The sequence below is a fragment of the Phacochoerus africanus genome, chromosome 8 (assembly GCF_016906955.1).
Source record: "Phacochoerus africanus isolate WHEZ1 chromosome 8, ROS_Pafr_v1, whole genome shotgun sequence".
In the NCBI taxonomy this organism is placed as follows: domain Eukaryota; kingdom Metazoa; phylum Chordata; class Mammalia; order Artiodactyla; family Suidae; genus Phacochoerus; species Phacochoerus africanus.
The window spans coordinates 39,026,594-39,098,682 of NC_062551.1; positions in this window are offsets into that span (position 1 = coordinate 39,026,594).

The window sequence follows — 72,089 nt, forward strand, 5'->3', positions numbered from 1 at the left end:
CATATCAGAGGCAGCTCTCCAGAGGAGTGCTAGGTTCAAATTCCATTTCTACTGCTGACTAGTGGTGTGGGCTTAGGGCTCACTTTCATCTTGCAGTGCTTACAAAGGGTGGGAAATGACAGTTTCCTCTCAGAAATGGTGGGCAAGTTAAAAGAGCCTGAGTTTGAGAAATCACTTGATAAAGAGTTCACTTTTCCTCTTACCCAGTGTCAATAACTGAGCTAATTATCATGCAGATGCATGGGAGATTCAAGGCAGATCTTATTTTATAGTGAACAATCCAGACATCTATGAAGCCAGATTTCTTTCTAACTTGTCCTTAGTCCTTTTGAGCCAACTTGCCAAGTCCCAACTCCAGCCTCTCCTGCAAAAGACTTACAGCATGCTGCCTGGCTAACATTCATCCTTCCTTTGGGTAACACTTTTTGACTGCTCTTTGGTGAATGGGTCTCCCTCACTCTAGCTCCTTGAGGTTGATTAGGGTCTGATCTAACACTAGGAAAATACCTAAAACCTGTGCCTGGCCAACAGTGTGCCATCTCCAGACACCATGACTGATTTACCTTTAGACATGTGACAGAGTCAGACCCCAAAAAAATGGTGGAGACTAATTTTATCTGAGTTTGCTTAGCTGCTGCAGTGGAAGCCTGGAGTTGCTGGATGCTACCATGTTGCCATGTCTAGATCCAGCCTTGGAAAGGCGCCAAATAGAGGGAGCAAGGAAGAGAGACAACATTGAGGTCCTGGAGTTAGGCTTAATTCTCAACCTGCCAGATACATGAGAATGTGGATTCCCTTATTTATTTATTTATTTATTTTTGATTAGTTAGTTTCAAGCTGACTTTTAACTCTTGCAACCAAAAGGGTTTTGATACATCTTTTTAACTCATCATTAAGTGTTAATGTCTGCAAGGGTCTGTCCTGGATGCATGCCAAAGTCAGGGAGGATAAAGACACTGTCCTCGAGGAAATTAGAGTCTGGTGGAAGCGTTATGACTGGGAGCCAACCAGAACATCAGAAGGCACCATGCAGTAGGTGGTGTAGGCAGAATATGAAAAATCATGAATGTGGGAGGCCAAAGAGGATCACTTGGTGAGAGCCTTTCAAACCCAGGCCAATAGCATGAATAAGGATTTATGGAGGAAATCATATCGGAGCAGGAACTCCTACCAGAACCCCCCACTGAACACCAGATCTGGGTCTTTGCAGGTGTTGTCTGGGATTCCACCACATCTTTTCCCACCCTTGGGCTCTATGAATTCAACCTCCAATGGTGACGACTGGGCAAGGAATTACTCAGCTCCAGGAATACACGGCATCAGAAATAACATAGGGTATTAGGATAATAATGTTATATTAAATTTCTATGGTCTGGCTATTTGTTCCCTTCCCTCCCTCCCAGGCAGGTTGTATAGGGGGGCAGACCTGAAATTAGACTGTAAGCTTTCTGAGGACAGGGTCAATACCTTCTTCTTTCTCTCCTGTGGTGCTTAACATTAGGGCACCCCCCCCCCAGATACATGCAAACATACACACGTACGTATACACGAAATACTAAAGATTAACTGGCTCATTTTTTTTTACAACTCTGTGACATTTCTGAAAAGATTAAACCATATCATAAAAAGGACAGAAATCTACAAGGAAAAAATAAATTAATACGTCAGCGTTTTTCCAAATAGCAATTATTAAAAGAGAGACTGGGGAGTCCCTATTGTGGCTCAGTGGTAATGAGCCTGACTGGTAGTATCCACGAGGACATGGGTTCAATCCCTGGCCCTGCTCAGTGGGTTAAGGATCCAGCACTTCCATATTCTGTGGGTGCAGCACTAAAAAAAAGAGAGAGAGAGAGAGATTGCCCAGCACAATATTTAAGACTGGTACCAACTGCTCTGGATTTAAATTCTCTCTTCCTCACTTACTTGCTATAAAACCTTAGGCAAGGTGCTCTATCTCTCTGTGCCTTGATTTCCCTATCTCTAACCTGGGCATAATTGCAGTACCTGTCTCATAGGATAGTGACATGCATTCCATGAAGCAATGCATAGAAAGTGTTGAGCATCATGCATGTGTCAGCTGTTGCCACTATTATGATTACAGAAAGAGAGAGGGCAAATGCCATTAAAGATGGAACTCAGGACTACCAAAGTATCATATCTTAAATGTTAACTCTCATTGACTTAGGGAAGAATTAATTTATAGAATGGAATTAGAAAAAAATCTGAACAACTATTTATAGTGAGGAAACTGAACCACAGAGAGGGGAAGTGTCTTATCCAAAGTCACACATCCAGAAAGAGGCTGAGCCTGGAAAATGCCAGATCTCCTGACTTCTGGTCTAGAATGCTTACTGTTCCATCTTTCTGGGCTTTCTACCGATCAGCTGTGCAGGAATGTCAAAACTATGCCCTCCCTCCAGAAATATGGACCCAAATCCCACAGCGGGCTTTCTCCATGGTAGGAAAACAGTTCATGCATAAGAGTCTGGCTTGAGGAGGCAAGAATAATTTTTAATAGTGTATAAATCTGTTACTTGCTGAAGCTTGTTTCTGTTTTTCCCTGGAAAATGTGCACTTTGTGTTTATGCAGCTTTGAAGCAATTATTTCACAAGAAAGAAAATCTCTTGATCATATTCCTTAATGTTTTCTAAGTAAACGTTCAGTATTTAGTGGCTTAGCAAATTTACTTTTCTATAATGAACAGAGTGGATGATTGAAAAACATTTAACATACTGAGCTATGGATGTCCTCTGTCCAAAGGATTACTTAACTCACATTTTAAACTTTTTTTTTTTCAAAAGGCAAACATATTTCCATTATTCCAGAGAGCTTGGGATTAAGTGCTTTGTTCTCATTAAAATCTAAGTAAATGTGTGAACTGTGTGCTTTTACTTAGGTGCTCTATGAGGATATATAAACACGGTTTTTTAATGTTGACTGTCCCTGCCATTTGCCAGGATTTCCTCTTTGGATGGGCGTCACTCTGCACAGGAGCAAACCTGCTGGGAGGGGCTGAATGAAGACTTGATTTGTAAGTGCCACCAAGTCAGACAAAAAACACAGAGCCCTACTATGGCATTCAGATTATCAGCATTTTTAAAACTGAACCTACATGAATGAATCTTAACAATGCCTTGATAGCAAGCAACAGAAAGCAAGCTTTGACTCTCTTGCCAAACTAACAAAAAAGAGAATTTAGGAGTTCCCGTCGTGGCGCAGTGGTGAACGAATCCGACTAGGAACCATGAGATTGCGGGTTCGGTCCCTGCCCTTGCTCAGTGGGTTAACGATCCGGCGTTGCCGTGAGCTGTGGTGTAGGTTGCAGACGCGGCTCGGATCCCGCGTTGCTGTGGCTCTGGCGTAGGCCGGTGGCTACAGCTCCGATTCAACCCCTAGCCTGGGAACCTCCATATGCCGTGGGAGCGGCCCAAGAAATAGCAACAACAACAACAACAACAACAATAACAACAACAACAACAACAAAAAAAAAAAGACAAAAAAAAAGAGAATTTATTAAAATAACATGGGATGGGAAAAAGAGTTTAAACAACCAGGACTTAGAAAGGAGGGGAGGTTGGTGGGGAGACAAGATAACTGTGGGGTTCTCTGCAAAGTTTACGGACACTCTATAGGGCCCATGTGTAGCAACGTTAAGCCCCTGTGTCTCCATTTCAGGTTTCAGATTTACTGGAGAGAAAATCTGAGTGGCCCAGCTTGAGCCAGGTACCTGCCACTAGATTGTTCAGTTGAGACCAGGGAGGCAGTGCCATGCAACAGAGGCACGACCTCCAAGATCGCTCCCAAAAGAATGAAGCTTATTGTGAGCCAAGTGGCAAGCTGAAAATGCATTCATAGATCCAAGATGAAGATGTAACACAAAAGCTTTTCTAACACTAAGCTATCTACCTTCTGTAATAGACAAACAGGCATTGCCAGTGGGCTGCCAACTCCTCCCCACCACAACCCCTCTTCACCCTCTATTCTGGTGCATATGCATGGCTCTCCACCACCTCTCAGGTGTAATGACTCCAAGTGTCATTCCTATGTATCTATGCTATGTCTCAGAATTCCCCAGTGGAGTGAGCCCTGGTTGTTCCCAGCAGTAACTTACTAACTTACTCTACATCAGCCTCTTCCCTTTTCTTGATCACTTTCCCACTCCCCTATCAGTGCTTTCTGGAGTCACCTCCCAAGCAAACCCCCTCCCCTCAAATCCTTTTCTGGATCTGCTCCTGGGATAGTCCTGCCTAAGATACCTTCCCTTTCAAGGAATACACCAGTCTTCTTGTAATGGATGGATATTGTCTTTTTTTTTTTTTTTTTCCGTCTTTGGTATTTTTTAGGGCTGTATCCGCGGCATATGGAGGTTCCCAGGCTAAGGGTCAAATCGGAGCTGTAGCCCCCGGCCTACACCAGAGCCACAGCAAAGCCAGATTTGAGCCACGTCTGCAACCTACACCACAGCTCACGGCAATGCCAGATCCTTAACCCATTGAGCGAGGCCAGGGATCAAACCCACAACCTCATGGTTCCTAGTCGGATTTGTTTCCGCTGCCCACGCAGGAACTCCAGATATTATCTTTAAATGGACTTGATGGCTGCCTCATTCACCGGGGAAGTCTGGCAGTACCTTGCTTTTCCAGCTCCAGTATAACTGGGGAAGGGCCTGGAAGCTGGAGAAATACTCTTATACCATGACTAGCCACTGAGATAGTCACGATCTCCTCTGTTTCTTTTTTGGGGGGGGGGGGGCTGCCTGTGATGTTCACAGTCAGCTCCATAGCTTAATGGCCCCAATATTGATGGTCTCAGGTTTGTGGATGTTATCTTTCCAACTGCATGATGAGCTGCTGCTTGAAGCCAGGTGTCAGTTTCCCTTTCTTTGTCTTCTCCATAGGACCAAACATAGGGATGGGTACATTGAAGGTAGGCAAAGGAGATGTATTGCTTGATTAAAGAACCAAGGGATGGCAGGCATAACACTTTCCAGTTTCCTTAGGCCAGAGGGATTTCTGCTCTACATGTCCAGCAATAATTTAAACAGTTTTGAGAGGGGTGTTACAGGCACTGCCAGACCATACCCCTGTCTCCTTGGTAATTACTATTTCTATGTAAACCACAGGTATCTTACTGAAAACACTAATGACCCTTGGCCTTCTCTGGCAGCAGAAGCATGCTTAATCCTACAAAGGTGGCAGACACAAAGGCCAAGGAGTAAATGCCCATGAGGCAGCCTTCCATCAGTGGCAAGAGGGATGCAGTGAATAAACACTGTGGCTTCCTTGTCCCTCGGGTAGAGAAGCTCTGAAGGGGGTTACAACATCTGCAAGGGGAACCCAACAATGCTGGACCCCAGTTTCCCTAAGGCAGCCTTCTCTGCTCCACACTCTGTATTGGCTCTCTGCCCTTCCTGTCCTCTATTTCGTCTTGTTCCCTTGGTACCTCCCAGAGATACTAGTAGCTCCCAAATATTCATCACAAGATGTGCTTCTGGGTTAATCATTGTAATCTATATGTATTTACAATAGATTACATCAATCTCCTCTCTGGACCAGTTTCTGTTTCCTTCTTACTCTTTTTTTTTTCTTTTCATCTTTCAGTATATATGTGTCTCCATTCATGCAGAACATTATTTTACAAGACTGAAAATATTTTCCCAGGCTGGTATAAATTGTTATCGAACAATGGAGCCCCTTCTCGCATCATCATTCCTGTGCCACCTGGCCAGGCTCAGATACATGTCCTATTTTGGAGGCATGTGGAACTGGATGCATCATAACATGAACCTGGAAACATGGCAGCCCCAGGGCATGGGCCATGGTATATCTGTAAGTGTGGCCTTGCGATGAGCTCCTGGAGGGGAAGGGCACTGCCATCATTGAAGCTCATCCTCTGGCAAGTCCAGATAACTCTTCGGGCACAGGTCCAGGTGTCCAGGGCTGGGTTTAGAAGATAACATTTTCCTTGTGGTCTCTTTCTGCAGCCTAACTTGCATGTGGAACAAGCCATCCAAAATCCAGCTAGTGGGGAAATAAGTAGCCTCATTTCCTCTCCATCTGTGGGTCTCAAGACTCATTTGCTGAAGAGGAAACTGACTCTATTAACCCCTTTCTTAGGTTGGGATTAGATGAGTTTATAAATGGAAAGCCCTTTTGGAGACTGTCTATTTTACAGCTTCAAAGCCTCAAGTCACTTCACTTAAAAGCCGTTCTCAAACTTTCAGAATCACTTTGAGATTCAATAAAAGTCCTGCAGTCTTCTCTCACACAAATGCACTTAGGTGCATGCTTAACATTCTGCGCACAAAATAGAAGATGGATTGACCCCATGAGCCCACACATAGACTCACTAGTGGCCTGTGGAACTTCAGCCAACACCCCTGAGTTTGTCACTAGTTAGTGACTGTGGTCATTTTGAGAGTGGAGATTCAGCTCGAATCATCCTTCTGTTGAGTAGGATGCGTAGTGTATCTGATGACAAGCTTTGCATTTATGCTGCGCAAGGAATGTCACACACTAGACCGCAGAAAACGTTGTGAAGCATTTGGGAATGGAAGCTGAACTTGAACAATAAGTCCAATATGCCCCCTCCTGGTCAAATTTCAAAATTTTTAAATTTGAGAAATAAAACTTTAAATTCAAAGAACTGTGTGCATTACTATTCTTTCAGGTTAGAAGGATGGCACCAGTGATTGCATTTGATTGTCTTCTATTATTGTTGCTGTTATAATGTGTGTTTATTTTTCTTCCAGAGTTTAAGGTAGCAAAATAGTAAGTTTTATATACTTTGCATAGAGCATTTGGAAATATAGATTGTTAAATAAAATCACATTAAATTCATCCATAACTCTAATACTCAGAAGCTAACAATTTGAACAGTTTGATGTTCTTTCTTCTCATCATTTGGTGTTCATATATAGTTTTTAATTAATTTACTTAATATATTATTTGTTTTCCACATTTCATCAGATATTATTTATATAATTGTATTTGAAGATTACATGATTTTTATTTAACCATTCTCCTATTGTTAGAAGCTTCAGTATATTCAGTTTCCCTTTTTTTTTCTGCTTTTTAGGGCCACACCTGTTGTATATGGAAGTTACCAGGCTAGGGGTCAAATCAGAGCTGCGGCTGCTGGCCTATACCACAGTCACAGCAACTCCAGATCTGAGCCACATCTATGACCTACAACACAGCTGGTGGCAACATCAGATCCTTAACCCACTGAGCTCCTCATGCATAATAGTTGGGTTCCTAACCTGCTGAGCCACAAGGGGAACTCCAGAATGTTCAGTTTCTAACTCTTTATGTTACTCTTGATGCTCAAACTCTTTTGAGAGTTCTCCTTGACACTCTGACCTGATTCTGAGCTTCTTAGAACTACCTCCCCAACAAATCACTTGACTATGAATCCCTGACTCTCAAGGGGCTTATAAGAAAATTTATTTTTTCCCCAATTTAAGTGTGGTCTTTCCCTTGCAATGAATGGTGGTAGTGTGACTTTTTCTTAAATGTTACAAATTTTCTTTCTCATTTAATCCTCCCAATAGTTCAGTGAAGCAGGCATCACTCTCTCCATCTGCCAAATGAAGAAGCTGAGACCCAGACAGGTTATGTTCCCTTGCCAAAATCACAAGGAGTGTATTTGGGATCTGATCTCAGCTCTGCCTTGCTCCAGGCCCTGTTTTCTCACCATCTTTCCTCTACTGCCCAGGCCTGGGCACTCCACCTATTACCCCTGCAAGCTCTTGGACCTGCTGCTTTCCCCCCAGCTCTGCCTTCCCACTATCACACACACTTGGAAGTTTTAGGGACCTTAGAGTCACCTTGGGCAAAGAGCAAGGGGTTAAGTGCTAACTGTCTGAAGGGCAAAGCCCCTGTTCTGGGTTAAGATAGTCAATTTGTGTAAAATGAATTCTACATGCACCTAGTTATCTAATTAATGAAACATTATTTGTGTAGGAGGAAATATACATTTGGGGGCTAACCTCAGACTTTACCTCCTCTTGAGCCTTCTTGTGGAAACTAACTAGGGCCAGAAGGGAGCAATTGACATTTTAAAAATCAATTTTCCTTCTTGGCCTGATTGATCAGGAATCTGCCTTTGTGCTTGCTTCACCTGTGCCCAACACACACACACACACACACACACACACACACACACACACACACACTCATGGTCAGTTCATCTTGAGGCTGTTGCAATCCAGGAAGCCACAGTACAGAGAGTCAGCATTCAAAGCAGCTGCCAATTTGTCTGTTTATCTTTTATTTATTTTGGCCACACCTGAGGCATATGGAAGTTTCCAGGCCAGGGATCCAACCTGCACCACAGCAGCGATCCAAGATGCTGCAATGACAACACCACATCCTTAACCTACTACACCACAAGAGAACTCCACAGCTATGCATTTAAACAATGCAGGTGGGGAGACTTACATCATGGAGTTCATTCTAGGTAAGGAAGGAGAAAACACTCATGCCAGAGCTGTTACTTACACAGGTCTGCCACCTTTCATGCATTTTCTAACACTAAGTTTCTCTGACCATGGCTCTGCCCACACCAATACGGCAAGACAAGAGTTTTGGAAATGGCTTTAGTACCCTAGCCCCAGGTCCTTGGTGCATTCATCCCAGGACCCACAACTAGAGGCCTAGAACTCTGAGCTCCATGAGATTTGGGCTGGAGACCCCAGGTTTTTGCTGCTTTAATTTTTTTTATCATTTATTTATATATATGTTTTTTTTCTACTGTACAGCATGGTGACCCAGTTACACTTACATGTATACATTCTTTTTTCTCACATTACATATTCCATCATAAGTGACTAGACAGAGTTCCCAGTGCTACACAGCAGGATCCCATTGCTAATCCTTCCTGAAGGCAATATTCTGCATCTATTTACCACAAGCTCCCAGTCCCTCCCACTCCCTCCCCTTCCCCCTTGGAAACCATAAGTCTTTTCTCCAAGTCCATGATTTTCTTTTCTGTGGAAAGTTTCCACAGAAAACCTTCATGACCTTGAGCTAATAAATCCTGTAACTTCTCTGACAAATAGACAAATAGACTCATAGACAAATACCACATGATATCACATATCCGCTGCTTTAATAGTAATGAAACCTGCATTTACTGGATGCTCACTGTGTTACAGTCTTAAGTACTTAGCAGATATTAACTTGTTTAATCCTTGTTACAGTTTAATCCTTGTCCCTACCCTTGGTTTCTGGATGAGGAAGCAGATGGAGAGAAGTTAAACAATGCACCCATATCACACAGCTTGGATGAGGCAGGTGATCAGTGGACATATTGTTCTCCTGCCTGGAATGGAAATGAGGAGTTTCCTGAGGTTCCTCTTATCCACAGACCCCCTCCTCTCCAGCCAGCAGATGTTGTCAGGGCACAGACTGGGAGTCATCAGTACAAATGGATTATGCTGGCCCACTTAAATAAACAAGGGCAGAAGAACACAACATATGCCAAGAGCCAGCTCAATGTCAGATACTGAGCTAGACGTTTCTTCCAGCCTGGCTCATGTAGCCCATATAACAATGCAGTAAGAGGGGGAAGGAGGAAGCTGGTGCTTGTTGAGCAAATATTATGTGCCAAGAGTTCTCGCTCATGTGAAATGACTCTTTGAATATTGCCAGGATTCAGTAAACTACAGCCTATGGGCCAGATCTGGTCTGCTGCCTGTTTTCATAAGTAAAGTTTTATTGGAACACAGCCACACTCATACATTTACTTCTTTTCTATGGCTGCTTACATTACAATGGCCTAGTTCAGTAATTGGCCAGCAAAACCTAAAGTATCTTCTATTTAGTCCTTTACAGCAAATGTTTCCCAAACCCTCATCCTCATAACAACCTTGTGAGGTAAATATTAATTTTCAATGAGAAAACTAAAGTTCAGAGAAGTTACAGGATTTATTAGCTCAAGGTCATGAATACCATGGTAAAAGCCATGGCTTCTTCTCTGGCTGAATGATTCAAAAGCCCTGGTGTTTCTCATGGCATCAGGGGCTGCCCCCATGTGTTTCAGAAAGAGAGAGCACCCGTGGGCTAGCTCATTATTCGGGTCACCTGTTGGAAACAAGTTCTGTATGCTCCCTCCTCTCCACTGTCCCAGACTCCATGTCTCCTTTTGCCTTCACCCAGAATGCTCTTCCACATGATTATCTTATTAACAAATGGGCATAGTAATACATCTATCATGTTCAGTACAAAAACAGCAGTCTATATAATCTCTTCAAAAATACTGGGGAAAAAAGCTGGGATTAAAATATTACACTCTTCCTTTTTTCTTCCAGGGTGTTGATTTCAAGTTGTCCCCATGAACAGCATATTTGTGGGTGCTTCAACAAGCTAATATTGAAGAATTGCAATGATTGCAAGTGTGTGTGAGTCCTTGCTCCTCACCAATATCTCGAGGACACGCAAATATGGTCCCAGGGGGTCCCAACATCATGGCTAATTACAGACACATTGACTGCCTCCTCACCAACACCACCTCTTGCCTGGATCCTGGAAGGGCCCTCAACTGTACTTCCTTCCCCCCTCCAACCAGAATCACCCCTCCACCTTCACTGACTCAGTTTTAGTCAGTTAAGTGGTACAATCAGGTATGAGGTGAACTGACATCATTTAGCATAAAAATAGTACCAGAGTATAGACTTTTACAAATTACTTCTTTCCTTTACATTTGGACTTTTCCTGAAGTACAAGCTATGTACAGAAAAGTGCACAAATCACAAGTATGTAACTTGAAGAATTTTTACAGACAGAACAACATTTCTGCAGACTGTTCAATCAGAGTCCAGACTGAGTACCAGAATATAATCAGCTCCCAAGAAGCCTGTCCTATATCCCTTTCTAGTTGCTACTTCTAAGAGTAACAGCTAACCTGACTTTTATCACTACTGAATGTTTTGCTGTTTTTGATCTTGGTGGAAGTGGACTCATTAAGAGCTCTTGTGTCTGGCTTCTTTCCCTCAACATCATTTTGGTGTGAAACATTCATCCAGATTCATCAGATTTTGTTATGCAATTATAGATCATTTATTTTAATTGTTGTCCAATGTGAAAATACTACAATTAATTTATTCATTCTATGGTTGATGGGCATTTAAGTAATCTTCAGATGTTGCTATCATGAACTCTGCTGCTTATGAATGTTTTTATAAATTGCTTTGGGTGAGCATAAGTAGGTATTTCTGTTGGGCATATATCTAAGATTGTAATGACTGGGTCATAGTTTAGCCTATGTTGGGCATTGGTAGGTATTAGCAAATGGTTTCTCAAGTGGTTGCTCTTGGATGTGGGTGCATGAGAGTTCCAGTTTGTTTCCATTCTCACTAAACTTGATAATTTGATCTTCTAAGAATTATTAAGAAAGAGTCTCTTTTTTTTATAACAATGTCTCTTTTACCATTTGTATCTATTTCATTTTAGAAAAAGAAGAAAGTTAGAATTAGAGAAGGTTTTTCTGATTAGGTACCATTTTGGGGTGGTCTTTTTCTCATGTCTGGGCAAAACCCCTGTTGGGTACCTATTGGCTCCATTTGACAAAGTAACAAGTTATGGCTATGTTCTCCCTCCTGGCAGAAAATTTTGCATATCATCAAAATACACCTGCCCATAAATGTCACTCATTGCTGGGCTTCCCAGGACCTAGCTCCACATTATATTTATCACTGTCCTTTCTCACATCCCCCTTTCAGACATCTGCGGCTTAAGGCAGACACAGATCAGGCAGCTCATGCCCAGCCTTCATCTATCCCTGTGCTTCACATTCATGTGCCCCCTCTGCAATTTTTGTCATAAAAATTCCTGAAGTACAAGCTATGTACAGAAAAGTGCCATATGCTTATTTACTTAACACTTTAAAAGTTAAATTTGAATTATCATGTGTGATTTTTTCTAAAATACGTGGGGGAAGAAACAGCTACTAAAACATTTCTATGTCTGCATTGCCACAGATAGGCACGTTGGCTGGCATGGCCCTTGCTTCAGTGGCTGCCGCTCCCCGGTTTGGAGTCATCACTGCTGCCGTCATAGGCTAAGGGGCTCTGCGAGATGGCTGTAACTGGCCCTCAGTTGCTCACAAGCACACCCTAAGATCACCTCCCCCAACCTTCCCAGATGTTTCCTTGGTGCTGATGCATGATATCCTGAGAAACCCACTCAATAGTCCCAGAAAAAGCAGGATCACTACAAAAAAAAAAAAGTAGAGCAAGTTAATGTCACATCACAGGAAACTTTTTGATAGATGGAGACAAAAATCTATGGCTAATCCTTCCTCCTCCCTCCTTCATCTCCTCCACCCCTCTCACGTTGGGTCAGAGGAACAGCAGTTCTTTCTAATTATGGTGGAAGCAAACATAGCTCTCTCTCTCCCCTCATTTGCCCCTGCTCCCCTGGGATTGCACTTCACAGAAATATGTCGGCAATAAGTTTCAGGTCTCAAGTTCTGTTTCCTAGGGAACTCGGACTAAGACATGTGTACTGCCAAAAATCATCTCCTCTCCCACCACCTGTGTATACCACATTTTTCCAAATGCCACCTTGGCCTTTCCTAATTCCTCATGGTATACCTTCCATCAAGAATATCACCTGGTGGCAACCATCTCCAGAGAGGCAGCACACCTCTTCCACTATCCCTGAGATGCCACCTCAGACCTCCTCTCCTCCAGCCTGAGAGTGACCCACCTCAGTGTTCATAATTCTGGCCTGACATCTCTCTTAGGGCTCTAGACCATTTCTTCTTTGCAATAACAGCTATAGTCCATGCCTTACTCCCCTCACAGGTATGATCCCCTTTATGGCAGTGAGGAGTTAGGCTTCATTATTTTCTACTCCACGACATTGATAGAGGGAACAGCAAGTTACTAAGAGTAGAAAAGAGAAGTGTTTAATGTATAAGAGGATATGTTATTTAAAACCATTCCAGCCATCTTGGAAAGATGGACTCTGTTAAATAGAAGGTCTTTTTGTTCAGTTTAGTAATGTGATGGATTTTTATCTGCACAGGTGAGCCAGCAGTCAAATTTGGGAGGATCTCTCTCAGAACAGGTACCTGAGATTGGATTCCCACAGGAGTAGAATGTGAAATAAATAAATGAGGGTGGTGAGAAATGGGAAAGGGGAAGAGAGGAAGCCAAGAAAAGGTGCACTATGGATCAGGGCTCTGGTATGGGCATATAGGTTCAATCCCACTGGAGAATTTGGAGGGTTTGTATAGAACACACTTCAGGGGTATCCCAGCCAAGGGGCGAGGAGCTAGAGAATTCACCTAGTAACCGCCCTCCATCACTGGGTGAGGGCTGCTTCCCTCTTGTTCAGGAATGGTCAGAAATAAAAAGTCCTCAGACTGCGAGCTGCAAGGATTCCCCGCCAATAGGTTCTGCCTTCATAGGGCAAAGCAAGATGTCAATACCCTCATGAGGCCTTTCCCACTCCCACCACTGTCATACAGGGAACATGCAGGTCTACCTCTCAGGAGCATACTCACTACCAAGGAGGCATATGGGGAGCAGATGATTTCCATCCTGATGCTGACAGGACTGCCTCAGGGCCACCACAGGACCCCAGGGCATGACACCCCTTCCCAGGTCAGATAGGCACATGCACATGTTCTTTCACTGCACATGTCCAGGGCCTTCCTTTCAGCTCCAGACACCATTCTCTAGAAGAGCAAGGCCTAGCCTCTCTACTTTGTATATACTTCTACTCATTTCTGGGAAAGAAAAACCATCCTGCTTACCTTAAAGCCCTAATAGCGTCAGTTGGAGGCACAGCAAGATGAATAAGGCTGCTACTACTGTCTGCAGGGCTGCTCTCCCCTGCTGAACTGTCTGGTGATAAGTGACAGGCTGATGAATCTTCTCCTTGCCATTGAGAAACAGGAATTCTTTCCATCTGCAGGCCAAATATTCACTTACCAAGACTCAAAACTGTAACACTCTACAAAGACTCTAAAGCCAGGATTTCATTTCAATGGGGGTTTCAAAGTCCTGCCCTAGGCCTAAAACGTGACTGTTGCCTTCTCTTGGGAGAGAGAAGAGTGTAATCTCCAGGGGCTGGAAACTGGCTGAACCAGAGCACTCAGGTTTGAGAGTCTGTGGTCTCTCTAGGCTGTTTGGGAGAAAATAATTTATGTTTGCACAGCTTCAAATGCTGTTGTGACTTTTTATATGACAATCCTTTAAGACTTACTGTGTTCTCCTAAATTCGTAAAGACATAGAAATTTGAGTAAAATTAAAAGACATAGAAATTACTCTCAATTAAAAGATCAACAGGAATCTCCTTAAGAACAAATAATGAAACAGAGCTCACCAGTCTATTAGACCTTGAGTTTAAAAAGGAGGTAATAAAAATGCTAGTTGAATTAAGATTGTCAATATAAATGCAGAGCACTGTAACAAGGAACTAAATACTACAAAGATGAACAAATCAGAAATAGATTAATTCAATTTTTGAGATAAAAAGCAATCTAGAAGCAATGACTAGCTGACTAAATGACGAAGAAAAAATAAGTAATCTAAGAGAGAGAATAATAGACACCACCCAATCAGAACATCAGACAGAAAAACAAATGAAGAAAAAAAGCAACATATGAGATCTATGCAATAATATAAAGTGTGTCAAACTATGTATAATACAGATTCCAGAAGGAGAAGAAAGAGATAAAGGAATATAAACTGTATTTTTTAAAAAAAAATTGGCTTCCCAAACCTAAAGAAGGTATCCAGGTGCAGGGTGCACAGAGGATCCTAAACAAGATGAACACAAACCGACCCAGACAAGACATATCATAAATAAAATAGCAAAAACGAGAGGTAAGGAGAGGATTCTAGGGGCAGGAAGAGAAAAACAATCATTTAAAAGAGAAACCCCAAAAGGCTATCAGCTATTTTCTCTGCAGAAACTTTGCAAGCTAGAAGGGAATTATATATTCAAAATCCTGAAAGGGAAAAAACTTATAGTCTAGGATACTCTACCCAGGAAAATTATCACTTAGAATAAAAGGAAAGATAAAGAATTTCTCAGGTAAGCAAAACAAACAAATAAAAAAAGAATTCAGCAATATTAAACTTACCCTGAACAAAATACTGAAGAATCTTCACTAAATAGAAAAGAAGCAAGGATCTGCAGGAAAGGAGAAATCAAATTAGAAAGGAAAATATATATTAAGGATTGAAAATCATTTAAATAGGCCAATATGTATGTTAAAAAGTGTTAAAAATTTGAAGAAGTGATTATAACTACAATAAATAGTAAAAGATAAGCCTGAATATGTAAAATAGGACATCAAAATCACAAAATATTAGAGAAGGGAGTATAAAAATGTAGCTCTGTTAGAATGTGTTTGAATTTAAAAGACTATTTGTTTAAAACAAGTAGTTATAGTTATGGGGTCAACATACGTGAACTCCACCCAATTAAAAAATGAGCAGAAGACCTAAATAGACATTTCTCCAAAGAAGACATACAAATGTGCCATAGGCACATGAAAAGATGCTCAACAGCATCATTTGTTAGAGAAATGCAAACTAAAACTGCAGTGAGGTACTACCTCACACTGGTCAGAATGGTCATTATTTAAAAGTCTACAAAATACAAGTGCCGAGGATAAGAGAACACTTCTACAATGATAGTGGGAATGTAAGTTGGTTCAACCACTATGGAAAATAGTATGGGGATTCCTCAGTAAACTAAAAATAGAATTATCATATGATCCAGCAGTCCCTCCCCTGGACATATATCTGGATGAAACCATAAATCAAAAAGATTATGCATGCCTATGTTAGTAGCAGCACTATTCATAATAGCCAAGACATGGAAACAACATAAATATCCATGGACAGATGAATGGAATAAGAAGGTATTGTACATATATACAATGGAATACTACTTATCCATAAAAAGAATGAAATAATGTCATTTGCAGCAACATGAAGGAACTTAGAGATTACCACACTAAGTGAAATAAGTCAGAAAGAGAAAGACAAATACCTTATGATATCACTTATATATAGAATCTAAAATGTGTCACAAATGATGCAATCTGTGAAATACAAAAAGACTCACAGACATAGAGAACAAACTTTTGGTTTGCAATGGGGAGGGGGAGGAAGAGGGATGAATGGGGAGTCTGGGTTAGTAGAAGCAAACTGTTACATTTAGAATGGATAAACAACAAAGGCCTACTATGTATCACATGGAAATATAACCAATTTCCTGGGATAGACCATGATGAAAAATAATACTAAAAAAAAGAGTGTGTGTGTGTGTGTGTATATATATGTGTGTGTGTGTATATGTATATATGACTGAGTCGCTTTGCTGTACAGCAGAAATTGGCACAATATGGTAAATCAACTGTACTTTAATTTTTTTAAATACATGAACTTCATGGTAACCATAATTCAAAAATGTATAATAAATCCACAAAAGCCAAAAAGAACAGAATTCAAGCATACTGCAAAAGAAAATCACCAAGCCATGTCAGAAAAAATAAGAGTAAAAAATGAACAAAGAAATCCAAAAACAACTAGAAAACAAAAATTACAATGGCAATAAGTACATTCCCATCAATAACTCCTTTAAATGTCAACAAACAAATGTACAAATCAAAATACATAGAGTGGCTAATTGGATTTAAAAAAAAAAACCCGCAATATTCTGTCTACAAGAGATTCACTTCAGTGTGAAAGACACACAGAGACTGAAAGTAAGGGGATGAAAAGAGATATTTCATGCAAATGAGAATGACATAAAAGCAGGGAGAGCAATAATAATATTAGACAAATAGACTTTAAAACAAAGACCACAAAAAAAGACATAGAAGGGCATTATATGATGATAATGGATCAACAAAAGACAAGGACATTACACTTGTTTACAATATACATATCCAATATAGGAGCACCTAAATATATAAAACAAGTACTTATAGACATAAAAGGAGAAGTGGACAGGATTACAATAACGGTAAGAGACATTAACACCCATTGACATCAATGGACAGATTATCCAGACATAAAATCCATAAAACAACAGAAGTCCTAGGTGATACAATAGAACAGCTGAACTTAACTGATATCTACAGGACACTACATTTTTTTAATTATTTATTATTATTTTTTTCCCACTGTACAGCAAGGGGGTCAGGTTATCCTTACATGTATACATTACAATTACATTTTTCCCTCACCCTTTCTTCTGTTGCAACATGAGTATCTAGACAAAGTTCTCAATGCTATTCAGCACGATCTCCTTGTAAATCTATTCTAAGTGGTGTCTGATAAGCCCAAGCTCCCGATCCCTCCCACTCCCTCCCCCTCCCATCAGGCAGCCACAAGTCTCTTCTCCAAGTCCATGATTTTCTTTTCTGAGGAGATGTTCATTTGTGCTGGATATTAGATTCCAGTTATAAGTGATATCATATGGTATTTGTCTTTGTCTTTCTGGCTCATTTCACTCAGTATGAGGTTCTCTAGCTCCATCCATGTTGCTGCAAATGGCATTATGTCATTCTTTTTTATGGCTGAGTAGTATTCCACTGTGTATATATACCACATCTTTCGAATCCAATCATCTGTCGATGGACATTTGGGTTGTTTCCATGTCTTGGCTATTGTGAATAGTGCTGCAATGAACATGCGGGTGCACGTGTCCCTTTTAAGTAGAGTTTAGGACACTACATCTTAAAAGAGCAGAATACACATTCTTTTTCAGATACTCATGACACACTCTCTAGGACAGACCACATACTAGGTCACAAAGAAGTACTCAAAAAACTTAAGACAGAAATTGTATCATCAAGAATATTTTCTCTTTTTTTCTTCTTCATCTTCTGTTTTTTTTCTTTTTTTTTTTTTTTTGCCATGCCATAGCACACAGAAGTTCATGGGCCCAGGATTGACCTCAAGTCATGACAGTGACAATGCCGAATCCTTAACCACTAGGCCACTGGGGAACTCCACAAAGCACATTTCTGACTACAAAGGTATGAAACTAGAAATAAACTACAGAAAGAAAAAGGAAGTTTTCTTGAGGTACAATGGGTTAAGGATTTAGCATTGTCACTGCAGCAGCTTGGATCACTGCGATGGCATAGGTCCAATTCCTGGCCTGGAAACATCCATATGTCATGAGCATGTCAAAGAAAGAAGACAGAAAGACAGACAGGAGGGAAGGAAGGAATGAAGAGAGACATAGAAAGAAAGAAAGAAAGAAAGAAAGAAAGAAAGAAGAAAGAAAGAATAGAAAAAAAGAGAAAGAAAGAAAGAAAGAAGAAAGAAAGAAAGAAAGAAAGAAAGAAAGAAGGAGAAGGAAGGAAGGAAGGAAGGAAGGAAGGAAGGAAAGGAGGAAGAGAACAGGAGGAAGAAGGAGGAAGAAGAGAAGGAAGAAAGAAAGAAATGAGGAAGAAAGAAAGAAAGAAAGAAAGAAAGAGAAAAGGAAAGAAGAAAGAAAGAAAGAAAGAGGGAGGGAGGGAGGGAGGGAGGGAGGAAGGAAGGAAGAAGGAAGGAAGGAAGGAAGGAAGGAAGAAGGAAGGAAGGAAAGAAAAGAAAGAAAGAAAGAAAGAAAGAAAGAAAGAAAGAAAGAAAGAAAGAAAGAAAGAAGAAAGAAAGAAAGAAAAATAGGAAAAGAACAAACACATGGATACTTGCTACTAAAAAAACAGTGGGTTTGGAGTTCCCATTGTGGCACATCAGAAACAAATCCAACTAGTATTAATGAGGATGCACGTTTGATCCCTGGCCTTGCTCGGTGGTTTGGGATCTGGCATTGCTGTGAGCTGTAGTTTAGGTCACAAATGTGGCTTGGATCCCATGTTGCTGCGCCTGAGGCTGTGTCTGCAGCTGCAGCTCTGATTCATCCCCTAGCCTGGAAATTTCCATATGTCACTGGTGCCTCCCTAAAAAGGAAAAAGTGGAATACAATGGGTCAATGATGAAATCAAAGAAGAAATCAGAAGATACTTCAAGACAAAAGTGAAAATATTCCTTGACAAAAATCGATGAGATGCAGCAAAAACAATTCTAAGACGGAAGTTCATAGCATAAAAACCCTCCTCAAGACACAAGAAATATCTCAAAGAAAAAACCTAACCCACCACCTAAAAGAATTAGAAAACAAGCAAAGTCAGAAGAAGGAAGGAAATAATAAAGATCAGAGAGGAAATAAATAAAACAGAGATTTAAAAAAAAAGTAGGAAAGATCAATGAAACAAAGAGCTTATTTTTTTTGAAAAGAGAAACAGACAAAATTCTAGCCAGGCTTACCAAGAAGAAAAGACAGAAGACCCGAATAAACAAAGTAAGAAATGGAAAGGAAGAATAACAACTAATACTATAGAAAACAAAACAGTAAGATAATATTATGAACAGTTACATGGAAATGAATTTTACAACTTGAAAGAAATAGGCAAATTTCTAGAAACATACAGCCTGCCAAAACTGAGTCATGAAGAAATAGATACATTTTACAAACTGATCACTAGAATTGAAAAATAATTTTTAAAATAATTTAAAAAAAAAAACTTCCCTACAAATAAAAGCCCAGGACCAGATGGATTCACAGACAAATTCTACTCAACATACAAAGATGAAATTATACCAATCCTTTTAAAACTCTTCCAGAAGAGTAAAGAAGAGTGAACACTCCCAAATCTATTGTAGGAGACCACTATCACCCTGACATCAAAAACAAAGACACCAGAAAAAAGAAAATTACAGGCAAATATCTTTTATAAATATAAATGAGAAAACCATCAACAAAATATTAGCAAACGGAATCCAACAATACATAAAAAAGATCATATACTGTGATCAAATTGGATTCATTCCAGGGTCACAAGAATGGTTCAAATTAATCAATGTGATACACCATAAAAGGAAAAACAAAAACCACATTATCATCTTAATAGATGCCAGTAAATTTTTGGACAAAATTCAATATCCATTCAAGATAAAAAAAAAAAAAAAGGACTATCATCAAAGTAGGTATAGAGAGAATCTATCTCAACAAAACAAAGGTCATTTATGACAAGTCCACAGCCAACATAATACTCAATGGTCAAAAGCCAAAAGACTTCTGGCAAATTCAGGAATAAGATGAGGATGCCCATTCTTACCACTCCTGTTCAACACAGCATTGGAAGTCCTAGACAGAGCAATAAAACAAGAAAAATAAATAAAATATATCCAAATTGGAAGGGAAGAGGTAAAACTATCACTACTTGCAGATGACATGATACACTACACAGAGAATCCTAAATTTTCAAACTATCAGAACTAAAAAATGAATTTAAAAATGAAGCAGGATATGAAATTAAGATACAGATATCTGTTGCATTCTATACACTAATAATGAAATGTCAGAAAGATATTTTTTTCTAAAAAAATCCCTTTAAAATTGCATCCCAAAATACCTAGAAATAAACTTCGCCAAGGAGTTGAAAGATCTTTACACTGAGAACTATAAAACCTTAACAAAGGAAACTGAAAATGGTGCAAAGACATATAAAGACATCTTGTGCTTTGGGATTGAAAGAATTAATATTGTTAAAGTGTCCATATTACCCATAACAATCTGCAGATTTAATGCAATTTCTATCAAAACACTCATAACATATTTCACACAAGAACAATTCCTAAAATTTATATGGAACCACAAAAGAACCAGAATTGCCAAAGCAATCCTAAGAAAAAAGAACAAAGGTGGAAGTATAAACCTTCCAGATTTCAGACTATTCTACAAAGCTATAGTAATCAAAATTATGTGTTATCTGCACAAAAACAGACACAAAGCTCAAAGGAACAGAATAGAGAGACTAGACTTAAACCCATGCACCTGTGACCAATTAATTTATGACAAAAAAAGCAAGAATATACAATGAAGAAAGGAGAGTCTCTTCAACAAATGGAGCTGGGAAAGCTACATGTAAAATAAATAAATTAGACATTCCTTTATACCAAATGGAAAAATAAACTAAAAAATTTTTGAAGACCCAAATGTAGGACATGACACCACAAAATGCCTTGAAGAGAATATATATTTCACCCATATTCTTCACCTTGAAGAGAATATAGGTGAAATATTCAGGCTCAGTAAAATAAATCAGACAGAAAAAGACAAATACTGTATGATATCACTTATATGTGGAATCTAAGAAACTAAACAAACTGGTTTATATAACAAAAAAGAAAGGAGTTCCCATTGTGTTTCATTGGCTTAAGAACCCAACAGTCTCCATGAGGATGTGGGTTCAATTCCTGGCCTTACTCAGGTGGATCAGCACTGCAGCAAGCTGCATCTGGCATTGCTATGGCTGTGGCATAGGTCAGCACCTGCAGATCTGCTTCAACCCCTAGCCCAGGGACTTCCATATGCCCATGTGGCCCTAAAAAGAAAAAAAAAAAGAAAAGAAAAAGGGGGATTCACAGACTTTGAGAACAAACTAGTGGCTACCAATGTGGAGAGGAGAGGAAAGTGGGCAGGGACAAAATAGGGGCAGGGTTTTAGGAGGTGCAAACTGCTATGTATAAAGTAAGTAAGCTACAGGGTATATCATACAGCATAGAGAATACGGCCAATATTTTATCCTAACTATAAATGGAGTATAATCTAGGAGTTCCTGTCATGGCATAGTGGAAACTAATCTCAATAGGAATCATGAGGTCGAGGGTTCAATCCCTGGCCTCAGTCAGTTAAGGATCTGGTGTTGCCGGGAGCTGTGGTATAGGTCACAGACACAGCTCGGATCCTGAGTTGCTGTGGCTGTGGCGTAGGCCGGCAACTGTAGCTCCGATTGGACCCCTAGACTGGGACCCTCCGTATGCTGCAGGTATGGCCCTGAAAAAAATTAAAAAATAAATAAATGAAGTATAATCTACAAAATTTTGAACCATTATCTTATATGCCTGAAACTAACTCTTATCTCAATAAAAATTTTTAAAAATATAAAGTAGTTGTCAAGGTCCCAAAAAATGTGATTAGAGAGACACATCTCTACTCAATCCACATAGCTAATCTAATATTCACATTCTGTTGATGATTTCAGATCAGAAGGACACCCAGTTGCCATTGGGTTACATGTTTTCACTGGGTTCTGGAGAACTCTTCTGAATTTTGTTGTTCTCACAATGTTTGACCTAAGCCTTGGATTTAGAAAATGTCCAATAAATGTCCAAGGAAAGGAAGTAGGAAAAACAAAGCAAAAATTTTTGAGTAGGCAAAAGTTGGAGGGAGGGAGAACTAGAATGAGTCAAGTATATGGCATCTAGTCTGGTGATAAGTGTGGCTTCCTGACAGGGCCTTAGGTTAGAGTGATGTCCATAATCCATGTCTCTCCATGCTTCCTGGACTCCAGTCACTGCCCACAGCCTGCACCCAGGTTACATTAGCTGCTGTAACTGATCTTGCTTCCTGGACTCCAGTCACTGCCCACAGCCTGCACCCAGGTTACATTAGCTGCTGTAACTGATCTTGACTGTACTGACAACACCTCAGGATTTACCCCCAGGATTAACCCTTCACTATTAATGGATGGGGAACTCTAAATGTTCCTTGCATCTCATCTGGAAAACTCTTAGGTATATCTCCAGAACTCCCTGTTGGAATTTAATCAAAGTTTCTCAGGGCCTTTTCTCAATAACTGAATCCTTGTGTGTCCTTTCTCTCCCTGCCCCAATTCCTTGTTCCTTTACTACTTTTTCTCTGCATCATTTCCAAATAAAACATGTTCGTACAGATCCCCACTTTAAAGTCTTCTTCTGGTGAATCCAATCTAAGATGACAGCCTCATTAGAAGCTTCCCTTCAAGTACTGAAGCCTTCAAATAACTTCTCCTCTTGGCCATGTCTGAACTTTGGCAAACCCTGAGGCTCAAGTTAGCCTGAACAGTTGTGTTTTTATTTTATTTTATTTTATTTTATTTTTATTTTCTTCTTAGGGCCCCAACTAAGTTTCCAGGAAATTCCCAGGCTGGGGGTCAAATCAGAGCTGCAGCTTCCAGCCTACACCACAGCCACAGCAATGCCAGATCCAAGCCACATCTGCAACCCACTACAATGCTAATGGCAACACTGGATCCTTAACCCACTAATAAAGGCCAGGGATTGAACCCACATCCTCATGGATACCAGTTGGGTTTGTAAACTGCTGAGCTGCAACAGGAACTTCCTGAGCAGATTTTTAAAGACTTCATCTCATCCTTCCTCAGTCTACAGCATCTACTACATGAGTATTGGGAGTAGGGCTTGATTTTTTTAAGTCCCATGCTCAGAATATTTTTAGGAAATTGCCAAAATGTCCCTCTTCATAGTATTTCATCACATATTAGAAAGTTCCAATCGGACAAATTCAGGATAAAGCATACATCAAAATAGAACTTTTATGCATAGGTAGAAAAAAACAGTAACTGACATTGATTTAGCCCATCTAGAATGCCAGACCCTGTGTGAAGCAACCGTGTTTATTCCTGCTGCAACCCTGAGAAGAATATACTTATTATCAAACCCCTTTCTTTTCCAGATGATGAGCCTAGAACCTAACCACTAAGAAGTCCACCACAGGACTTTTGGTGTCCATTTTAAGAGACATTGCAGCTGGCAGAACCCTTCTCTTGGGACTGGGCAATAGCCATACCTGGGCAGGCCTAGAAAAAAATAGCATGCTCCCTCAGCAGTAGCTGATTCTGATGCTCTGCCTTAAAGGACAGGTTGCAGCAGGGATCAGAAGCATTGGTTGGTGAGGAAACAGAAGCCCACCTCTCACTAACTAAATCAAAATGGCTATGTGCTCAGAAGTTCCTTCTGGGACCCCACCTCCCACCCCAAGGAGGAAAGAAAAGAAGATTTGATAAGGTGCCTCCACTTTGGAGAAGGCTAGACTTGCCTACTCATTACTGGTAGAAAAATTCCAACCTTAGCGAGGTGAAAAATAAATGCCTACCAGCACAGAATGGGTCCCAATAGCATGTAGCAAGATTTGCATAGCTATGGTTTCTGGGGCACTGGTGGCATGCCAGGGCTAAAGCTCAGTCCTTTCTCTCACTTAATCCTGGCAACAGCCCCATCCATCTTCTATTCTTACTTCCTCATAGCCGAATAGAAGATGGGAAAACTTTAGAGAAGGTAAGACCTTTGCCCATAGTCTTGATCTTGGATTGGAACTGAGGTGTTTCTGACTATGCTCTTAACTACTACACAGTACTAGCAGTGAAGGTTACCAGGAGGCTATAGAGCTTGAGCTGGTCAGGAGGACTCTCTTGGGGGTGGGACCTTGTATGTCCTGCCCCTGACCTTGCAGAGGAGAAAAGGAGAAAGAGGAGGCATGACTCAGAGCCTCCTGCCAGACTCCTGCAGTGCGGCTTGCTGCTCCCTCCCTCCCTCTCGGGATGGTCCTGTGTCATGGTGTCATGATTACTACCTTCCTGTCGTCATCACCGCTGCTATTAATAACACATGAATAATTCAAAGTGTAAACCTTGAGGCACCTGGCTCCTTCCTGCCCTGGGGGAGCTGCCAAAATAACTCACTCCCAGCAGCCCACAGAGCTGCTCAAGGAGAGCAAGAGATGCACATGGAAGAAGCATTCATTTCTTCAAACTAGTTACATTTCATTCCTCCAGTTTGATTCAGTCTCCTTCTCACCAGTGAAAGTTCCCTCGAGCCCTAAGTCAATGAGTAAAAGGAATGGTGTTGGATGACACTGACCTCCACTTCAAAGCATGTCAGCTGATTTCTTTTTCTCTTTTTTTCCAGATGAGATTTTCCCATGGCTGGATGGGCCTGAGAGGAGTTTCTGGGTGGCAAGGATCAGATGTCCATCAGAGAGACAAAGCTCTGAGAGGCAGTCCTGGGTGGTCATGGGTGGTCCTCTGTGGCCTTTCCTGGCCAGCTCTGAGGTGGAGACATCTCGTAGAAGTTGTGCCTTTTGGACAAGAAGCCATGTGAAGTAGTTCCTGTTGTGGCACTGTGGAAACGAATCCGACACTAGTCGGACGATGTGGGTCCAATCCCTGGGCCTCACTTAGTGGGTTAAGGTTCCATTGTTGCCATGAGCTGTGTGTAGGTTGCAGATATGGCTCAGATCCCGAGTTGCTGTGGCTGTAGTGTACAGTGTTGCAACTCTGATTTGACCCCCAGCCTGAGAACTTCCATAGCCACAGATACTGTCCTAAAAAAGCAAGAAAAAAGAAAAAAGCCATATGAAGAAGCATGGGGGACTTTACATTCTCCAGTTACCAGCCCCATAAACTGACTAACCAGCCTAGTTTGCCCACAACTATTCTAGTTTTAACCCTGAAAATCTCACATTCTCTAGGAAACTATGCAGACGTAGGCAGGCCAGGACAGAGCCCAGGGCAGCACAGACTCATGAATGAATGAATGTGCAGAGGGAAAATCCACTCTTTGGGAAAGATTTTGACTTGAAATCTTAAAACTAAACCAAACCTAGCCATTTTCAATTATTGTGATTGTGTGTTTGGTGGGGCGAGTGTTGACTTACACACTCTGCCACTAGGAATGCAATTGGTATGTACTAGACATCTTAAAAATGTTTGAATTTTCTTGAGAAACTTTCTTATATGGCTCACTTAAAAAGCGAATAGAGGAGTTCTTGATGTGGTTCAGAAGGTTAAGGACCTGACATTGTCTCTGTGAGGATGTGGGTTCAATTTCTGACCTCACTCAGTGGGTTAAGTATCCAGTATTGCTGCGAGCTGAGGCAGCAGATGCAGCTTGGATCCCGCGTTGCTGTGGCTCTGGTGTAGGCAAGCAGCTGCAGCTCCAATTCTACTCCTAGCTTGGGAACTTCCTTATGCCACAGGTGTGGCTGTAAAATAATAAAAAAGAAGAAAAAGAAGCTAATAAAAACTGTGACACAAATCTTGGTTCTATAGTTTGCTCCTATTCCTCAAAATATTATAAAAGAAAAAAGAGAAACAAAGGAAACAGGTCACTGATCAAAATATAAAATTATTAAAATCATAGTTCTTCCATTCATGATCATTTTTTTTTTTGGTTAAGAAGCATCTTGTTTTCTATACATGTATCTTGTATTCTTTCTATACCTGTATCTTGTATTCTTGTATACAATAGCTAAATAAACTGTACATATAGTATGAATCTAAATTTATAAATAAATATTGAAAATATATACATATACATGGTAATATATTAGAAAAAGACTAGAAGAAATACACCAAAAAATAAATATTTAAACAATGCTTCCTTGAGATGACTTTGATGTTTTGAAGGAAAGTGTAGGTTTTCTTATTCTTATTATTGAAATTCCAGTGGAAAGAATTCTCAGTCTAATGTCAAGAAATTATATAACTTTGAACGAGCATAAATTCTGAAATCTAAAAATAAAAATTATCAATACTGGAGTTCCCATTGTGGCTCAGCATTAATGAACCCAACTAGGATCCATGAGGATATGGGTTTGATCTTAGCCTCACTCAGTGGGTTAAGGATCAGGCATTTTGGAAAGCTGCAGTGTAGGTCACAGATGTGGCTTGGATCTGGTATGGCTGTGGCTGTAGCATAGACCGATAGCTGCAGCTCCAATTTGACACCTGGCCTGGGAAATTCCATATGCCATGAGTGTGGCCCTAAAAAAAAAAAATTCAATACCACTATATGTTTCTAAAACTGATTATATATGTATGTATGTATGTATTTTGGAGTGCCATCACATACAATTGTGAGCGGAGATGGAAGAGGTATAAATCTCTCTAATTCATGAACATAGAAACCGTGACTCAGAGAGGCCAAGCAACCTGCCCAGATGTCAGCAGCTCACAGGTATGACCTTGGCCCAGTGATCATCTAGGCCCAGGTGACACCTGGCAGGAGCAGACCTCAGGTATCCTGACACTCAGCTCTGTGTCCTCTGTGACAGTTTGCCTTTTCAGACTTTGAGGGCACACGTCCCTTCTTATCAGCTAGAATCTTTCTAGCTGTTGTGTCCAGCATGCCCAGCACAGTTCCTGTTTTTGCCTATTATTCTAGCATAATTATTAGAAGCACCCTTTGTACTTTCAGGAATAGTTCACTGTGGAACATAAGGTATCTGGCATCCTTTTTTTTTTTTTTTTTTGTCTTTTTGCTATTTCTTTGAGCCATTCCCGTGGCATATGGAGGTTCCCAGGCTAGGGGTCGAATTGGAGCTGTAGCCATTGGCCTACGCCAGAGCCACAGCAACGCGGGATCCGAGCCGCATCTGTGACCTACACCACAGCTCACGGCAACGCCGGATCGTTAACCCACTGAGCAATGGCAGGGACCGAACCCGCAACCTCATGGTTCCTAGTCGGATTTGTTAACCACTGCGCCACAAAGGGAATTCCTGGCATCCTTTTAAGGAGCGTATCAATCTTCAAATTTTTTTCATGATTTCACAAAGTTGCCCTTGTGTGTAGGATGTGTAGGCAATGATCCCCTGTCCTCATGCCTGGTGTGTGCAATCTTAAACTTTGAGCACTGGTTGTCATTCTGAAGAGATTTTCTCCCTTCAGCTGTGTCATGATGAATCAAAGATACTGCAAAGAGCAGAACTCTCAGGAACTCAGATAAAATGTGGCTGAAGTCAGCCCACAGTCATCTGTTGAGTTTGGAGGCTTAGCAGGGCCCAGGAAAATGCCTGCTGTGAGCTAAGAGATCCTAAGTGGGCCCTGATTTTTTTTTTCTTGTGTTCTTTCAACAGTCACATATTCAATAAGTGGTTATTGAAGACCAGGTAACTGCCAGCCTTGGGCATAGAACAAGGATCACAGAGAAAGGATGCCTGTGCTCATGGCATTGATACTCTAGTGGAGATTTCGGCAACTCATGAGAAATATACATGAATACATGCAAGAATTAACATAAATAGGTGCTGTGTTAGCATATAACAGTTGCTAATCTATTTCAAAATAGTTGTCAGAGAAGGTCTCACTGAGGAAAGGTTTTTATGGTATAACCCAAAAGATGATAAAGAGCTAAACATGGAAAGATGTGAATTACAAAAGGTCCTACTCACACAGGAATATCAAGTGCAAAGGCCCTGGGGTGGGAAAGGCCTTTGAAGACTGAAAGAAAGCTGGTGTGCTGGACTGAAGTGAGCAAAGTAGAGAGAGACTTGAAGCGGGGGGGCTGAAAATTCAGGCAGGGACAGTCAAACTAGAATTTGTGAGGATGCGGCACTCAGTGCAATAAAAAATCTTTGAGGTGCGAGGTGATGTGAACAGGTCACTCTGGCTACTATGAAAAAGATGCACTGCAGAAGGACAATGTGAGTGTAGCAAAGGAGACAGGGGCAGACAAATGCAGAGGTCCAGGTGAGAGATTGATGCTCTGGGTAAGAGGTGTTGCAATTAAGACAGAGAATCATGAGGAGGTTCAAGGCTGAATATAAATACAACTTGAACATTAAAACAAAGTGGAGGGAGTTCCCGTCGTGGTGCAGTGGTTAACAAATCCGACTAGGAACCATGAGGTTGAGGGTTTGATCCCTGCCCTTGCTCAGTGGGTTAACGATCCGGCGTTGCCGTGAGCTGTGGTGTAGGTCGCAGACGCAGCTCGGATCCCACATTGCTGTGGCTCTGGCGTAGGCTGGCAGCTATAGCTCCAATTCGACCCCTAGCCTGGGAACCTCCATATGCCGTGGGAGTGGCCCAAGAAATAGCAAAAAGACAAAAAAAAAAAAAGAAAGAAAAAAAGTGGAGGATGTTGAGAGACGAGCAGAAAGACAAATAACCAAAAATTACATTTAAGTTTCTAACTTGAGTCAGTGGTAGATAAGGTGTTATTCTCTGAGATATGATAGGAAGAAGAGGTAGGTGTTGAGGTGTGAGCAGGAGTAGGCGAGGCAATTAAGAAGTCATGCTTGAGGTTCACCCACTATGTTGGGGTTCCTCCAGAACATCTAAATGGAGATATCGAAGAGATGGTTGGAAATGCAAGAGTGGAGTTCACAGAAGAGGCCTCTGCTGGGGACATAAATGTGAAAAGTATTGGTCTCTATTGAAGACAAGATGGTGAAACTTCTCAAGAAGGAGCAAGCAGCACTTGTGTTGAAAGTTACAGAGAGGATGAAAAATCAAGTATAAGAATCTTATCCATGGATTTAGCAAAAGTAGAGGCTGTTGGTGACCTTGATGAGAGCAATGTCCCTGAAGTTATAGCGAAAAATGCACATTGGGGAAACTTGCAGAGTGAATGAGAGTGCTTTTCCAGCAATGTGGCAGACTAACTAAAATTATTTTTTGACATCTATTCTAAAACAACCTCCCCCCACTGCCCCAAACACACACACTCCTGTAATGATGGCAAACATGTTTTTAAATTCATAGCTTAAGTCACATAAAGACAAATACTCAAAAAACGAAACCAAAGCAGAAGCTAAAAACTAAAGTTAAAATCTCACACTGCCAGTCTCATTGGCCATAGAGTCTGTCAAATATCAATGTCAGTGTCCCCACTATCAAACTCCACACTCACCTTCACTTTCAAGAGGCCCAGCTAAACAAATGGGCCCTCTAGCTCAATATTCTTATCCCAAATTATGGCATTTATGGCTATAAATTCTAAAAACAACAAAAATAAAACTTTATATATACAGGTACATACATATATATACACACATATAAATAATATACATCTATACACACACACATATATACATGCATATATATAGTCCTCTTTTTTTATTATCCTCTATTAAAGGACCCCATAATGCTACTTTTACCAAGAATCATGAAGAGTTTTTAGTGGAATAGTTCTGCTAGACTCAACCTCTCTCATCTCCATAGGCCTCAAATATGAGTCCCTGAGTTCCTGGGATGTAAGGTATTCAAGCTAACAAGTAGCACATAGCATTCAGAATGTTCCTCCTATAAAGTAATAAAGAACATGAAGTTTTTTTCCTGAGATGATGTTTCTATGCCTGGCTTGCTCTCCCCTAAGGTGAGTACTCTAACAAAAGCTATTTTGTGCTTTGGAAAATGGTCTCCAAGGGAGCTTACCCAATAAGTTTATCAGTCAGACTTGGATTGCAGCTGTGAGCAGTGCTTAGGTTCAGGCCCCAGTTATACTAAAATATCTTTATATAGAGGACACATGTGCATATAAGTTTATTTATTTTGTATGTTTATAATTTGTATTCTACTCATTTTTTAAAGGATGAGATGAATTCAAATGCATATAAATGTGTGCATGTATGTGTGTGTATATATGTATATATGTACACAAATATATATGCTTTTTAGTTTGAGGGAGAAAACAAAAAATACATGCAAAAGTAGAACCAGGAGTTCCCTCATGGCTCAGTGGATAAAAGATCTGATGTTGTCCCTGCTGTGGCTCTGGTTATGCAAGTTTAATCTCTTCCACATGAGCAGCGTGCAGACAAATTTTTTTTAAGTGGCATCAGAATTGAGATCATTTCTATAATTGTGGAAATTCTTGGCAGCCAAAAACAAAAACAAGCTCAGGTGCATAGTTCTCATTATCTTTTCCCAGGGAGTGTACCTGTATAAGATAAATACATGACAATGATTATACCAATCACAAGAAAAAGGATAACAATCTTCCAAGATGTTTTGATACTTATACTATGCAGTTAAAATGTGAAAGACTTCATATACCATTTATGCCTGGAATCCCAATAATAATCTTCTAATTTTGCTGATGGATTATTCTGGCAATACTTTAACAGCTCCAACTTCCAGATGGAAGAATATGAATGTTCATTTGTTTATGTGACCCTCTTGGAACTGTGTTAAAATAAAAATCATCTGTTCAAAAGAAATAACAGCAAAGAGAACTGGAGCGCCACAAATAAAATTATCGACAAATTTCTAGAAGACAAATAGTCTTATGGAACATGTTAATGAAATCAGCAGAGAATGCTGCATTCTAGAAAAGATGCTGGGGTGTAGTGAAGGTGAGAACCACTCTGCCCTCCAGCACTCTGGACAGGACCCAGGCTTAGAGTCCCCAGATACAACTGAGGTGAGGGTAAGAAGGGGTTGGAATTGGGGGAATTCATTGGAAGTCTGTACTACCACAACAGTCACCACTGTCCCCAGAGAAGGATGCTCAAAAAGACAACATTCTTCTAAGCAAAGCCCAAAATGCCTTTTCTCTAAAGACATTGAAAAAATATGTGAATAACAGGAAGGTCTTTTGTGTGGAAAATGGTATCCCAGAGTGAAGCCCTTCTCATTCTGGCAAAGAAGGATTGCAGTCTGAAGCCTGACACTAAGCACTCTTCCCCATACCATACAGAGCTCCTAAGTACAAATAGAGGTCATCCAAGGATCTCCAAACACTTGGGGAGAGGCATAAACATGAAAGGGAAATGTCAAAATATATAAATAGAAAACATGACTGTAGAGAAAACAGACAAGTTAGGGAATAAACAGTTATTCAACAAGAAAAAAAAATTATTATAACAAAATAAAAAAGATTTCAATTGGTAAATTAAATACAAATAACAGCAAAGAATGGAAAATATAGAAAGTAAAGATAGAAGTTTCTGCTGTGGCACAGTTGCTTAAGAATCCAATTGCAGGGAGTACCAGTTGTGGTGCAGCAGAAATGAACCTGACTAGTACCCATGAGGATGCAGACTCAGTCTCTGGTCTCACTCAGTGGGTTAAGGATCCAGCGTTGCTGTGATTTGTGGTATAAGTCACGGACACGGCTCAGATCCTGCATTGCTGTGGCTCTCCTGCCGGCTGGCAGCCTACAGCTCCAGTTCAGCCCCTAGCCTGGGAATTTCCATATGCCCAAGTGTGGCCCTAAAAAGAAAAAAAAATCCAACTGCATTGTGTAGGTGTGTGAATTAAAGGATCCAGTATCACCAAGGCTGCAGTGTAGGTCACAGCGGCAAATTGGATTCAACCCTTGGCCCTGAAACTTCCATGTAGCCATTAAAAAAAAAAAAGCAAAGAAAGATAATCTTCCAGAATAAAGACAGAGAAGGCCAAAAAAATAGAGAAGAAATCCAGAAGATTCAACATCTAACAGAAGCTCCAGAAGAAGAGAATAGAGAAAATGGATGGAAGGAATTTATCAATAAATACTAGAAGAGACCTTCCTAGAGCTAGAAGTCTTGAATTTCAGATTGAAAGGGCTGCTTGGACCACCAAGATGCTAATACTGGGCACATTCTCCTACCCCACTATGAGAGGACTCCGCCTACCTTGTTCGTCACCATAATTTTAGCACCTTAGAACACTGCCTGGCACTTTTGAATGAATAAATAAATGAATTATATGTTTTTAATAATATGAACATTGCTTTATAAATTTCAGTAATGTAAACACTGTTGGACAAAGAATGGGAGACTTGATTGAGGTGGAAAGATATATTAAAATAGTATAACTTTCAGAGGTCAAAGGAAAATTGTAGCTGATGGAAAGTAAAACATGGAGGAGTGAGGATGGAGAGGTGAAGAGGTAGAGGAGATGTTAGGGTGCTGAGATTCTTGTAAAAGGGAGAGGGAATAGTAATAACATTTAAATATACAGTTTAAAGTTAAATTACTTCAAGTAGTATACTATGAATATTTGTGTATAAGTCTTTGTGCAAACATATGTTTTAATTTCACAGGTAAATTTTCTAGGAAATGTTTTCTTTAGGCAGAAAACAAAACAGTGGAGCAATGAGATCCTTCTGTGTAGCACAGGAAACTATATCCAATCACTTGTGATAGAACATGATAAAAGATAATATAAGAAAAAGATATGTGTGTGGGGGGGTATATAACTGGGTCACTTTGCTGTACAGCAGAAATTGACAAAACATTATAAGTCAAGTATTATAAAAAAATTTTAAAGTTCGATTTTCTTCTGTTAAAAAAAGAAAGAAAACAAAGCATTGGTTGGTTATGGCAGAGGATAGGAGTGAGTTTTGACTTATACAGTGAGAACTTTTCTAAGTGATAGAAATGTTCAACAACTAGTCTGTGATTGTGGTTACACAACACAATACTAAAATCATTGAAATGTACACATACAGTTTTATGGTATATAAATTATATCTCAATAAAGCTATTTCAAAAATATAGTGTGTAAAGCTCCTAGAAGAAAATAATAGTGGAATATCTTTGTTATTTGCTTATAGGCAACTATTTCACAGAAAGCAATAATAAATTACAAATTAATTTTAATCAAAATTAAAATCTGCTCATCAAAATATATAATTAAGGACATGAATAAACAAGACATAGACTGGGAGAAGATATTTGCAAAACATATGTTTGTCAAAAGCCTATTGGGTGTTCCCATAGTGGTGGCAGCAGAAACGAATCTGACTAGGAACCATGAGGTTGTGGGTTCCATCCCTGGCCTCGCTCAGTGGGTTAAGGATCCAGCGTTGCCATGAGCTGTGGTATAGATTGCAGACTCGGCTCAGATCTGGCATTGCTGTGGCTCTGGCGTAGGCCCCCAGCAACAGCTCCGATTCGACCCTTAGCCTGGGAATCTCCATATGCCATGGGTGCAGCCATAAAAAGACAAAAAGACAAAAAAAAAAAAGCTTATCTTTCCTACAATCTAAAAATAAAAAGAGGAGTTTCTGTCATGGCTCAATGGTTAATGAAACTGACTAGGATCCATTAGGACATGGGTTCAATCACTGCCATTGCTTAGTGGGTTAAGGATCTGGTGTTTCCATGAGCTGTGGTGTAGGTTGCAGATGAGCCTTGGATCCCACGATGCTGTGGCTGTGGTGTAGGCTGGCAGCTGCAGCTCCAATTTGACCCCTAGCCTGGAAACTTTAATACAACTGGGTGAGGCCCTAAAAAGCAAAAATAAAAATAAAAAGGAAAAGAAAAAGAAACATGAAAAAAAGTAAATGGGTAAATTATCTGATTACACACTTCACAAAAAATATATGAATGTCAATAAACACATGAAAAACTACTTAATGTATTTAATGTGTTAGATGATATTAGTTATCAGGAAAATAAAAATTAAAACTATAATGAGATACCACTACATGCCTATCAGAATAACTAAAATTTAAAAGAATTACAATGGATTCTGTTTGTATGAATTATAGGACAGGGAAACTCTGAGCAGTGGTTGTATCTGTGGTGGGAGTATGGCAGGGATTGACTAGGAAAAGGCAGAAACACTCTAGGGCAATGTGAAGATCTGTATCTTGACAGAGGTTCGCAGTATTCAGGAATATGCATTCATCAAAACTCATACAAGGATACACTTAAGAATCGTGCAGTTCATTTATTTGTAAACTTTATTCCAAAAAGAGAAAGAAGAAAAGGAACTATAAAATATACTAAATTCTGAATCAATATTATATGCTAGAGTGGTTAGAGGTAGAGCATACTGATGTCTCAACTTAGGTGTTCAGCAGAACTTGAAGAAACATTGTAAATCAATTACACTTTAACAAAAAATATTTTAAAAATAAGACAGATTTGTGATAAAAGCTAATATAGTAAAATGTTAATGGCAAATTCTAAGTGATTTGAGTATGAACCTTCATTTTAAAGTCTTTCCACTTTCATGTATGTTTGAGAAGTGTCATACTAAAATTTCCAAAAAAAAAATAAAATCAATAGAAAGACTAAAAAATTTATGAAATATGGAAAAGAGGAAAAGGTGGGTCATAAGTGAAATAAACCCTTATTTCTCATTATGGAAAGTTAATATATATTAGTCTGAATTTAATAAATCAATAAATGGATATGTGTTCATGTTATTTAGAGCACTGGAGGTAAAGAACAGAGGACAGAAAACAGAAACAGTTTAAAGAAATTATCCCTGCGACGTGAAATGAAGATGTGTATTCATTAATCTTGCTTAACATAGTCTTTCTTTTAATTTTTTATAATACGATGCTCTACTTTGACCAAAAGAACATGCACAAAATATCTCTGAGTCCACAGACACATTTGTCAGCTAGAGGATTTCTGGAGACCTTGGCTTTCTCTGCCCACTCACTGGGGCTGCAGTGATTAATGATCTTGAGGAGTGTCACTGCTGGAAGGTATTCAGGATCAGAACCACTTTCTTCTTGTGTCAAGTTTGAACTCCATGGCTGCCTGGTGCCTACCAGGTGAAGTGGACAGATGAATGTGTTCAGATCAATCTTGGGATGGACTATTCTTGATGTGTGGAACACAAGTGCTCAGAGACAAAGTATACAGTGAGTTTTAATTGATTCCCAAGTTCTTCCCTCACTTCCAAAATAAAATAGGTCAACAACATGGCAATTTGGAAGTTAATAATCTTCTCAAAGGAAAGCCATGTGAATAACCAAAGTGCATTCCACTTGATTCTAATAGTAGATATAACCTTACTACACTGGGAAATATTAGCTCTATAATCTGAATGGTCTGCTTCTATAGTTGACGGCTTCTTGCCCCCTGCTCTGTGGCACTAAAAGTTGGAGATTCTTTGGTTACAAAGACTTTTAAGTCCAGTGCTGTGGATTGAGAATAGCTACCTTCAATCAAGACCAGGAGCTACATTTCCATGGACAGTCACCATTTATACACTCATCCATCCATCCACCCATAACTTTATCCAACAAATATGGGGCATTCATTCTAGGAGTTCAAAAAATTTCTGTGTACAAAATAGTCAAATCTCTGCCCTTGTGTAGCTCAGTTTCATTTAAATGTCATAAACGAAATTATCAGGGTAACCCAAGGAGAGGAGGTATAGTGACAAGAGAAAGCCTCCTTGGGGAGGTAGCATTTGAGATAGACCAGAAGAACATCAAGAACATGAGGTTTCCTCCATTACAGATAGAGGAAACAACACAAAGCTCTGAGTTGAGAAAGAATTTGGCATATTTATAAGCCAAGTGAAGGTCATTACAGCTGGATTTTAGAGCAGTAGGAGATGAGATGGAGCAGAAGGCCAAGGACAGATCTTAGACGGTCGAGTAAGTCATAGTAAGGAATTTGGATTTATATTTTTAAAAGATGATTCAGATTTTTTGTGAATAATTAACTATAGGAAAGTATGAATAAAAGCTGAAGACATTTTTAGTTATTTAGGAAGAAGTAACGATGCTCTGAAAGCAAATAGTGGAAGAGATGCAAGATTCAAGATGCTATGGTACTTTATTTTTCCAATATTTTTTTCCCAAACTTGCCTATGATACAGGCTAGGACCTGGGACCTGGAACCTTTGCTACAGTGGCTGAAATGCTTGCGCCTGAACAAATATCCCCCCAAGAAACAAAATACAAAGAAACTATAAAGGACTAAAAATAACTGCATGCATGTGCAGTTGGGGCCAATTATGGGCATGAAGACACAAAAACAAAACAAAACAAAAACCCTAACTCCCACTTCTGAAGAGCCAAGAGCAAAAGCAGTGTATATGTCCCTGGCACACAACACCATAAAAGGGGTAGGCAGACCACCTAAGCCACCCCTCTGGCCTGACCCCTGGACCAGTTCTTACTCTCACTTCATGAAAGGAAACAGCTCACCACTGCCTCCAGTGAGTGAGCAAGCAAGGGAAGCTGTTGTTTGTTATTGCTCCCCCTTGCTACAGCAGGGGTCCCAGTAAAATCTTTCCTGATTTTCCTGTCTTGCCTATTATCAATTTTTATTGATTAAGAAAGCCCAAGAACCCAGATCAGTATCACCTGAACCTTGTATTTTGTACACTGGGATTCACGTTTCTCTGTGTGGTGCTTTCTTCAGTAAAATCCCCTCCAGTGTTCTTTGGGACCACTCTGAGAGGAGGTATTAGTCTGTGAAATATTCAGGCAACATATAGCTTGTCCGAAACTAAAGTTTGGCTGAAGGACTCGTCATCCTTATTCAGAAAGTGTTTTATGCCTTCTATATGGAATCCCACTTCAAAGGAACCACCTGGGCCTTATCAACCTTTGATCAGACACTGGGCCCCTCTCCATCTCTTAGCTCTGCTTTTGTCTCTTGGCCATATGCTTAAGCAAGTCTGCTCCAGAAATCTCAGAGCTCATGATACATTCTTAAGACAAGATAGATTGCTTTTCCAATGGTTCCAGAAAAAGTTATGGGTTTGGCCCTTATTAGACTGACCTCTTTAACACGTCTATCCCTGAACAACAGCAGGGATGGTATAGCTATTGGCTAGGCTGAGTCAACTGTCAACTGCTCAAGCCAGAGCTAAAAGAATGGAGCCAGTCACCTGAACCACACTGTCGGAGACTGACAAGAGGATGAGGATGATTCTTTAAGGAAAGCCAAGATGCTTGTACCAGCTCAAAGAAGCTGTGATCAAGAAGGAAAATAGTGACAAAAGCTGTGACAAAGGAAAATAGTGAGATTTCCCAAAGTATATTTCAAGTGTGGATCATGAGCTGTCTTTAAGGAAGCATTTTTCATCTTGCCCCATAAAAGACACTTGCCCCCACACGCCCTTGGAGAGCCTGGCTTTGTCAGTGCAGTTGATTTTCTTATCAAGGAGAGACACCTTAGGTGCTTGGGGTCTAGTTGTCAACCATACTCATGTTGTCCTTTCATGTTGTCTAGTCTCATGAACAGGGCACAATACAGTCATGAACAGGTGCTCAATCACAATGTGAGTAAATGCATATTACAGCCTAGCACACAATTATCTGTCTGAAATCTTTCACTTACAAGTTCTGCTTCTGATCAGGTCACTCGTTTGCAGCCACTCCTCTGCTTCTTCCCTTGCCTACTGAAGAAATAAAATATGATCTTCTTACCATGATCCACTCCAGACTGAGGTTGCCCTTGTACCATCTGCTCTGAGACAGCTTCCTGCTCTGTCCAAATCCCATCGACTTCTCAAGACTCAGCTGGAAGAAGCCCTAGTCTCCCAGGTGAAAACCCATTGCATTGCTTCCTGCCACTGTGCTTCTATAGTCTTTTGCTAATACCTCCACTGTTGCACATAATGAAGTCTGACTGTGTCACCACCATGGGATCTATACCTATTTGCTTCTCTCCCCAGAACATGAGTCACTTCAAGGCAGAGGCTAGTCTCACATAAGACTGTTCAAGACTCTCATGAAATCCCCTCTGAGCTTCATTGCCTTATTTCCTTCTTGATCACAGCTTTTAGGCTAATGTATTAAGCCTAAATGACCAAGACACTAAAGGAGGCCATGGTCTCCTTCTTTCCAGAAAGGATCTTCTTGAACCATGGCTCCTGAAATGTATGGAAAACTGTCTCATCAGACAAATTGGAAAAACTTTCTGCCACTACTGGTTCGCAACTAATTAACTCAACAGCAACTTGCAGTCTGCTGTCAGAGTACTTCCTAGTTCATTCTTACTTCCACTCATGCTGAGGGTACACCACCAGTACCAATATGCTGGTTTGGGGCAAGAGAGGACTGAACATTGGTGTTGTCACTATCTGCAGACTAAAACAGTCATCAGTCATTGTATGAGGAGGGAAAATAAGAGATGAGGGAAAGAAACTGTGTGTGGATTTTCTTTCCTTATAGCAATTTTAGTATTTCTATAATATCTGCAGAGTTATTAGTTAATGCAATATTGCCCCTCTGTATTTACTTTAAAATGCCCAAGTTAGAGCCAGTTGATGCAATCTTTTCAAAACAAATTATATTAGATTTATTGTAGAAGTCAATATTTAGGCTCTAATTTTTTTTTTGCTTTTTTTTTTTTTTTTTTTTTTTTTTAGGACCACACCTGTGGGATATGGAGGTTCCCAGGCTAAGGGTCAAAACAGAGCTACAGCTGCCAGCCTACACCACATCCACAGCAACACGGAATCCAAGCCGCATCTGTGACCTACACCATAGCTCACAGCAATGCTGGATCCTTAACCCACTGAGCTAGGCCAGGGATTGAACCTTCAATGTCATGGTTCCTAGTCAGATTTGTTTCTGCTGTGCCACAATTGGAACGCCTTAGGCTGTAATTTTAAAAGACATCATTATGAGTAATGTTGATGGAAGTCTGTTCTTAATAAGTAAGGCTAGGATGAATGGCTTGAAGAATGTTACTGGATTTAAGGTCTAAATTCCTGGTTCACTAGGGAGAGGAGGAAGCCAACGAGAGGGTGAAGAATATATCCATGCTTCAGTAATTCACTCCCACTATTATTTGGTCCATTAAGGTTTTACTGGGGAAAATACTTATCTTTGACAACCAGAGAGTCTTCTGGAAAAGAAATTTCAGATGATTGATGAATTTTCAACAAGAGAAAACTAAGAGACAACGACAGCAGAATGTGTATTCCCACTTTTAGGAGGTTTAAGGTTTTAATTCACACACCAGATCCTACTGATTATAAATGGCTTCTGATGTGTTGAAAAGATTGCAAAGAATATTTAGAGTACACCAGGCAAATATGTCATGATTGGCTAGTGATGTCTGCCATGGGTGTAGAATATATGACTAAAGATACAAAGAAATTTGAATACTGCATTCAGCAACAAAGACTTAATCCTTCAGGAGTGCCTATACAAAAGGAAGAACACCCTTCATTATAAGCTCATCTCTGAAACAAGTTATGTTTTGTGTGGTAAAGAGGCATATGTTTTCTATTGCACTTGCCCAGATGATAGGCAATAATTCAGAGGTTGCCAGTAGCCATTTTGCCACCAAGAGGAGAGAAGCTACCTGAAAATGAGGACCACACAAAGAAGTCAGAACCAAGAGACAGAGAGACTGATTTCTGATGACATCCTTTCCAACTTTCCGGATCTAGCTATCCCTTTAGTCAGGAAGATCTACCTTTGGACTTTAGTTACATGAGCCAATTAATGCCCCTGTTTACTCCAAGCCAGTAGGAACTGAGTTATCTTAGTTGCAACCCAAAGTATACTAAGAGGCTTATAGGAAGAGCCTAGAGGGGACTATCTTTTAGGAAAGTTACTTAAATTCTTCTGACTTTGAGTTGTCTTATCTGTCAATGGAAAAGAATTAATTTATATGTATTTGTTTAATAGGACTACTGTAGAGACTGAGATAATAGGTGTTAAATTTCTTTGAAAATGTATGTGGAATTTTAAAAATTAAATTCCAGTTGTGTGTATGTACATGTGTGTGCACACATGCACCTGTGTGCAATTTTTTCGGGTCCTACAAGAACTAGGTGATACGTATATTAGATAATAAAATGGATAATCCACTATCTTCTGGGTTTTTTTATTTTGGAAACCCTGATTCATAGAAATATGCTACCATGTCATTCCTGCCACATCCACTAAAACTAGCAAATTTTTTCCTTTGTTGGATCTGCTTTTTCAAAGGAGTTTTCTATATGATTAAACACATTGATTACGTAGTCTCTTACAATGTCCTGAAACTTTGTCTGAACTTAGTGATTTCTTCATGTTGTCTGCAATGCCCTCCCTAAATAGTACTATGACATAAATTCTCTGTGGACCTGGCCCTTCCATTGATTTTGAGTGTCTTATTTAAGATCTAGGTAGGTCTCTGTGACTCTAGAGTATTCTTAGAGAGGTGCTGGAGTATCAGTGCTAGAAAGCCTTCTTTATCACTCTCCAGGTTTATGACTGCCCTGTTCCATTCATCATCCTGCTGGGGGCCCCATCATTCAACTTCTATGTAGTGTCTGTGCCCTAAAGTTCTGGTGCCCTTTGAGGCCACCTGCCTGAGGGAGATTGTGTCCTGATGTGGTGAGGAGCACATTATGCTTCTGCCCCATCACCAGGGCCTCTCCTTGTTTGAATCTATCTCTAAATCAAGACTACAGATTATAATCACAAAAGAATCATCTAATAATTCAGAAAACCAATAGTGTGGGTGCTTTTTTTTTCCTGTTTGTGGTTTGAATCTTATTCTTAAAATATGGCTCCTTTGAAAAATCTACCTGTTCCAAGAGAATAGCCAAAATATCTCTTAAGGTCAATCTCTTCTTTCATTCAAAGAGAAGGTGGTTCACTTTGGTTCACTAGGGAGAGGAGGAAGCCAACGAGAGGGTGAAAAGTAAATTTCCATTTACTTTTCCTAAGTGGAAATTTTAATATCTGCAAGTGTTCTGGGAGCGATTTCATGCCAACCCTATGAAATCCTATTCAAGTGCTATTCAGAGAAATTAGTGTGATCTTTCTTCCCCCACCATCATCTTCATTCCCTCTCTCTTTCTCATTTTGTTATCTCACTTTGTATACAGTCCTCTTTTTGTTCATATAGCAGCCCACCTTGTTGCATCCTGGGCTCAAGGGGCTTTAATATGATTATCAGATTGGTATTACTAAAACAGAGAGTTCTCTATAATTCCCACCTTAAGGGGAACTGTATACTCAGCTCTTAAAATAAATTACGTCATTCTTACCATTACACTCACAATGAACTTGCAGCAATTTAATGGGTATCATATGAGGGAAATGGCCTGACCCTTATTACATCTAGCAAGTGCTAGCTATTATTATTGGTCTCACTATTAACAGAGAGATCCTTAGTATATATTTGAATAATGAATAAATGAATGAGTGAGTGAATGACCTAACATCTTGATCATGAACACTGAGGAATCCTAGAGTCCAAGAGTTGGGGGCAGATCACTGTAACACCTCTTACCTCTCCTTGCATTGAATTTTCTTACTGAGGTTGCAAAAAGGCTTTTAATAGCCTGTGGAGAAGGGGGGAAATGTTTCACTTGTCCCATTTTGCAGGTGGAAACACTGAGGACTAGAAATTCAGCTTTCACAAAAGTATGCAGCTAATTCGAGATAGGCTGAGAAATGCTCACAGTGTGGGCTCTGGAATAAAAGCTGCTTGGGTTCACATCTGAGCTGAACCATATTAATTTGCAAACTTTGGCAAATTATTATACTTCTCTGAATCTTAGTATCCTAATTTGTGAAATGGTGATTAATGTAGTACCTCCCTCTTAGGAGTGTTGGATAATTAAATAAGAGTATTCATGTACAGGACATGGCATGTCACCTGCCCAGATGCCAAGCACATCATGACTGGTCCAACTCCTGGTTGAGGCTTTGCCATTGTAAGGACTCCTTTACTATATCTTCCCTATACTCCTCATCCTTCTTATTACTAAGCTTATTACTAGACCCATCCTGGATCATTACAAGAAATGTCTGCCTTCTCCTTACAGGACCATCTCAGGTGTACTATTTCTTGGGCCTGTCCAAATGATCTTGTAAACACAGTTTTTGAGCTCTAACAGTGTTATGGGCTATCCCATCCAAATTCATATGTTGAAGTTTTAATACCCAAAACCTCAGAATGTGACTCTCTCTGGAGATAGGGTCTTTAAAGAGACAATTACATTAAAATGAGGTCATTGGAGTGGGCCTTAATCCATTATGACTGATGTCTTTATACAAAGAGGATATCTGGGCACAGACAGCACAAAAGGAAAATCATGCGAAGACACACAGAGAAAGTGGATGACCAGCCAAGCAGAGAGGCCTTACAAGAAACAACTGCGCCGATGCCTTTTTCTTGGACTTTTAGATTCCAGAATTGTGAGAAAATTAATCTGTTGTTTAAGTCACCTAGTCTGTGGCACTTTGTTATGGCAACTCAAGCCAACTAACACAGATAGCAAAGAGCCAGACCTCCTATTTAAACTGATGCTGGAAACAGAAAGATAAATGCAGGAATGCCATTTGATGTTCAGGGGGTTATTCTGCAGTTGTAATTCATGGCAGAGTCTCCTACAGGCCTAACAACAGGAATGACAACAGAAAATTCAAAAACAGTGTTTTTTGAAAAAAGCTCTGTAGAAAATCGGTATGAAATCCCTTCAAAAAAAATGTTAAAAATATACAGCAAAGAAAAGAAATTTAAAAAGGAAAAGGAAAGAAAAAAAAAGCACTTTTCAAGAACATTGAGTTTGGGAAGGCTTATATATACCATTCTCCCTTTAAGAATCATAATGCATATTAAAGGCGTTGAGAAGTCCTAGAGGAAAACACACTAGAAATTTGCTATTAAAAAGAGAAAAGAAGAGATTATAAATCTTTTTTTTCCAATTAACAGTCGTTAGCCTATAGCTGAACTAGTGCACCATGAAACATTCTTTCTGAAATTCTTATTTAATGGTTCCTCCAATGTTCAAAGAATCAGTTTAGAAGCAAGTTGAATTTATAGTGAGAAGTAAAAGTATTTTGAGCTTGGGCAGAATTTTTCAGGACAACACAAGTCTGCCTGAAAAATGCAGATCCAAGTTTCCTGGCAGCATAGTGTGTTAAGGATCCAGCATTATCACTCTTGTGTCTTGGGTTGCTTCTGTGGCATGAGATCAGTCCCTTGCCCTGGAACATCCTCATGCCACAGGTGCTGCCAAAAGAAAAGAATAAAATAAAATAAATTAAAATAAAATAAAATAAAATAAAATAAAATAAAATAAAATGCAATCAGAAGAGGATAGAGCATATTTCAGAATGTGTCTTGACATCAACTCATATCTGTCCCAAAGAAGGAAAATTGTGAATTTATGTCAGGGCTTTGTTCATGCCTGTTGCTGGGGTTAATACAGTAACTGCTTAATTATTGGTAGCTGATAGTAACTGGAGCTCTACTCACATATTTGTACATGTTACATCCTTCAGTAGGAGCCCAAAGATGGCCAGACACATCTGAAAAAGGGCACCTCATGTTGTGAAAGGAAATAGAAGAGAGAGTCTAGGGTAGCAGATTGAAGATAGATGGTGAAAATACTTGGATCACCCCAAGAAGACTGGATGTACTCCTGCAGTAATGAGGAGATGGCAAAGATCACTAAGATATTGGCATGACTTTTTTTAAGATGCTTTTTCTGTCATCTAATATCATGGTACAAAGGGGAGAAACTGGAATCAAGAGAACAAGAAAGCAATTATAATAGAATTCCTGACCCAAGGATTTGGGCCAGATCTGGTGGATAAGGAAAAATTCAGGGACAAACAGTTGCTTTGTGGCTTGACAGTCTGAAGAGAAGGATGTATGATGCCCACAATGATCAGGGAGACAAAGGGAGGAAGGTTTGGAGGAAGAGAAGGTGTCTGTTATGTGCTCAATGCTTCTAAGTTAGAGTGAGAAAACCACTTACTGAATCTGCCTTGTTTTAATCTCAGTTATTCCAACGCACAGATTCTGTTTTACAAATGAGCATCAGGATCATTCTGTGATGCTCTAAGCCAGAAAGTGACTGGCAATTACAGCTAGTGAGCATCTCTTGGCAAAGTTGCACCTTGAAGAAAGGATTCTCACACAGCACCATCTGTCTGACTCAGATTTGCATTCGGACCAGGTTAGATATGCAGAGCTTTTGCAGATATGCAAGACTGCACACACTCTGCCCCAGGCCTCCTTGCCTAACCAAATTACATCAACTTTGAGACATTTTTCTGGACCTAACATGCTTTAAAATTTGAATAATACTTTAACTGACTCTTTTGTATTAATGATATTGGTAGTAATGGAAGTATTTTCAGGAAGGGAATTTTTTGAATAGCTATCATTACACATATAGCTGTAGAAAGAAAATAATCAGGGAATTATGTTAGAACATGCTGGTATAAAAAGATAATTCAAAGAGCTCAGCTTACATTCAAAGTGCATTTGGGAATCACTGGATATGATAAACTGCTCATTTCCTTTAGACTTGTGGAATTTAGGAACCTATGAAACATATGAATCTACATGTGTGAAAAATCTAGTCAGTCATAAAGAACTCAGCCTTGACTGGGCTAAAACGTGCTCTGCAGAGAGAGGGAGAAAATAACATTGTAGGGGGGTATGTTTAACTTGCTTAAGAAAGTATATGGTTTTAACACATAATATGAAAATTAGTGCTGTAAATTATAGTCCACTTATCAGTTCATTGGAGTGGGCTCAGCAGGGACTCCATTTGCCCCACCCTTTATTGGCATTGCATTTAATTATTCTGTATAGTTCAAAGCTAGCACAATTGAAATAGCGCTTCTTTTCAAATACTGTCTAATTTGAACTTCAGCAATCCAGGCTTGCCTCCTCAGCCCCCAAACAGCCTGGGTGCAGAGTCTAAAGAGTCTACAAGGACAGTGATACCTCACATGGGCCACAGGGAACGCTCCAACTCTGTTTAGTTTCTCTTCTGTGAGAGCTTTGGAGTGGTAGCATGGTGGACTTTTTGTGAAAAATGTTTTCAAAAGTTGACTTTAATGGAGAAATTTTTTCAGGGGCTTAAGTTTCCCTTTACCTTTTGTGACATGATTTTAAAAAAACCTCATTATCTCCCTCTCCCACAATCTCAGCAGCAGAAAGGAGATAAGGCAGGTCCCAAATGAACTGATGGCTGTGTACACTGCTGGGATTATCTAACATGCCCCTTTAACAAATACAGTCTTTAACATGCAGTAATGCTTGCAATCTTAGGGCTGGGTGATAAGAATAATTGTATTCATTACACAGTCCAATACAGGAACATATTTCTGAAATAATTTTTCTTGTCTAGAATTACACAGAATTCTGCAGAGTGGCACATTCAAGCTGATTTTTATTAGGAGGGTTCTGATGAACTATTCAGTAGCAGAGAGATTTCGTGTTTAATTTAATTTCTCAGAACCAGGGTATTATTGAGAAAGGCATCAGAAAACCACTGAGTGCTAGTTAACAGGAACATTTCACTAGTCAGGGCTCATGGTTTCAAGCCCAGCAACCAAGATCACTCACTGAGACACTCTTGTTCAGAAGTGGACACTAAGGTACTTCAGGACCTGGTGGGTATATGTTGTCTGTATCTTATTTGCTTACAGAGATGACATAAACTTTTGTATTGAGACCGGATAAAAATCACCTTCAAAGGGACCTTCCCACTCCCATTTACTTGGGTCCAGGACTTTGGTGTAAGGCAGAATTAAAGATTCATAATTTTGCCTGTGTGAGGAAGTCTCTTTTTCTTATTTGGTTTCTGCATAGACAACAATATGAAAAACAATTTGATACATTAAAAAGTCTAATAAGATCCATAAGCACTTGGTAAACTTTGGTACGGATCTATGATGGGTTGAATGGTCATCCCTAAAAAGATATTCTTGCATCCTAATGTCCTAATCCCCAGATCCTATGCATGTGACTTTATTTGATAGGTAGATCATCCTGAATTAGCTGATAAGTTCTAAATCCAAGAATAAGTGTCCTTAGTAAGAGACAGAGAGGAAAAAGAGAGAGAAGAGCTGAGGGCAATGTGACGACAGAGGCAGAGACTGAAGAAATGTGGCCACAGACCAAGGAACACCTGGAGTCACCAGACTCTGGAAGAAGCAAAGAAAAATTCTTCCCTAGAGCATTTGGAGAGAGCACAGCCCTGTCAACTCTTTAATTTTGGACTTTTTGTCTTCAAAATTGCAGGACAATTTTCTGTTGTTTTAAACCACAAAATTTGTTACAGCAGCTTCAGGAAACTAACACATGGTCTTTTCTCTAACCATGAATTAAACTTCTCTTCTTTGTTTCTCTTAAAATTCAGGCACATCATAACATATATATAGCATATCTTACACTCTGCTCATTGCCTACTAGAGGTCTCCAAGACTGGGGTGGCTGAGTCATAAATGTTGAGAATCAGAGGATGTTGGAAATGGAAAGAACAACGGTGTCTTCTTTTTTTTTAAAGTTTTTAAATTTTTTCTATTAAGGTTGATTTACAATGTCCTGTCGACTTCTGCTGTACAGCAAAGTGACCCATTCACACATTTATCTACCATCTATCTATCTATCTATCTATCTATCTATCTATCTATCCATTCTTTTTCTCACATTATCCTCCATCATGTTCCAACATGAGTGACTGGATAGATTTCCCTATGCTGTGCAGCAGGATCTCATTGCTTATCCACTCCAAATGCAATATTTGCATCTACTAACCCCAAACTCCAAGTCCATCCCACTCCCTCCCACTCTCCCTTGGCAACCACAAGTCTGTTCTACATGTCCATGAGTTTGTTTCTTTTCTGTAGATACATTCATTTGTGCCATGTATTAGATTCCAGATATAAGTGATATCATATGGTATTTGTCTTTCTCTTTCTGACTTAACTTTACTTAGTATGACAGGCTCTAGTTCCATCCACATTACTGAAAATGGCATTATCTTGTTCTTTTTTATGGCTCAGTAGTATTCCATTGTATAAATATACCACATCTTCTTAATCCATTCATCCATCGATGGGCACTCCTTAGTGTCTTCTTAAAGGAAGTGGTAGAACAAGCTATTTCATGAATGTGAACCTAGACCCCACCCTACCAGTCACTGGCAGCATATGGATGCTCCTGGAGGTAGGGGTCAAATTGGAACCATAGCTGCCAGCCTTCACCACAGCCACAGCAACACAGGAATCAAGCCACATCTACAACCTACACTGCAGCTTGTGGCAATGCCTAGATCCTTATGTTAGAATACAAGAGGCCAAAGACCAGGGAACATGAGATTTTGAGCACGTTTACTGACCAGCAGAGTGACCAGGAGCAGAGAGTCAAAAGGAGACTCAGTCTTCCCACCATACAGGCAAGGGGCTTCTCATAAATTTAAGGAGTAGGGTCTTAGTCATGTACTGATGGAAATAGGAGAAGGAAGGTATAGGTCATATTGTTAAAATTTATCTGTTAGTTTCTACAGCTATGTTTCTCTTATCTTGAGGCTTTGAAGTTGATGAGGTTATCTTTGTTCTGGGGCCATCAACCATGGCCTGGAGAATGTCTAATTATAAATCCCTCCTGTGTCAGTCCTTCTGGTTTTGCTGTATTTAAGTTCCACTCCATTTTACAGTTACCACCTAACACCTTAACCCACTGAGCGGGGCCAGGGATCAAACCCACATCCTCATGGATAATAGGTTCTTCTCCCACTGAGCCACAAGAGAAACTCCCTATTCTGGCTTTTTAAGGATGTTTTGTCCCTCTCTCAGCCAAGTGTAGTGGACAGCATATGAAGGGCAGAGGATGGGGCATATTCAGAAAAGGTACTGTGGCTGGAAGGCTAGGAGTAGGGTAGAAGATGGGGCTACAGAGGGAGGTGGTTTGGGAACAGATCAGGAGAACATTCTATACCAAGCTAGAAAAACCTGGAAGGAACAATGCTCCAGCATTTCAGTCCCTCAGGATAAAGACCTGTGGGATTCAAGCAAAGGAGGAGGGGAAGTAAGCAATGTGGTGCTGGGGAGGGATGCTCGTTGAAGGCACCTTAGCCTCTAGTTGAGTTCTTTAGGATAAGAAAGTGGAGCCCTAGGTAACTTCCAGGAGCTGAAACCTTAGAGGATCTGGCTACTGTTCCAGTGGGGTCCCAGGAAGTGGCACATATCCTGGAATTCCCACACTAGCACCAAGTGGCAGCAGTGGAGCTAAATGGTTGTGGGCAAAGTCTAACTGTGATGCTCTATAAAGCCCCTACCCTCTGCTTCCTGCAGACCCACAGAGTGCAGGAGAGCCCTTTAAGATTTGCATGTCCTCACTTGCACACATCTCAAGAGGGTGCAGAGGCTCCTGAGACCAGAGGCCAATAGGATCACAAAGCTCATCTCAGTGGATGTCAATGTTCACAGATGACTGTGCTCAAAAACCAGAGTCTGTGCCCTGCATTGGCCTCCTGGACTTAGCTGCAACCCCACTGAGGAGAGGAGGGGGAAAAACCCCTGAGATGATCAAGCTTACTTTTATGTGACTAAAATTAAGTTTCAGCTGTGTAGAAATGGGAAGCTAAGACAGAAACCAAGTTAACTTATAGAAAAATAAACCTACATTTCTTATACACACACTTGAGTCACGATTCATGCAGTCAGTGCCTCCTCAGCTGGATTAGGTGACTCTGCTCATGGCCTACTGAGGCTCAGACCACACTTGGAAAAACACAAGAAAAATAGTGAGATTTCACAAGATATGGGACAATTCCTTGGTCTATCCATCCCTTCCTCTGCCATTTATCTTTTATTGAGAATATAGGTCAAGGGATAAGATGATAACTCAAAATAAATTGATAAATTACCACATAGATGATAGATAAACTCTAGAAGAAAATATGCCTTTCATAGCACAAATGAACCTTTCCACAGAAGAGAAAATCATGGACTTGGAGAACAGACTTGTGATTGCCAAGGGGGAAGGGGAGGAAGTGGGATGGAGTGGAAATTTGGGGTCAATAAATGCAAACTATTGCCTTTGGAATGGATAAGCAATGAGGTCCTGCTGTATAGCACTGGGAACTATATCTAGTCACTTATGATGGAGCATGATAATGTGAGAAAAAATAATGTATATATGTATGTGTGACTGGTTCAACTTGCTGTATAGTAGAAAATTGACAGAACACTGTAAACCAGTTATAATGGGAAAAAAAATCATTGAAAAAATTTTTTTAAAGAAAGAAAATATGCCCTTTAGGCCATTCTGTTCCCTGGCCCATTTTTGCCAGGGCATTCTTTTCCAGTCCTCTGCTCACATCTGGGTCTAGATCACATCTTGGGAGCCTAGTTTTCAGGCCATTTACATCAGCTAAAAATGAAGTATGAACCCACTGCCTTTTCACTTTAAGCTCTTCCTACATGTATCTTAGGAACTGATGCCATCTTCCTGCTGTTGGGGACATGGCTCAGAGGGTCAGTGTTGGAAAATGAAACACATGAACATGGGGAGATCTCAACAAGGCTCTTTACTTCTGCAGAAGGGCACAGGTACTCAAAAAGTATGCACAAAGAAAAGACCCTCCCTATATATCCCTAATGCAGTGATGTACCTGCCCCCTTTCCATTGGTCAGGTCAGGGTACACATTCTTCTCAGTTGGCTAATTTGAAACAAATTGTCACTGGAAGAAGAGGGAAAGAGGAGGGGGGTCACAGGAAGCCATTTCAGCTGAAACTGAAACCCAAACTAGAGCAAAATGAAGTAACCAAGATTTCCTTTGATAGAAAAGACATTACTGTTACTTTCCACAATTGCCCCTTTCATTTTTTTTATCAAATATTCTTTTCTTCAAACTGTTTGAGCATGGTTTTATCTTTCATGTTCTATTGTGTCCATCAGGAGTGTATTGGCTTGGTGGGGAGGGGGGCCCAGTTGCTTTGTTAGGACAGTTTCTATTAATTTTTGAATAAGTCTCCTGGCACTAGCAATTATACAACATGCAACTAAGACACAGACACTAACTACAGCAATTAGACGGGTAAAGACTGAAGCTATTAGTCCTTTCCATTTTTTTTAAACCAATTTTCTAAAAGGTCTGTAAAGGGGTTGTTAATACCAGAATTCTCTGTAAACTCATCTGCTAAGGTTGTTAATCCACATAGGGCCTTGTTGATGGTGCTGTCTGGGGCAGTGTTATTGGGAATGAATGTACAGCACTGGATATCAATCATTACACATGCCAACCCTTTTCTGCCAGCATCATGTCTAAAGCAAGTCTATTTTCCCATGCCATTTGACTAGGAGGCCCTAGCTGTTTAGCCTTTTTTTTTTTTTAATGGCATCTTTAGTGTAATTCATGAATATTTGTTGATTGTAATAGATGTAGTTTATCCAATCAACATTTTTTTATGGTTGACCACCAAAAGAGAGCAGATTCAAACTTGGCAGCTACCTGATTTCTGGCCTTAAATTTGTTTGGAACACATATTGAGTCAATACAGACCTGGGGCCTATATATCAAAGGACCCCCACCCTCTGGGGTGGTGATGTCTCATTTCCTCAGGATTGGCTGAGTTTGAGATTGGGGCCTAAATGCCAGGGTGAAAGGGATGGCCAGTTGCACCAAGATTTTCTGGAAGGATGCCCATTAGTGGACTGCCATAATACCACCAGATATCTGCCCAGGGCACTCGGAACTGAGGATTTATTGCCCGGGTTATATAGGACCAGCTTTCACTGTCCCTGGTCAGGTTGCCTAAGAAAGTCACCTTTGCCTCTTGGCATTTTAGACATGAGGAGATGTCAATGTTTTCATTTGGCTGCTGAACAGTTCTCAGGGGCTCACCCACAGAATTTTGACCTCAGGGAACAGCAATGACAAAGTTCGATTGAACTCATTATTTCAAGCTGTTTTGCCCTGAAAGAGGGCCATCACACATTCAAGACCCTGTGGGTCTGGTGACCATCCCAGAGGAAAGAGAACCATTTGGGCCTCCAGTCTCCCTGTAGCACAAGCATAACAGCTGCCTTTGTGTATCGTGTCCACAGACTATTTTATCCATTTCAACCAGGCATTTGTGTCCCCATATCCTGTTTTTATACTCACAGTCAGCCTTCCTCCAAAGGTGAGTTTTCTGTTTCCTTCAGTTCATAGGGCAGTGGCGGCTACTGACTGTATGTACTCAGCCATCCTCTAGTGACAGGGTCCAGGAGGCAGGAAAGGAAGGCCACCAATTGGTGGCTTCCCTTGTGTTTCTGTGCAAGGATCCCTAGATCCAGTCCCTAGCCCATGCTTACAAATAAATGAAAAGATTTTTCAAAAGAATGGTAGAGCCAGAAAAGGGGCACCTGTCAGCACCTCTCTTAAATCCCTAAATTGTTGTACCTCCTCCTGGCTCCATAGTAAGGTATCGGGGTCTTCCTCTACAAGCTTGCAAATAGTCCTTTTATATCATGTCCTTTTTAGCATGCATAGTCCCCTTGTCATAGGTTTTGGGGCATGTGGTCTTTATCCAAAAATATATTACTGAGATAAACTTTAGAAACAAGCTTAGAATGTTCTTTTAGAAGCTCAGTTAAACTTTGCAGCAATATAACATAATAGCACAGAACTATCTAGGAAATAAGTCTTAATGAAACTGACCACAATTAAAAGAATGAGATTAACATATTTAGCAAGTTTTCATTGACGCATCTCTTTTGCTCTAAAGTTACTCTCATTTTTATCAAATATTAGCCAAGCCAAGACTGATTTATTTGCCAATTAAATCTGGTGTCAGCAACCTTGGACTGATGATTTACATGAATAAAATTGATCATATAGGTTTTTTTTTTAATTGGCTTTGTTAGAACTTTATGAGGAATCTTAGACTAAGCTTTTAAAAGGCACCTCAGGGCTAGGAAAGTCATGCCAAGGGTTTGTCTTAAAGATTTTTATCTTAAAGATCTTGGTGAATTTGTTCCCTTTTAAAAACCCAGATTACTTGAGGTTTTTTACAGGTTACATACAAGGTGGCCTTCCTAATTATCTGATAAAATTTCTGGGAGCCTGAGAGTTTCCATTCTCTGAAGAAATCAGGTAGAGAAGAGAGGAATGTTTCAGTTCTGCTTACAAAGGTATAATTTACCAAATTGTTTGTTGGGGAGAATTCTTTATACCTGGAAAACACAGATTAAAAGTCAGTATTATTTTAAATAGAAACCATAAAATTATAACCATATTCACCAGTTCACAAAGTCCAATGTAACCAATCTTTTTTGTTTAACTGATTATGAAATCATCAATTTCTCTTTTAGAATTTTTTTTTAATTTTTTACTCAGCTCATCATTAAGGTGGAAATCAGAAACTTTTTTTTTGTTTGTTTGTTTGTTTGTTTTTTAAGTTCTTTCTATAGATCTTCTAGAAAAGGAAACATTTTTGCAAAGGTATCTGAGTAAAGCCATTAACTAAGAGTGACAAAAGACTTAAGGCACATTTTAAATCTGATTGTAATGCAAATTAACAATGAAACTTGGTAAGTGTTGTGACACATAACAATTTGAACTAACTAGAAAAAAAAAGAATTATAACATAGCACCAGTATATATATAAATTTCAGAAACTGTAAAAGTTCTAGAATATTTATATTAAAAACATCTATTCATCTATATAATCTGAGGTTTATCACTCATTTGATAATGCTCTCTATGTATTTCAACATTTCAAATAATTTTAGTAAATTTAACATTTTTTGAATGCCTCAAGGATCCCAAGAAGCATTTTAAAATGAGCTGAGTTAAAAGCACTTTAATTAGAATTTGTTAGTGTTAAAATAATTTTTTTTTTTTTTTTTGGTCAGATAGGATCATAGGTCACTGTGGATACTTTTTTCTTAACCACAGTTAACAAGAGATCTCAAAAGCAAATACATCAGATCACTTAAAAGAACATTATATAATCTGTTAAAAAGTAGCATTCCAAGGAAACTTTGTTTTCTTAACGAAGAAAAGACAAGTTCAAGTTTTGTACCAGCTTATTTTAAAATAAATTTACTCAAACTTATTTTAAACTTAGTTCTAATAATGTATAACCCTTCTCTCAATGTCCACTTTCCACAAACCTTCCAGCACCTTCTGTATCCATTAGTTTGTCCCCTATTTTTCCATTTAAAACAACAAGCTAGAAGACAGACTTACTCTTCTTTTCCCTTGATAAAATAGAATTCCATTCCTCACTCCTTCTCACATAAATATTTTATGTCTCTCTTAGTAAGTTCTCTAATGGTTTATCTTCCCAATCTTCTATTTTTCATTTTTTTTTAACTTATTATTTTGTCTTTTGAGGGCCTCACCTGCAGCATATGGAGGTTCCCAGACTAGGGGTCTAATCAGAGTTGTAGCTGCCAGCCTACACCGCAGTCACAGCAATGCCAGATCTGAGCTGCATCTGTGACCTACACCGCAGCTCATGGCAACCATGGATCCTTAACCGACTGAGTGAGGCCAGGGATCAAACCCACAACCTCATGGTTCCTAGTTGGATTCATTTCCACTGCACCATGATGGGAACTCCTGACATTGTTCTAACTCTTGCCTAAATCTGGAATAAGGCCCTGCCATATCCTTTGGTTTTCTTGAGGCATTGGGCTTTGATCTTTGTGCCTGCAGCCTAACCCTCCTGTTCTGACTCTGCGAGCAGTAGCAGTGCACTTGCTCCTGCATGGGGATCTGCGTCCCTCCCCTCCCATGTTAACTCCTGGAGCAGAGGCAGTGCCCTTGTGCCTGGGTGGTGGGCTCTGCACCCCTCCCCCTCCTGTGCACCCCTCACAGCAACAGCAGCAGCTGTGGCTGGACGGGGGCCAGCTCCATCTTGGGGATTTTAAGGTGGCAGCGGTGAGCCAAGGGAGTGGGTCCCATGGAGGGGAGGAGGTCCAAGAATGTTCTTGGGTTTCCTCCTCATTTCCCTTTTTGTCCTGTGCTCTGAGGGGAAATAAGACCACCGGTCCCTGCTGCCAACAGAGAGCATGATAAGTTCCCTCCTGAGACCCAGGTGACTTGTCCTGGACAAACTAAATTAGCAGCTGACAGACCCAATCCTCGTCTGATCTGAACTTTGGCCAGAAGATGGATGGGGCAAGAATAGGTGTCTGTGTTCAGATAAAACAACATTTAATCATTCTTCCCTTCTTTTTGTCCTTCGTCCGTGGATTGTCACCCCAATACTTTAATATCAATCCCAGAGGACTGTCTGGAGGAATTTGGTTCCCTTCCCCATTCAATCCTCCAAGTGGAGGTACAGGTCAGGAAGACATACTTCCCGTTCGTGTTCTGATCCTCTGATTTCACCCGAAATCGCTGGTCTCACTCGAGATATTTTAAGGGTCATGCTCTGATTTTACAATTTCACCCAAAATTGCTGGTCTCACCCGAAACCACCAATCTCACCTGAGATCCTTTGAGGCTTACCGACCCCCATCCCCAACCATCAAGGAGGTACTTGATCACACCCTCAATCTCCCCTACCTTGGTCCATTAACAGAAATTGCCTGGTCATCGCATGATTTCCCACCTTGTTAAGAACCTTCCATGGGTTTGAAGTTCCCAAGCATGGACTTCTCAATTTAGGGCCACAGCAACAGGCCATGGGACATGTCTCCCTTCATTGAGAGAATCCATGCTCTGGTGAACCCCAAATCTGTTGGGGACATATCTTGGATAGTCAGTGTCATAAAATGAGACATATGAACACAGGGAGATCTCAACAAGACTCTTTACTTCTGCAGGGTGTGGGTACTCAAAAAGTGCACACAAAGAAGAAAAGACCCTCCCTATTTATCCTAAGATGTACCTGTCCCATTTCCATTGGTCAGGCCAGGGCTCACATTCTTCTCGCTTGGCTAATTTGAAACAAATTGTTACTGGGAGGAGAGGGAAAGAGGAGAGGGGTTACAGGAAGGCGTTTCAGCCGAAACCAGAGCAAAATGGAGTAACCAAGATTTCCTTTGATAGAAAAGATATCATGTTACTTTCCACACCACCAAAAGACCTCTCATTCCAAATACATTTCACCTGAGTTGCAAGGAATCAGAGACTGTCAAGGAGTAACAGAATCTTAGAAATGAAAGAACATTTAGGATTTAGAGAAGAGTTAGTTCAGTAAGAAAACTTTGATCTAGGAAGACAGAATTATTTCCCAAAGGGCACTGAAAACAGGTTAAAGACAGAAATTTAACTAGGAACCAGGCTTTCTAAATGCAATGCCAAGGTCTTTCCCTTCTGCCACTCTGTACCACTCACCAACAGTGGTTAGAAAGTACAGCTTGCACATTCTACAGATATACACTCTTTAAGTTCCAGGCCCTGTGCTATGCACTGGAGATAAATGATGAAAAAAACAGACCTTGTCTCTGCCTTCAAGGTGCATATACCTGCCTATATAAAACTCAATCCAGAGTCCTGACTCTGCTTATTTAGAGTAGTATTGTATTGGAAAATCCATTTTTCATAGCATACTGAGACAATGAACAGTCAGTGGTATGAATCCCATACACACAAGCATGTGAGACTCCATCAACATGGGACTCTCCACCTCCTGGTGAAAACCATTAGACAACTTTTCTCTACCTAAATGAAATATTTCTTGATAAGAAGTCAGAATGATAACTAAAGCCATCAGAGATGGATTGACATGAGTAGTGACATAGGAAGGGTATACTTTCTTCTACTCAGGCTGCTAAATATAGTTGATTTTGCAGACTTCTATTTAATAGAAAAATTTAGAGACCTAATAGGACAGAAAGTTGTGTTAAGCCAAGAACCCAGCCTTACCCCAATGATTATGTTCTGAAGACCAACCATTATGCTTCCCACTCCCCATCCACAAGATTCCACAGGTCCTAAGAGTCCCCTGCATCTATGAGTGCAGGCAGCCAGAGCCTTACATAGGGAAGGGGACAAGTTACACCAGAGCAACATAAAGCAGTTGGGGCTTTTGAGCTTCAAAAGAGTCCTTGGAAATGAAGAGTTTTGATTTGTAGGAAACAGAAATGTTGAGTGTCTAAAGAGTGAAGAATTTTTAAGTTGTTATAAGTTTACTCCTACAAAGGGTAGATTCAGAAAAAAATCAATAAAGAACAATGTTTTCAGACAAAATAAATGTCATCTATGCAGAGACGATATGCTGTGAGAGAAGGGGGCATGATGAAACAGAACAGAGCTGTTGGTGAGGTCTTGGAGGGAAGGACCAAGGACCATATGGACAGAAGCATTAGTGCCAACAGCCTCTTCATGTCCATGCCTCTCTACTGGGGATTCCCCCTCAACCTTGCCACAGAGTCCTGTAGGGACAGGCATCACTCTAGCCAGAACAATAATGTGCTGTGCAGGCCTGTTGCTTTCTTACTAGGCCCAATGAGTAGAACCTCTGTCACTGGGAGCTGTCCAGCAGAAATGGCAGCTATCCAAGCCGCAGGACTTCCTTCATGCCTGCCATGCCTGTCCAACCTTTATTGTATGAACCCTACTGTATTTGGGAAAGGCAGGTGGGCAATAACTAATGGTGGAGAGACCAATAGTCAGCAAGCAGCATTACCCAGAAGACTGCTTTATCAGCTTCCCCTGCTTAGCCTGTTCAATCCTGTGTCCATGGCTTAGCCCATATACTCAGCACAACAGTGTTGGTCTTTCACTTCTGTTTGGGCACCTCTGGTGGAAGGCTTATCAAAGATTGTGATGTGGAGCTCATGTGGGCAGTAAATACACCTGTTGGTCTCCATGCTGGATAGAACCTGAATGTGAGGAGACCAAGTAGGACTGATAGGCAAGGCAAGTTTTATTGCAGATGAAGACAGATGTGGCCAGAAAACCAGGAGAACATCCCAGGCAGGGGCTGGAGTGATCATGGAGCATACATGTTTAGCAAAGTGCTCACTGAAAAGCCTCACACACACAAGTTATGATACACTCATAGAGGCACTGAGCAAAGGATCATCTCAGATGAAGGCAACCCTAAAGGACTCAGCCCTGGCCAGAGTAACCTGGTATCAAATAGTATTTAAGAGGACATGAATTTATAGAAAAAAGGAATGGAGAGGTGAAATGTAACACAAACCATTCTCTCATTTATGCAGCAACTTAAAGGGAAGTCTGAGCACTGTATAACTGTCTGTATACCCTTGAAGAATTTCTCCTTGCAGTTTAGCCACCAACTTCTTACTCTGTCTATAAAACATCCCATGTTCACCTTCTTCCCTTAGACCCCAACTTCATTTTTTGCCACTTTCCCTCCTCCCACCCAGCTTGGCAAGTTCCTTGGCACCTGTAACAAGATAACCAGTAGCCTTCTCCTCCGTGGAGTTTGCACACACTCTTCTCTTTCCTTGGAACTCTTCTCCACACTCCTCCCCTCTAGCCTCCACCACCATGCTTGTCCTTGTTAATTCCCATCTATCTCTAAGGTCTTTGCTGGAAAGTCACTTCCTTAGAAAAAACTTTCTTGACTTTTCAATCTAGCTTATTATTGCTGACAAACACTCTCATTTGCTTGCATAGCATTCATCCAATTGTATAAGCATGCTTTCACTTGTATGCATGTGTTTGATGTACGTCTTCTGTAAGTTCCAGGAAAGCAAGCAGAATTTAATTGCAGTCATCTGATCTCAAAAGACCAGTCTCTCACCACTTTACTACCCAACTCTCCCTGAAGAAACAAGAGTGAAGGAACTGGAAAAGCATGAGGTGCAAAAGGAATTGACTTGGGAAATGCATAATGACCCTTGATGTCCTTTTTTAACCCTTCCTGATCTAACAGATAAGCACACTGTCACAGGAAGCTCAGAGACAAGGCAGGATCCTGGGGTACACTTCACTGTGGCCCTGAGTTGTTGCTCAGGCTTCACTCTCAACCATCCACTGGTCCAATGGGATAGAGCTAAACCTCTCTTATGAACCAGCAACTCTTATCACCATTTACTAAAGAAGCAAACAAGGAGATCCTGTCACGGCTTAGATAATAACCCAGCTAGTATCCATGAGGATGCAGGTTCAATCCCTGGCCTCTCTCAGTGGGTTAAGGATCTGGCAATTTGGTGGCTGTGGCATAGGCTGGCAGTTGCAGCTCTGATTCAACCCCTAACCTGGGAACATCCATATGCCACAGGTGCAGCCCTAAAAAGACCAAAAAAAAATAAAAAGAAGAAGGAGAAGAAGAAGCAAGCAAGCAAAAGTCAGTGAGAAGGAAGAGTTCTAGAACAGGAAGCACTTTTGTGTGACTGCAAACCCTATGCTCTTTCTAATAACACTGTGCCTTTTATTTTACTTTATTATTTATTTTTTGCCACACCCGTGGCATGCAAAAGTTCCAGGGCCAGAGACAGAACCCACACCTCAAGCCATAGCAGTGACAATACCAGATCCTTAACCTGCTGAGCCACCAGTGAACCCTAATACTGTGACTTTTAGATGAAGAAAATGATGCAAGCTGCTTCCAGCATCACTGGAAAAAGGCAGTGCTGACAGATGGATAGATATAGAGAGAGACAAATGGATATACAGACAGACAATCTTCCCTTTGCTGCCACCCAGGATATTGACATTCCCTCTCAGTTCACTTCCCAAATCCTGCTCCCTGCAGTCCTGTCATCTTTGAGTGGCTTACCTCTGCACTTTCATTAACTCCTTATCACTTGTCCCTCAGCTGTAATCTAGGGCTTTGTGAAGACAACTAATTAAAGTCAGAAGATTCTTAGAAAGAGATATTGACCTACAATTCAGCCCTTTCTCTCAGCAGGATCAATCTTCAAGTTAGCAGTGAAGAGGACATGTATTTAAAAACATGTCCAGCTAATCAGCTCTTCAGATGTGTCCATGAAGTCTCATTAGCTGTTTATGAATTCTAATTGAAGATCATGCTTACCCCAAGAAAAGCATGTCTAACAGAGGTGCTTGCTTTTGGAGATCACAGCTTGTTTGAAGAATATGTTGCAGTAAGAGGAAAAGAGAGAGGGAGGGGGAAAATGTGTGTATGTATGCCCTGTATGTATTTCTATGTCTCTGTCCAGCCAGCCCCAAGCAACAAGGAGAAGACGCTCACTCAAAGCTGGAATGATGACCCCAATATATAAGCCATAATAACAGGTCAGACAAATTGTCCATTATATACCGTGCTGATTTATGAGCCTTGGGATAATCTAGACTAACATGCAGATAAGGAAATCAGGGCCCTGGAAGGGTACAAGACCCTTCTGTCCCCCTGGCAGAGCAGGGTGTGGACTTCAGAGTCTCTGATACCCAGGAAGGGCTCTATTCAGGAGAGGCTGCCATTTCACAGGGGAGAAGTTAAGACAAGAAGCCAGATATCTTCCAATCCAGCCTAGAACACCTTGGCTCTCATTTCTCCTAAGTATATACAGCAGCTTCCCAATCACTCTAGCAAAGAGAAGAAAGAGAAAGATGTAAATTTACCCTGAGTTGAGGAGACAGGAGAGGAGAAAACAAAGAATTTGAGCTCCAATGTCTCTCACCAATAGCAATGGCCTGCTTCTATTGAGTGCTGTCTTCAGGTGTGGTTCTTATCTCTTTTCACATTATGCGTATTAGTTCATTTACAAATGAAGTATCAGAAGCTTGGAAAGGTCAAGTGGATTGTCTAAGTCACAGAACTGGTCAAGCTTGGAGCCAGAATTCTAGGTTTAGTCCAGTGTTGCAAAGCAATTTTTATTTCCTCACCAGACAAGGTGCAAATTAATTTGAATTAAGCTGAGTGATTTTATTTTTCTTCTTTACAAAGATTTATTTGAAAGACAAACTTGTATCCGACCTTTGCCCAGAGCTAGAGGAAATGCAGATAATGGGACAAAAGAGGCAGACTAGCAAATAGTCAGCCTATTTACATCAGACAGAGGCACGGTTGTGTTTGACCTCCTTGAGAAAATTTATTTAAACTCCTGGACCAAAAATTTTTTCAGCTTTAGACTAGGAATTGGAGTTCCCTAGTGACACAGCTACTTAAGGATCTGGCATTGTCACTGCTGTGGCTGGGATTGCTACTGAGGCATGGGTTCGGTTCCTGATCTGGGAACTTCCACATGTTGCAGGGGCAGCCAAAAAAAAAGGGTGGGGGGAATAAAACAGTTTTTACCATTTAGGGTTGTGAGAAATCTTATATTAGTCCATACACATTTCCTGGAACAAACCAGGCACCTGGGGTTCAGTAAAGCTCATTAGTGAGATCTTAGACGTAAATGTTAGTGATGACGTCTTTTGAAAATGTTGATGCTGCTGTTGATGGTAACAGTGGTGACAGTGATGATAAAAGCAGTGGTGATGTTGTTACTGCTACTGTTATTGTTGCATCTGATGGGATGATGGTGACAAAGCAAAAGAATCTGGTCCTGACAAGTCCATCAATGTCAGTGGTTCCTAGCTGGAGGCAAGTTTTACCCAGGGGATATTTGACAATATCCAGGGACATTTTTGGTTGTCATAGCTGTGAAGGAGGGGTGCTACTGGCATCTAGGGTGTGGGGTCCAGGCATGCTGTTAAATACACTGCAAGGCACAGAACACAAAAAAACAATGATCGGGCCCAAAGAAGACATACAAAAGGCCACCAAGTATACAAAAAGTGCTCAACAGGGAAGGGCAGAAAAATTCACAATGACATATCACCTCACAACTCTTAGGGTGGCTATTATCTCTCTCTCTCTCTCTCTCTCACACACACACACACACACACAGATAAGTAACTGTGAACAAGGATGTGGGGAAATTAGAACCCTTAAACATTACTGATGGGATTGTAGAATGGTACAATCACTAAGGAAAACAAAACAGAGTTTCCTCAAAACACTAAAAATAGAATTACCATATGATCCAGTAATCACACTTCTAGGTGAATATCCAAAATAAATGAAGTCAGGATCTTGAAGCAATATTTTTACCACATGTTCATTACAACATTATTAATAATAGTCAAGACAAGGGAACAACTCAAATGCCCATGGACAGATAAATGGAGAAAGAAATGTGGTATAGACACATAATGGAATATTATTCAGCCTTAAAAAAGGAAACCCTACTATTTGTGACAATATTAAACCTAGAGAATATTATGCTAAGTGAAACAAACCAGTCATAGAAAAATACCGCATGATTCTACCTATAAAAGGCATTTAAATGTCATAGTAGCAAAGAATAAATGGTGGTTGCCAAGGGCCAAGGGAGGGAAAAAAGGAGATTTGTTTCTCAATAGGTTGAAATTTTCAGTTTTCCAAGATGAATTAAGTTCTAGAGATCTGCTGTATTTCATAGTGATTATAGCCAACGATATGGTGTATGCATTTTAAAATATGTTAAGAGGAATCTCATGTCAAGTATACTTATCACACATACACACACACACACACACACACACACACACACACAAAACCTACAGAAGAACATAAGGAAAGTTCTGGAGTTAATAAAGTTAATAAATGTTTAATACCGTTATTATGGTAATGGTGACATGAATGAATGTACATGTTCAAACTCATCAAGATGATAGATTACTACCACTATATACCTGTTAAATGGCCAAAACTGACCACACCAAATACTGGCAAGGATGTGGAGGAGCAGAAACTCACTCATTGCTGCTGGATATACAAAATGGTAGAGTTGCTATGGAAAAAATCTGGTAACTTCTTATAAAACTAAACACCCTCTTAGCATATAATGGCAATGACATTCCCTGGTACCTACACAAAGGAGTTGAAAACTTGTGTCTACATAAAAATCTGCTCACAGATGTTTATAGTAGCTTTGTTCATAATTGCCCAAGCCTGGATATAACCAAGATTTCCTTTAGCAGGTGAATGGTTAAATAAACAGTGGTACATCCAGACTGTGGAATATAATAAAATACTAAAAGAAATGAGTTATCATGAAAAGACACAGAGAAAACTTAAATACAGATTACTTAGTAAAAGATGCCAATCTTAAAAGGCTACATGCCGTATAATTCCAACTATATGACATTCTGGAAAAGCCAAACTATGGTGAAAGTTAAAGGAGCAATAGTTGCCAGGGGTTGGGGGTGGAAGGAGAAGGGGTAAGGAGAGGGACGAATCCATGTCATTAGGTATTTGTCCAAACCACTAAGATGTAAGACATCAAGAGTGAACCCTAAGATAAACTGTGGACTTTGTGTGATGATGACATGTCAATGTAGTTTCATCAATTGTAACAAATGTACCACTGGTGTGGGGTGTTAATAATGGGGGAATCTATGCGTGTGTGAGATAAGGGGGTATATAGGAAATCTCTGTATTTTCTTCCCAATTTTGCTGTCAACCTAAAAATGTTCCTTAAAAAATCTTTTTAGGAAAAACTATATATTAAATATGTGCAGTGTGAAATTTTTGGTTAGGAAAATGAATTATCCAGCCTAAAATGTCAATAGGACTAATGTTGAAAAACCCTGATCTAGGAAGATGGGTAATCTAACTGCCAGAAGTGAGAAACTAAAACTTCCATTGACTGACTACTTGACACAACCGATTCAATTGTCATCTTGAAATGTATAGGAATCTGCACCAGAAAGTAAAAGTAGAGTCCCTGAAGACTAGGAAAGCTATAATGAAGCAGAGGCTCTGATGTACTTTACTAGGCAGAAGGGGGAGGAAAAGAAAGAGGAGAGCCACCAATAAATGAAAGAGTAATGGAACATTGATCACCTCTTTATCATGGATGGGGAGCTACTTCATTCAGCCCCAGCACTGTCAGGCAGACCCATGATTGAACCTGCACAGCTGCCTGGATGGATAATCCTGCTTAGTTCCCACCAGCAGCTCTGCCAGAGAAGGAGTGCTGTAGATATTGTGATATGGACCGGTGCTCTGGCCGAATATTTCTTCACTCCATTGCTGGTTCCAAATTCCAGACTCAGAGCAGAGAGTTTATCTTTCCCAGTAGATGGGGGCTCATCGTGGGAATCTTGGGAGGGCAAGATTCACTGGGAAATTCCTCCTGTTTCCCGCACCACAAAGCCAGGCATTTGCAGGAGGTTTTGCTGAAGTGGCCTTGCTACAGGGCAGGGGGCACAAGTCTCACTGAGTTCCAGAAGCCTCTAGCAAGGTGAACATGCTCAATTTGGTGACAAAAACTTCTTTTTTTTAAATTGAAGTACAGTTGATTTGCAATATTATATTAGTTCCAGGTGTACAACAGAGTGATCCAATATTTTTATAAATTATATTACAAAACATTGGCTATATTCACTGTACTGTACAATATATCCTTGGTGCTTATTTCTTTTATACTTAGAAGCTTGTATCTCTTGACCCCCCTACCTCTATCTTGGCCTGCCCCATTTCCCTCTCCCCACTGGTAACCACTGGTTTATTCTCTATATCTTTGAGTTTGTTTCTATTTTGTTTTATTTTGTTAGATTCTACATATGAGTGATAACATAGAACATTTGTCTTTCTCTGACTTATTTCACTAGCATAATACCCTCTAGGTCCATCTATGTTGTTGCAAATGAGAAATTTTTACTATTTTTTGGCCAAGTAATATTCATTTATGTATGTATATACCACACCTTCTTTATTCATTCATCTATTGATGGACACTTAGCTTGCTTCTATATCTTGGTTATTGTGAATAATGCTGCTATGAACATTGGAATGCATGTATGTTTTTAAATTACCTTGATCAATGAAACTGCACATGATACAAAGGAATGGAATGATATCTGGTGTTCATGAATTGGAAGAATTAATGTTGTTAAAATGGCCATACTAACCAAAGTAAGCTACAGATTTAATGTAATCCCTACCAAAATACCCATGGCATTTTTGATAGAACTAGAATAAATAATCCTAAAATTCATATAGAACCATAAATGACCCTGAATTTCCAAAACAACCTTGAGAAAAAAGAGACCAAAGCTGGAGGTATCAGGATCCTTGACCTCAAACTGTACTACAAAGCTATAGCAATCAAAACAGTATGATACTGGCACAAAAATAGACACACAGATCAATGGAACAGAATAGAGAGCCCAGAAACAAACCCACACACTTATGGTCAATTAATCTACAAAAAAAGAGGCAAGAATATACAATGGAGAAAAGATAGTCTCCTTAATAAGTAGTGATGGGAAAACTATACAGCTGCATCTAAAGAATGAAATTAGAACACTTCCTCATACCATATACAAAAGTAAACTCAAAATGGAGTAAAGACCTAAATGTAAGACCTGAAATCATACAACTCCTAAAAGAGAACATAGGCAGAACACTCTTTGACATAAATAGTAGCAATATTTGTTCTTAATCTTTCTTCTTAGGCAAGTGGGACTTAATTAAACATAAATTTTTGCACAACAAAGGAAACAATGGAATGAAAAGACAATCTACTGAATGACCAATAAGGGATTAATATGCAAAATATATAAATAGCTCCTACAACGTAATATCAAAAAATTCCAAACAATCCAATTAAAAATGGATAGACGACCTTAATGGTTATTTTTCTAGAAGAAGACATGCAGATGGCCAGTAGGCACATGAAAAGATATTCAACACTGCTAATCAACAGAGAAATGCAAGTCAAAACTACAATGATATCACCTCACACCTGTCAAAGTGGCCACTATCAAAAAGTCTGCAAATAACAAATGTTGGTAAGGGTGTGGAGAAAAGGGAAACTTCATGCACTGTTGATAGGATTTTAAGTTGATGCAGCCACTAGGGAAAACAGTAAAAATAGAGCCATCTTGCAAGTCTACTCCTGGGTATTTACCTGAAAAAAATGAAAACTTCTTTGTCTTTTTTGTCATTTGGAATTCTTTTGGATGTCCTGTGAGTTTTCTGCTGCAAAAGTAAAAACACTTTTCTTTAAACATGAGAGGTTGTGGATTCTTTTCTGCCCAAGATCACTGTGTGACATTATAGAAGTTACATCTCAGGTTTCTGAGTCCTCTGTTGCCAAATGCAGAAGATAAAGTCTTTGCGGAGCATTTTTTATGAGCACAAAGGAAGATGAAACATGATGAAAAACTAAGCCTTGACAGAAAGCTAGCTGCAAAACTCAGCACAGGGAGAGCATTCTCCAGAAAAGATCAGATTCTTCATCACTGTTGGAGTCACAATGCCTCACACTGTACCATGCACAGTGTAGTAAAGATAAAGGAAAATTCATGCAAAAGGGTGAGTTACCATCACCAGCTGCCTCCCTGGGAAGGTGAGTCATCATGTCATGGAGGACCCTTTCCTGAGGAGGTGATAGATATGCAGACATAGGAATGGAGGAGCGGGAGTAGAGCTGAATTGCTAGAAAGAAGATAAAGAAACAAAATATAAGGCAGTAGAGAACACAGGGATGGGGTGGGGCCAAGAGAAATTTAGTGGCTGGCAGGTTGATAGCAAGAAAGGGGGAGTGATGATGGCTGCAATGTCTAAAGTGTGGATTATGAAATCGTTTGATTTGTAGTAAGTGATGAGACCCTTTTCTGGGTCTCCCTGTGAAATTCTAACACATGACTTGCTACTGATTTGTGAAGGGGACTACATTTGGGGGCTTCGAAGTTGCCCTGAAGTCAGATCTGAGGGTGCGTGTGGAAGACCCGCCACATCTAGGTTGCACTGCATGAGAACACCCTTATCTTTCCATGCCGCAAGTCAAAAAGCTAGTATATACACAATACATACTCAGATTCTTAACCACTAAAGTTCTTGTCTCATAGTAATAAACATGTAGTCCTTGAGGGAACACAGAAAAATGGGAAGTAAATTTAGATCTGGAGTGTTCTTACTACATCAACAACGACAAACGAAAAAGGAAATGTGTAAGATATGGATGTGTAAGTTAACTTGATTTTGGTAATCATTTCACAATATACACAAATATCAAACCATCACACTGTACATCTTAAATATACACAGTTTTTATTTGTCAACTGTACCTCGATACAGCTGAAAAAATAAAAGAACTTTAATTTCTTCAGAGAAACTCAAGATGTCACATCTTTTTTTTTTTTAAAGAACAAGTGGCTATATAAAAGAAATAATATAAAAACAAGAACAAATCACTGGGCACTAAAAGAAAACAGTAATTAAAAGTTTAAAAAGCCAACCAATGCCCTATAATATAGAGCAGAGGCAAAGAGAAAAGGAAAAGAAAGTTTAAGTCTAGAGAATCAATCTATCTAGAGTGTAATAGCTGTCTGATAAATGTTCTGGAAAGAGAGATTAGCAGAGGTGTTTGGAGAAGTTATAAAAGAAAAAGGAGAAAACCATTTCCTAGAACTGAAGGACATCTGGACTTTTCAGATTTAAAGTGTCCACTTTAAATGGTGACATGAATACAAATGACCTGAATATAAACTTATCCCCATGAAATTTCAAAACTCCTTCAAGAGTTTGTAATGACCTCTTTATCCAACTTTCCTCAATTATACAGTTTGAGTGGGCTATTTGTTTCTAGGATGATAGATAAACTCTGGTATAGTGTACAGAATTTCAAACCTAGAAATTAACACTCTTCTAAGCTATCAAGAAGAAAATACTGTATCATTATGTTGTACACCTGAAATGAATATAATGGTATATGTCAATTATACCTCAATTTAAATAAATGGAGAAAAGAAACATAGACATATATAGTATGCATGGCTATAAAAGAAGCTAAAAGGGTAACTAAATTATAATTTATAAGAAAATGTAATACTGTAACAGTGTAGTGAAATAAATAATTTGTCTCCCATATTAAAGAGGAAGAATATAAAAACTTCTAGAATTTACATTTAGAGTAAATGACAAACAGTGACTATGCTAAAAATCTGTACAATAGCCCTAAAGAGCTCCTTTTTACAATTTTGTTGATGTGAGTAATGGAGTCTTATCTACCAGAAATGACATGTAAAACCAATCTCTATCTTTAGATATTTGCTTATTACACCTCTTGCATAAACTCTCTGTCTTAATTTAGTTATCCAAAGTGGTTGGAATACCTTCTCAGGATATGTAATTATGTTAATGAGCATTACTAAAAATTGCTAAAATAGTAACTTTTGAGTCTTTCAGCCCGAAGTATGGCTGTGAGAGCTAATCATAGATTCTGTGGGCAGGTAATATTGTAGTTTCATAAAAATGAACTGCAATCCAGAAAGTTCTTACGCTTCAATTCATTCCAGGACACTTCTGCTGAGTATGCAGAGGCTCCCAAAAGATAACAAAGCCACAACATCCTAGCATCCTCCTGGCCCATCACCCATAGACACCATTCGAATAGCTTTTCCTCCAACTTCCAGGATTCCTTTGTACCAGTGATGTCACTGCCGGGCATTTCTGTATTAGTTAAACATATATTGCAGTATTAATAGCTCAAGACTTTGGATGACATCTTTTGAGCACATTGATTTTATATTTCCTTCTTTGGATAATCAATCTCCTTATGATAAGGACTCAAACTTATTGCAATATGTCTTATCTCCATAAAAAATTTATAAGAATCCCATCACAAAATCAAAATTTCAGAAAATTCACCAACAATTAGTGGATATTTAGTATATGATAAAAATCAACTACTCAAATTAGTGGGGAAAGACAAAGTTAGTAAAAAGCAGTATTGGGAAAACTATATATCATTTGGAAAAAGATAAAATTGGTGATCCTGCCTAGTCTACTCTTTGGACTAAGAAGGAAGAGAAAACTGGTTTAAATAAGTGGTTTCTAAAAGGAAAACAATGGAAGAGGTAGGCATGAAGAGTTGGGGTTCTCTTTTTAATATAAGAAAATCACTGAATATTACTTGTCAGTAAGATATATGTATAATTAGCTTTAAAGTAAATGGTAGCACACTACTCACATTACTTTCTGTTCATCTCTTAAGTATATCCTGGAGATTACTTTTTGTAGTTTGCAAAAATATCTCTTTTGTCTTTTCTATATGCATGGCTTTTCAGTGTAACCACAGAGTTGATAAAAGAAAACTTTTCTTTATAGACATATTCTGACTGATGAATAAAAGAAGCATGATGGCTTAGAATACCCTTTTTGCAACCTCCTGAGAAGTAGGAGATCTTGGCGTGGTGATCAATGGCTGTTACATCACTCAAAGGGAGGTAAGAAAATATCATGGGCCTCCTGGCAACACCATCTCTGAAGCAGTCTTGCCAAAAAAAACGTCAAACCTGAACCTGATTAAGCATCTAGATTTAATTACCGATACAGAAAATGCAGGGGACAAATTAGCATGTTAAAATGACATCTTGGGAGTTCCTGTCATGGTGCAGTGCTTAACGAATCCGACTAGGAACCATAGGTTGCGGGTTCGATCCCTGGCCTTGCTCAGTGGGTCGAGTATCTGGCATTGCCGTGAGCTGTGGTGTAGGTTGCATATGTGGCTCCAATTCTACATTGCTGTGGCTCTGGCGTAGGTCGGTGGCTGTGGCTCTGATTAGACCCCTAGCCTGGGAATCTCCATATGCCATGGGAGTGGCCCTAGAAAAAGGCAAAAAGACAAAAAAAAATAAAATAAAATGAAATAAAATAAAATAAAATGACATCATGGGGGCATAATCATAAAATCCGGATTGAAGAAAACTCTCCAGGACAAAAAAGGCCAGTTTCTTCAACAAAAGAAGTATCAATAAGAATGACAGAAAATAATAATAATAATAATTTAAAAAACACAGAGAGAGGGAGAAGGTAAATTAAAAGAAATGTGAAAAATATGCCAGTCAATCACAATGCCTGCATCTGTTTTGAATCTATATTCAAACTGTTTAAAGATTTTAAAAACATTCCCATTACAGTTGAGGAAATGTGAACACTGATTTATTATCTGATGTCATTAAGGAATTATTATTAATATTGTTAGGCGTAAAAGATGTATTGTGGCTATAATGATACAAACAGGTGTTTATAAAATCCATAAATACAAGCAAATATTTATACATAAAACTGATGGAAACCTAGTTGTTTCAAAATGATCTGGGGCATTGTATGGGTTGGAATAGCGATGAAGTAAGATTGGCCACTAATCAGTAACTGGAGAAGAATGGTTGACTGGCATCTAAAAGAAGTTCTTTTTTTTTTTTTTTTGTCTTTTTAGGGCCACACCCATGGCATATGGAAGTTCCCAGGCTAGGGTTCAAATCGGAGCTACAGCTGCCCACCTACACCACAGCCACAGCAACACAGGATCCAAGCCATGTCTGTGACCTACACCAAAGCTCATAGCAATGCCAGATCCCTGACCCACTGAGTGAGGCTGGGGATTGAACCTCAATCCACAGGGATACTAGTCAGACTCATTTCCCCTTCACTACAACTGGAACTCCCTAGGAGTTTCATTCTACCCCTCACGTATTTTGGGAGCTTGCACACAGCTGGAAAACGATATGGTATACATCCCTTTCTATAGGACAAGGACACATTTGTGTGTCTTTTCACCGTCATCTCATTGGAGATGTTATTGGGCACAGAATCCTCAGCAGGCAAGAAATTCTTTCTCAAAAGCAGAGGGAGACACATTATGCCCCATTTATTGTTTATTCCAACAGTTAAAAGAAGATGTGATTGACAAAGACCCTGTAAAGATAGCATATCTCTGTATAGTTTTTGTTTTGTTTTTCATTTTTTTGGTCTTTCTAGGGCTGCACCCATGGCATATGGAAGTTCCTAGGCTAGGGGTCCAATTGGATCTGTAGCCACTGGCCTACACCAGAGCCACAGCAACGCTGGATCCAAGCCATGTCTGCAACCTACACCACAACTCATGGCAATGCCGGATCTTTAACCCCCTGAGCGAAGCCAGGGATAGAACCCGCTTCCTCATGGATGGGAACTCCTCTCTGTATTGTCTTAATATTGTCTTACCTATTCAAAACTTTCAAATACAAACAGAGATTTAGGACATTCCCCTGAAGGTTTGTTGTAAAGGGATTCTTTCTAAATAAGAAGCTCAATTGCAAAGAAAAAGAAGGGTGTTGATTTTTCCCTAGCATTAAAAAACAAAGAAACAAACCACCATGCTGCACACTCATGGGCATCATACAAGGAAATACACACAGCTTCCAACTTTCTTGAGTTCAAATGAAAGTTCAAGATTTGGAGAGAAGAATAGGGAGCATAGATCTTCCTGGATCTTCTATGCTTATAGCAAAAGTGATCAAAGCATCTCAGTCAATAAGTCAGGCTTCTTTGAAAAAGGGACAAAGTGAGAATATGGCAAGCCTTCCCTAAAGTCTCAGAAATTTTGGAAGAAGGAAAAGAACAGTCCTTGCAAAACAGACTTAGTGGCATGCATGGAGCCCTGATGGGTAAGGAGCAGAAAAACCCCACTAGTCTGAAATTTCTGACAGTTGCACAGCCTTTTGTAGGTACAGATTTGCTGCTTTCCATAAACTTCTGAACCCAGAGTCAACTGGCTGGGGCTACTGAGTCACCAAAAGGCCTATATATTCCCTTCTCTAGGCACTAATTATAACCCTATTCAATATAGACCATCATTGCCAATCTAACAGCCAAGGAGATAATCCTGTTTCCACACTTGGGTTGTCCCCTTACTCACTCTAGGACCTTCATGACCATTTCTCCATTTTTTTTTCTATGCATCCCACACTTTCATCAGAGGATAAATCTGACAACTACTTTCTTGACCTCAAGCAACTACTGCACTCCAAAATCTGGGGCAGGGTAGATTTTATTGTTGATGGAGAGATAAGGGCTCTTGTGGACACAATCTACGGGCCCCAGAATCCCCACTGTGTGCCCTCATCTCTGAGCGTATTCCTACCACCCCTTTCAGGGAAGATAAATGGGAATGAACAGTGAGTGCAAGCTCCCCAAAACCCAGATAAGCCACAGGGCAAATATGATAAGCAGACAGTATGGTTCATGCCGGAAGCCCTGGATAAGCTAGACCTAATTCTCTTTCTCAGCTGATAATTAGACCAAACAGGGCCATTCCATTTCATTTCTGTGTCTTCAATTATCCTTCAGGTCCATCCTAAGTGTCAGTTTAGAGTAAAATTAAGCCAATTACTTTCCAAAAGTCCATCATGACAACTATTACAGAAAATGATAGCAGGCCTTATCCATGCTGTGGGAATTATAAGTTTGTTAGCCTCAAGGCTCATGGAAACAAAGAGTCAAAAAATTGAATGATTTGCTTATTCACCTATTCATTCATTCTTTTATTTGTGTGTGTGCATAAAACCTATTATGGCCCAAGTTCAGTCTTAGGAGATTGTACCTTTCTAATAATTGGTCCATTTCTTCTAAGTGGTCCATTTTGGTGGCATATAGTTACTTGTAGTAGTCTCTTAAGGCCCTTTGTGTTTCTGTGGTGTCCATTTTAACTTTTCCTTTTTCATTTCTAATTTTATTGATTTGAGCATGTCTCCTTTTTTTTTTTTTCTTGGCAAGTCTGGCTTTTCAAAGAGCCAGGTTTTAGTTTCATTGATTTTTTTCTACTATTTTCTTCATCTCTATTTCATTTATTTCTGCTCTGAACTTTATGGGGTTTTTTTTCCTTCTACTAATTTTGAGCTTTGTTTATTCTTCTTTCTTTAGTTTCTTTAGGTACAAGGGTAGATTGTTTATTTCAGATTTTTCTTGTTACCTGAAGTAACCTTGTATTGTTATAAACTCCCCTCCTAGAACTGCTTTTACTGTATCTCATCAGTTTTGGATCAACATGTTTTCATTTTCATTTGTAGTATTTTTTTATTTCCTCTTTGATTTCTTCAGTGATCCAGTGGTTGTTTAGTAACACATTGTTAAGCCTTCACGTGTTTGTGTATTTTATAGGGTTTTTTTTCCCTACCACGTAATCCAACAATCCCATTCCTGGGCATAAATCTGGAGAAAACCCTAATTTAAAAGGTACATGCACCCCAATGTTCCCTGTAGCACTATTTACAATAGCCAAGACATGGAAGCAGCCTAAATGTCCATTGACAGAGGCGTGGATAAAGATGCGGTACATGTATACAATGAAATATTACAAAACCGTAAGAAAGAATAAAATAATGCCATCTGCAGCAGATTTGGAGATTAACATACTAAA